Source organism: Castor canadensis, chromosome 6 (genome assembly GCF_047511655.1).
Source record: "Castor canadensis chromosome 6, mCasCan1.hap1v2, whole genome shotgun sequence".
Taxonomy (NCBI): domain Eukaryota; kingdom Metazoa; phylum Chordata; class Mammalia; order Rodentia; family Castoridae; genus Castor; species Castor canadensis.
The window spans coordinates 133,456,595-133,528,683 of record NC_133391.1 but is presented as its reverse complement, the minus strand read 5'-3'; the positions used below and the strand labels follow the sequence as shown (position 1 = coordinate 133,528,683).

Genomic DNA, 72,089 nt, shown 5'->3' with positions numbered 1-72,089 from the left:
AGGTCTCAGACTCCATCAATCAAGGCCCACTAGGACCTCTTGCTAACCAGTTCTTTTAAGCTGACTAATGTTCACTTTTCTTAGAGATAGCTTATTAAAACAAAACAAACCTAGAACTTGGGTCAACCTCTAGTTAATTCTTTGTATCCCTTTACCCTCCAGTCCCTTGAAGCTGTAGTCAATATGCAGTTTTTACTCCCTGACCAGTTTAACTTCTGTCCCTACATTCCTACTGACTCTCCCCTTAGTCAAGGTGAACACATTCTTGCTTAGTCTGTGCCTCCATTCGTTTGTTGCCTAACCTCTGAAGCATTTGACATACGCCATGGTGCTTGCTACCACTGCACTGCTTCCTGCTCTACCTGCCCAATGTCTCACTACAGCTACAGAAGAAAAATCAGGTAAGAACATCACAGTGTCTCTAAGAGGTGTAATTCACCCCATAGAGACAAGAAACTACCTTTCTTAATAATGTAGAAAGTGAGTTCCTGCTTTTCAACTTTATAGACTTTTTTCATGTTAAGAAAATGCATACATTTCAAAGAAAAACTGTTCCTCAGTCTGTTTTATAAAGTACCAACCTCCAGGGAGAGGAAAAGAAGTTTTCTGTATTTTAAAACATATTGGATATGTGTGTATTCCGGTCACACTCTACAATAAAAAGCTCCAAAGGGTTTATAATGAAAGCTGGTCTCCCTCTAGCTGCTGTCTTCCCCAACCCTGCCACCCTGCTACCCTCCCTGGAGGCCACCATTGTTCCCAGCCACAGGTCCTTCAGAGAGATTCTATTTATACAAGCAAATACCTACTTTTAAAACAAGTATAAGTAGTAACATGTTATATGCTGTTCTGGACTTTTCTTTTTTACTGAACGTATCTTGGAGCTCCTGCCACAGCAGTGGATAAAAACCTATGTCATTCTTCTTCAATGGAAGTTTAATAAAAAGGGTGTTTCACTTGAGAAACGATATGTAATTTATTTTCCCCTATGCAACAGTAGAGCTGTGACTAGATTAATCCTAATTTGTCTGGACTTTAATATGAAATAGTTTAAAACTTTGACATTTTTCTGTCACTGAAGTTCATCACTGAAACTTCCCATCCTCTGCCCCTTCCCAAACCTGAGGCTTAACACTTATCTAGCTTGGTCAGCTGATCTCATTTTGATGAGTCAAATGTTAAAAAATGCTAGATGGTGTAGCTCAGATGTCCCTAGAACACAAAACAGTAAAAGATTCAATAAAAGGAAATGTATAGTTATGAGAGCTTTGGAGTTTGAGCTTTGGAGTGTGTGTGTGTGTGTGTGTGTGTGTGTGTGTGGTGTGTGTGTGAATTCCTCAGCAATTACAGCTAGAATCTTCTCTGGACAGCATTAGATTCAGAGGCCAGGGGAGATGCAGCATGAGTATATATTATGAGTTCACATCTCTGGACTGTTTAAGATCATTGTTCCCTTAGGTCACCCATATTTCACAAGGAGAAAGCACTCACCTAGATATTTTTCAAATGCTGCTTCTGATTCCCACTTTCTCTTTCTCTCAGGGCTAGCAAAGCAGACACTTTGCCAAAGCTAACTGAGAATGTCAGAGCAATCCTTGCCTGGACAGCTTGTCTAGGCTGTGTGCTAAATGCATCTCTCAAACACACCCTATAAATAGCTGCTCATTGTCAGCGTGTGTGAAAAGACAAGAGTGAGTGTGCTGCTCTGATTCAGGTCAATTAAGTGGTTGTGTCTGGGCGGAGCTATAAAGGAATAGCTGCTCTGGCTGGGAGTTTACTCAGCCAGCAAAGGCCACAGTTAGCCTCTCACTGAAGAGAAGGTGCTCGATGCTGTTTTGGCCTCAGTGATGGCGAAAATCATTTTTAGGCACCTCATGGAGACTCCAGTGCGTTACCAGGAGGAGTTTGAAGCTCGAGGTTTGGAAGACTGCAGGCTGGATCATGCTTTGTATGCACTGCCTGGGCCCACCATCATGGACCTGAGAAAAGTCAGAGCAGCCCCGCAAGCTCTCCCCCTGGACTCAGTCACCGAAGAGACGCCACCCCAAGAAGGCAAATCCCGCTTCCAGATCCTACTGGACGTGGTCCAGTTCCTGCCCGAAGACATCATTATCCAGGCCTTTGAGGGCTGGCTGCTGATTAAGGCTCAACACGGAACCAGAATGGACGAGCACGGTTTTATCTCCCGAAGCTTCACCCGACAGTACAAACTGCCAGATGGCATTGAAACCAAAGATTTGTCCGCAGTCTTCTGTCATGATGGAATTTTGGTGGTGGAAGTAAAGGGTCCGCTTGGGACTAAGTGACACCTTATGGTTTCCTGCTTATGGGACCCAAGGAAGATGGTAGTTCAGCCAGGGTGCCAGGGGAATGTTTGTACTCCCCACGTTTGAAGTGATTTGCTGTGACTTTTATGAAGGTTAAAAATAAATACACAATTCCTGGTATGTTGAGTCTTTATTATTCTTATGCAGAAAGGAAACTGTTATGTATGTTTGCACCGTTCATGCTGAAGCTGTTCTCACAATGGAAACACCAGCAATTTAGGAGAATGTAGTTTGATACTACAGAGGACTTAGAAGTGTTTCCATGACTCTAAAATGCCAGAGAGGCTATGTTTGTATAATCCTGGCAAATCAGCCAAACCCATTTAAGAAAATCTTATTCATTTTATGAAAATCTTTTAGGTTGCCAAAAAGAGTTGTGATTCTCTTCACTTTGATAAGCTTTTCTTTTTTGTGTATTTTAATTAAAGTGGAGATTTGTAAATACAGCCTGAGGGCTAAAATACAGGATTTGAGAATTGAGTCTGAAATCTATTTCTGATTCACCCTAGTTATGACTGTCTTAAACCTCAGTTGGAACTTTCAGTTATCAATCTTATCTTTTTAAAGCTTCAACATGTACCTTATCCATTTTTTAAAGCTAAACTGAATCCCATCTGGAGTTTTATTTTTTTAAATTGTGTCTATTCTGTGGATACGTATAAATTATTAATAAATTAACCTAGACTGTATTCTTCTAAATTAAATTTAAGAAACTAAAAAAAGTTACTGAATTCAGCAAGACTTTAGTCTTTGCTATTTAGAGGCAACTTAAAATTTTAGATTCAGAAGGTGACACAGTGCAATGCAATGCATCTGTTTTCTCTGTGCAGTCCTTAGCCTTAAAATAGCCCAGCAGCCAATGGAAGTGGGGACCTGAGCTTGCAGCCATCTGAGCTTGCATAGCATGTTTGATGACTGGTGCTTATGGTTCTCTAAACTGCTGCTTTGGTAGAGGTTAAGAATTTGCATTAGCAATATTGCCTTCAACAGCTGGCCTGCACATTCCAGAGATTTGCTAGTTCACTCTGTACATACTAAATATTTCTGCAGGGGAAGTGGCTGCTTTCATTTTACTTGGCACTGATGTGAGCTGACAGTGAGCCAGAGGACAGGGCTAAGAATAGAAAAGGAATACAGGGCAAGGAAGGCCCTGGTGCAGAAGCCCACAGTGTCATCGTACGCCTCCGTGTTGCTTCTCTTGTACTTCAAGTTAAACTAGGAAAGGCACAGGGCAACAAAAAACAGATCAAAAGTAAATTTGGAAGCGAACATCGATCTGAGAGGGATGTTTGTTTACAGTTTAAACTGAAAGGATTTTGAAGTTGTATGTTTATTCGAGATTAGCATCTATACTAATCTCACTCTAGGACACTCCACTCTAGGACAGGAAACTTTGGTTGACAAAGTGAATATCACAGATCAGTTTAGCTGCATAACGAACTTAACAGTGACCAGGGGATTCCAGAGCTACTAATGTGATTATAACTGGGATACCACTTGCCTCACGTCAAATTGTTGTTGTTTTCCATCAGAAAAATGTGAAACAAACTAGAGCTTTGAGAAAAAAACAAAAAGCCCTTCCGTTTGCTCTTGAACTTCTAGATGAGGTTCTGCTTCAAGGAAAGCTCAGTAAGTGAAATTTTTATCAGGAGGAATATCTTACATTCATGTATGAAAACAGAACAATGAAACCTGTTGAAATTGTTCTATGAAGACAGGGGGGGGATAAAGGAAAAAGATGAAGGGGGTAAATCTAATTAAGATGCATTGCAAGCACTTATGTAGATGTCACAATGTGCTGCCTTACAACTATTACAACCGTAATACGCTAACAACAACAAAAAGACATGAACGTTAAAGGGAGACTATTGGGGGGCAGGACTGGAGAGTGATGGGGTGAATATGATCGAAGTATATTGCTACCTGTGTGAAAATGTTGTAATGAAACCTGTTATTCTGTATGATAAAACAATAATCACTGTTTTATAATGCTCTTGTGCAATTCAGTCATGGTTTCACACATATATTAATTTATTCAGTATGGCTCACACATTGTTTTCTTACTCAATACCTTTACCCCAGTTTAATAAAATAAGAAAATAGTTTAAAAAATCAAATTAAAATAAACACAGCTTCAATTTGCACATCTTTTTTCTAAGATACATTTTAAAGGCATACATAACCATTTTTTATTTAGAAAACTTATCAAACCCTATGGAAATAAACCTATTTCTCTTTCTACTACCTTGAGATAGCTGCTTTAAATATCTAGTTCATCTCCTCTTACTGCTTTTTGCAAAATTATCCTGTATAATATCCTGATCATACTGGTTATTGTCTGCCTCCACATTCCCACCAAACCCAACTCATCCTTTGTCCTTCCCAGCCTCATTCTGAGCCCAAAGAGGCTGACCCCTACTGGCCAACATCATTTTAGTTTCCACTGGGTTCAGCCAATGAGCGACGAGGACTGGAGGCCAGAGGTTGGAAAGATAAGATTGGTAGGCCAGAGGGCATTTCCTGCTCTATTCCCAATGTGCTCAGGCTGAGGCTCTGCCCTGGCCAGTGTCCTTCCACCAACCGGGTCCTCCAGGACTCCCAGTCTTATGGGCTCTGATGCATAACACCACAGTTCCTTCCTGTGCCCCGGGAGGAGGGTGATTTTCCTGCTCTTTCTTTTTTTTTTTGTGCTTCACCATTCTTTATTCCTTTTCTACTGTCCATTAAAGTCCTTTCAGGAGTGGAATCCTGTTTCCTGCTAGAACCCTGGTTATTTGACATTTTAAAGATAAAAGGAAAATACAAACTAGTTTATCTCTTTCTTTTACTACCAAACACTGGTTTGTAATGGCTATTCACTATTCCAACATAGATAAACTGTATTATCATTTATTGTGTTTTTCGCTCTTTGAAACAGAAGGCACTCTCCAATTGGAATAACTCAACAGGGTTTATGTATAAGGAATGGGCAGAGTGTAGAGGAGATGCAAAGAGATTTGGAGCCACCTGAAGGTGGCAGTGTGCAGTAGTTATGTCCTCTAGGTCAACAGGATGAGGGGAGGAAGCGGAGTTCAGAAATCAAGAATAGCTGGGGGTGGGGCTCACGTGTGGTAGAGCACTTGTCTAGTAAGTACAAGGCCCTGAGTTCCAACCCCAGTACTACCAAAAAAAAAATCATGAACAAAGTCAGATAGACTTTTATTTGAACCAGCCCAACTGACCTATCACAGGGAGGGAGTCAGGAGAACAAACACGTTCTCTAGCCTCCTACCAGGGCCCCCATCAGCTGTACCTAACTGGTGGTCAGAGAGTGAGGGAGTCCTATCGGTCTAGTTTACCAGCCTCCCAGGGCAGAGATTCATGGAGGGCAAGAGAAAATACCTAACACTCCAATCAAATCTGTCCCATGGTGATAGTTCTGTCTTAGAAAACCTTTTCTATAACATACAGCCTAAGACAAGGAGTGGAGAGCTGACACTTTATTTGGGAGGTATGTACTTGGGTAGAGGTAAAGAAATAGGGGAAACAGGGCAAGAGGACAAGTAATACAAAGTGTGATGATGTAAGGTCCCACCATGCTGGATGCCACTTCACAATGAGCTAAGAAGACACTCAGTATGTCTCTTGGCAGAGATGTTGGTTCAGCACACAAAACTTCTCCATGGAGACTTTAGGCAGAAAACAAATCTTAGAGTCATCCCCGGGGGAATCAGGAGAGGGACTTCGTTCACCTGTTCTTGTATCCTGTTTCCTATTAGTCAAAATTTCACTCACAGGGAATAGCTTCTCCTGCACTTCTGAGTTGTATCACCCAACTTTTTGGTGGCTGCTCAAGAAACCAGATCTGCTGGTGTGACATTTCATCCATGCTGGGAGCAGAGGATGACTCAGTATGTTGAGGACTCAGTATGTTGAGAACTCAAAGTGGGAAGTGCAAGTTCAGGGCTTCCACTTACACTCTACCACCTCAAGAAACTTGACAAAGGTGGCAGTTTTGGTTGGTCTGGGAAGCAGGTGATAGCATCAGAAATGAGGTGGCAGGTGAAGGTACACAGGGTTTGTGACCAACACAACCTCAGACCCAGGTGTACAGGAAAAGGTCACCAGGCAAATGAGTCTTCAGCATCAATTGATTCTACCTGCTATACTACCTCCAAATGTTGTGGACCCTAATATCATCTTGTATTCTGACCTAATGTTAATCCACTTGTATGCAAAGCCAGTTTCTGAAATGTCTCCAGGATTTTTATTTTCCTGAAAGTTGTGAACCAAAGTCTGTCTGTCTATATATAAGCTGTCCGCCTTTTATTCTAGAGGTCTAGAAGCTAATGAAGATTTTGTAGACTTTGGTTCCTGTTCTGACCTCCCTTAGCCCAGACTGCAGCAAGGCCTTGAATCTGACCTTGACCTATTGCTCACCTGCTTGTTCTCTAAGGTAGAGACATAGCACTGGAAATCTTGTATGGAAAACCAAACCAAATGGAACCAAAAGAAACCAAGTGTCTTCCAGCTATCTCTTCATCACTCTCTCCAGCACCACAGCACAGTGTCACACAGTAAGAAGCATGTGGAAATTGCCTTGTCCATACACGAACTAATTCCTAAAGATGTCCACTAGTCAAAGGTTACTGTTAGGCACCTGCACTGACTGCAACTGGCAATTAAGGGCACTTTCCAGGCCCACAGCCACCTCTCAAACCTTAAAGGTTTTTTCCTGCCTGGGTTTCTCCTGTTTCCCCGTTGAATGTAATTATGTTTGGCCTATGTCTTTTAGTGTTCATTTTCTGTCATTGGGAAGACAGTACAGTGTCATAAAAAGAGCAGGAACTTCAACAGGAGTTCCACAGATGTCTCCTGAAATGAAACATTGCTTTATCACAATCCCATTCAATTTCATACATATGGTACAACTAAAAGGAACAAAAATGCATCATCTTACTTCACAGTAGGATGTTACCCAGCAAATAGTTACAAAATGCATCTTGACCATGACCCTTTGTGGGAAGGGGGAGACTGGAATGAGGAATGGCCAAGGTCTGGGATTTGGATGAGACTATGATCTCTAACTGCTGTCGTTACAGGCATAGCCTCTTGTACCTCACTTATATATTCTATGTCCTTCCTATTTTTTCTTTAGGCTACTAGAAACATATATATTGCCTTTTAAAAGTCAATATGAAATGGTTAGCTGATTTTTAAAAAATTGCTGTTTATATATTGATATTCTAATCAATGTAGTTTATTTTCACCTGTGTTTAAACTGTATATAAAAAACACTTTAGGACTGGGTAATTTATAAAAGACAGTAATTTATTTCTCACAGTCCTGGAAGCTGAGCAGTCCAAGGTCAAGGTACTGGCATCCAGTGAGGGTCTTCTTACTCTGTCCTCATTTGGACTGTGTTAGTTTTTTGTTACTGTGACCAATACTCAAGTGAAACCATTTAAAAGGAGAAAGGATTTACTTTGTTTCACAGTTTCAGAGATTTCAGTCTGCTGTTAGCTAGCTCCATTGTTTCTGGGCCATCGTGAGGCGGAACATTATGGCAAGAGGATGTGCAGGAGCAAAGATGCTTGCCTTGTGGTGGCCAGGAAGCAGAGCAAAGAGACAGGAAGGGGCCAGACACCAGACAGCTTCCAAAGGCAAGTCCCAGTGACTCACTTCCTCCAGCAAAGCTCGACCTCCTAAGGTTTCTGCCACTTCCCAAAGTAGTGTCATTAACTTAGGATCAAGTCTTCCACCACGAAGTGTAGGGGACATTGTATATTTGCATCATAACAGTGTAGAAGGCAGGAGTATAAGAGATAACAAATGCCCTCTGTCAAACCCTTTCATTAAAAGCAACTGGTTCCATTCAGGAGGGAAGAACCCTCATGGCCTAATCACCTCTTAAAGGCCCCACCTCTTAATGCTATCACATTAATAACACCTGAATTTTGGAGGGGACACATTTAAACCATAGATCATTTGATATAAAGCACACAGAGATACCAAGTTTCACTTCTACCATGTTAACTGAATTTATCCCATGTCTCTGTGTTTCCTCAGTGACTATAATTTTAATTGGGTTCTCTTTTCTGCTAAGCTATTATTTTCTGTCTCTTGTTTCATAATTTCTTATGTTTTGAAATGGACACAATCCCTTTATATAATTATTTGAGCATCCTGAACAATAATTATAAATATCTTTATCAGACTGTACAATCGATTAATTCTACCTGAAAAGAATTCAAGTTCCAAGCATGGATTTTCCCGACTTTCTTAGCACTAGGTTTCTTTGAATGCTTAGCAGCTCTGTTTTGAGGCTTGTTTTATGTAAGTGGGGAGTTGTTGTCTTCCTTCCAGTCCATAATTAGCTGTCCCTGTGTAGGGTTTTGGGCATTGTCTTTGCCCTCATTAGTCCTTCACTTAGGGGCTTAGAAATCCCCACCTCAGTGACCTTATGAACATTGCAGTTGGAGTTATCAAGCAAACATAAGGCTGGGTGACTTTTTCTTTCTCCTTAGAAAGCCTAGAAGTGATTTCAGCCCCCTTTTTTGGGCAGAAAGATCTCTATGCACATTTAGTCCTGGTCTCATAAGTAAACCTGCTTCCTTTCTCCTGACTTCCTTGGTTTCCTTTACTGTGAAAACTCCAATTCCCTTCTATCCCTGACCGTTTTTACTCAGGAGTCAGTAGGCACACAGGCCTTCTGTTTCTGTAAAAAAAAAAAAATATCTGAGATAATCAACTTTAAAAGAGGAAAGCTTTATTTTCAATCACAGTGTTAGAAGTTTTAGTCCATGGTTTGTTAGCCCAATTGTATTGGGGCCTGTGGTGAGGCAGCAGATCATGGTCCGGAGCACATGGTACAGCAAACTGTTAGCCAAGCATGAAAAAGCAAGAGGAAGGAATGGAGCCCTACTATCCCCTTCCAGGGCACACACCCAGTGACCTAAAAATTCCCACCAGGTCCTACTTCTTAAAGTTTCTACCACCTTGTAATGCATCATGGGGTGGAAATTCAGTCTTTAACATGTGGGCTTTTGGGGGACATTCCAGATCCAAACTATAGCACAGGGTCAACTCATTGCTTTCTCTGTTGGGTTTTTTTTTTTTTTTTGGTGGGGGGACAGTCTATAGAACTATTTATATGTGTTTTGAAGCTGCCTTTTTATTTTTTCTCTTTTTCTATTTTGTGTATCATTGCCAAGTGTCAGAGCAGCACAGTGTCCTGGATTCTAAATTTTCTTGTGGGATGTAATATAAGAAACAAGAGGATGGAAAGCAGAGATTCCATTTCTAGAAACGAATACAGTCAGTCAAGTTTTGAGGCCCCTCTCCCTCACTGCAAAGTGCCTCTATAACAGCTGTGGCTAAAAGTAGATCCCTTCCCTCCCCCTTCCTCACTTTCCACTTCTTGAAATAGAGAACTGCAACTGTATTTGAATACTTATGACTTTTTCATGAGTCTTTTGAAACTTTCTCCCCAGTGGAGCAGATCTTCTGGACAAAATGACATCTTAGTTTTGATTTTTATTCATTTGTAATTATATTCATTTTTGAACAAAGTAGGACAAATTCATTTTGAACAAAGTAGAAAGCAAACCACATTCTGAACCAAAAGGCAGAAGACAAAGGTCTTTGGAAATGTTGATCTAATGCTTGTCTATATTATTTCCAAATGAGTATAGAGGTGAGGCAGATTAAAGATGGTCAAAAGATCCCTACCTCTTGATGAGAAGAATGGCCTGTGTCTTTCTTTGATCAACAGAATGAGAAGGGAGTAGCTCTGTGCATGCACGCGCGTGTGCATTTGTCACAGCCAGGGCCTCGTGTGCTAGCAGGTGCTTGACCACTGTGCTGCATACCTAGGATGGGTCTGAGAAAATGCGAAGCTTCTGTTTTCACACTCTTCCAAACACTCCTTTTAAAAACCTTGTATATATTTAATTCAAACTGAATCTTCCTTTTGTTTTTCTCTGGAACTCAGAATGATGCCTCTGTCTACATATTCTCCTTTCAGCACAGGAAATTCACCCTTGAAAATAAACCACAAAAATAGGAAAACATAAGAGAAAACTTGTATACATTAAGGAATATTTACATTTTTGCCTGCTGTATATTTGAAATGAAAATGTATATTATTCAGGGTAGCAACAGGGGGAAACATATCTTTTTGGAACTGGTTAGTGTTATAAAGTAGCAAACTTTTCTGCCAGGTAGTACTTGAAGGCTCTTTATACTTTCAGAAGTGAGGGAGCAAGAATCAAAGAATTTACTGTAGTGATATAATAAAAAAATTGAGGCATCCTTTTTTTGTGCATTGAGAGTCATTCTTTAAAAATATAAGAAATATTATAGCTAGGCGTAGTGGTGCACACTGTAAAAAAATCTTGGAAGACTGATGCAGGAGGATTGCGAGGTTGAAGCTAGTCTGGGCAACTTAGATCCTGCCTCAAAACAAAATAAAAAGGACTAGCTCAGTGATAGAGCACTTGCCTAGTAAATACAAGGCTCTGAGTTCAATCCCCAGTGCTGCAAAATAAATTTACAGGTTTGTTAAACTGAACTCTATCTATATTATAAAGTCCTGTACTACCAACGAAAATCATATGTTCTAGAAAAATATTGGAGGAGGAATGCTCAATAAAATTAAGGAGGAAAAGCAAGTTACAAAAGGTATACAGAATACCACCCTTAATTTCAGTGGGCATATTTCCATATTGATAAGTTTTTGTTTGAATATGATTTTAGTGATGATCCAGAATTGTGGCAAGTTATAATTTATTGACGTAGAGAAGAAAGAACAGTATTGTTTTTTTAACTGACATTTTTAGATAAGGTCTCACTATACAGCCCAGGCTGACATAGAACTTCGTATGTAACACAAGTTGTCCTGGAACTTGTGATTCTCCTGATATTACAAATGTGCAACAGCACGCCCAGCTCAGAGAGTGTGTGTGTGTGTGTGTGTGTGTGTGTAGTGTGTGTGTGCAGTGTGTGTGTAGTGTGAGTGTATTTAGTGTGTGTGTATTGTGTGTGTAATGCGTGTGTGTGGTGTGTGTGAGTGTGGTATGTGTGTAGTGTGTGTGTATGTAGTGTGTGTGTAGTGTGTGTGCGGTATGTGTGCAGTGTGTGTGTAGTGTGTGTGTAGTGTGCATGGGTGTGTGTGTGGTGTGTATGTAGAGTGTGAGTAGTGTCTGTGTAGTGTGTGTGTAGTGTGTGTGTGTAGTGTGTGTAGTGTGTGTGGTGTGTGTGAGTGTGGTATGTGTGTAGTGTGTGTGTAGTGTGTGCATAGTGTGTGTAGTGTGTGAGTGGTGTGTGTGTAGTGTGTGCATAGTGTGTGTAGTGTGTGTGTGTTGAGTGTGAGCAGTGTGTGTGTAGTGTGTGTAGTGTATGTGTAGTGTGTGTGTGGTGTGTGTGTAGTGTGTGCGTAGTGTGTGTAGTGTGTGAGTGGTGTGTGGTAGTGTGTGAGTAGTGTGTGTGTGGTGTGTGTAGTGTGCATGGGTGTGGTGTAGTGTGTGTGTGGTGTGTGCGTAGTGTGTGCATAGTGTGTGTAGTGTGTGAGTGGTGTGTGGTAGTGTGTGAGTAGTGTGTGTGGTGTGTGTGTAGTGTGCATGGGTGTGGGTGTAGTGTGTGTGGTGTGTGTGTAGAGTGTGAGTAGTGTGTGTGTAGTGTGTGTGTGTAGTGTGTGTGTGTAGTGTGTGTGGTGTGTGAGTGTGGTATGTGTGTGTAGTGTGTGTAGTGTGTGTGTGTAGTGTGTGTAGAGTGTGTGCATAGTGTGTGTAGTGTGTGAGTGGTGTGTGGTAGTGTGTGAGTAGTGTGTGTGTGGTGTGTGTGTAGAGTGTGAGTAGTGGGGGTGTAGTGTGTGTGTATAGTGTGTATGTGTAGTGTGTAGTGTGTGTGTGTAGTGTGTGTATGTAGTGTGTGTGTGGTGTGTGTGTGTGTGTGGTGTGTGTGGTGTGTGTGTGGTGTGTGTGGTGTGTGTGGTGTGTGTGTAGTGCGTGTGTGTGTAGTGTGTGGTGTGTATATGGTGTGTGTGTGTGTGTGTGTGTGTGTGACAGGGGTTTGAACTCAGGATCTGCAGCTTGCTAGGCAGGCTTGAGCCTACCACTTGAGCCACACTCCCAGCCCTTTCCTACTTTTAGGTAGTTTTCAGGTAGGGTCTTCTGTTTTAACCTGGGGCTGGCCTCAGACCTTGATCCTCCTGCTGATGGCCTCCCTCATAGCTGGGACCACAGGTGTGAGCTTATTTCAAATTGTATTTTTTAACATTGAAAGTGACTATATGATTGGGATTTTAGTATCTTTCCTTCTTATTTCTTTGTTTTGTACTCAGTAAGGGAACTGTATATACAAGCTTAAAACATTCTACAAAGAGTAAAGTCCCGACTGGGTCTGCATGTGATGCCACATTTTCACTGCAGAAGTGGTTTCACTCTTTTGAAGACTGGATTCCATCTCTATTTGTTCCAATTTTCAGGACTAATTCTCCCAACTAGCTATGAGACTATCAAATGTAACAAGCACAAACATTTTTTGGTTTTGTTTTTCTGAGTGTCTTGCTGGCTTTCCATGCATTGCAAATGATTTTCCAATTTGAACGGTAGAAGTCACCAGGGGCTCAATTTAAGCTCAGTGTATTCATGAGGACGATGAAAAGTGCAGACTCGCTGAATGGCCAGTGAGGGTGTTGGATCTCCTCTTCTCCCACAGTGGGTTGGGGTAGATGAGACTGCCCTAGTCACTGTCCTTGCTGCCACTGCTCCTTGCTGCTGGGATCTTCTACACAGACATATGCAGTGCCCCTGAAACCCGGCTCCCCCACAAGCCGGATTCCTCCCTCTCTTGTTCTATAAGCTCAACATCCTCCAAGTCTCCAATTAACATTTCAAAGCCCTAGAAAACTCAATGTGGCCTTAATTTTCTGTTGCTATTAATGAGATACAATTAATTAATTTCTTGTGAAACTGATTTTTTAATTTGCCAGCAAAGTCTAGACAGACTCTATTGTTGCTAAGTCCATAAATCAACTTTATCCCTGGAACAAGGACAAAATAAGAAACCTCCAAAGACTGAACCTTCATGGCCAAGAACAGAGGGATTAGGAATGCAGACTTTGAAAGAAAACAAATGTAGACAGACAAGGGTTTGAGTTCCAACTTTGCCACTTTCTAATCTGGTCAGTTTCTCATCCCCTCTGTGCTTTGGTTTCCTCATCTGCAGAATGGGGACACTTACAGTTCTTAATACACATCCTTGACTTGGGGGAGGTTTTTGTTTTCATTATCATTATTATTTTAATTATATAAATTAGTGGGGTATGGTATAACTTGATACATAAACAGTACAGAATGATCAAATCACCTCAAACATTTAAAAATGTTTGATTCACACACAGTATAACTGCACATATATTTGAAACACAGCACGATATTTTAACACATGTATACAATATACATCTAGTTGTTTTGAAGATTAAATGAGATGAAGGTGTAGGGTGCCTAATAAACCTGGTTCATGCAGGTATATATCTAAGGAAGTAGATATAAGACATCGACTCATAGGCTGGACGTGCAGCTGAAAATCTCTCACAAATAACTCCCAGCTGCTAGAGTTGCTGCTTAGGAGAAAATCAGTCAGATAATGTCCATCTCCAACTGTCCACACCAAGTACACAGTCTCACAAGGGCATTTCTTCTCATTTCTCTCTTCCCTGGCCATTACCAGCAGGGGATGAGTGGGATGACAGGTGTATATGTAACCACAGTCTACGAGCTCTTTTGCTGCTGGGGTAGGGAGCAGAGGAAGAGAGGAGGAGAAAGCCATAAAACGGGTATGAAGCTAAAACTTTATAAAAATCACTGAAAGTGACAGAATTTTAAGGCTAGGAAGTCTTTATGTTTTAACAGTAGGCAGTAATTATTCTAATAACTGCAAGTAAGCAACAAAGTGATAGCATAGAGCTGAAATCATTAAGGAAGTCCACTTTCCATAGAAAATTGGGATTTGCTCATAGCAGCTATTGCCACGATGTGAGCAGCCCTGTGGAAAAAGCCAGGTAGAAAGGAGGCTGAACAGCAAAGGGGACCCTCCAACCTCTTCAGGGTTGATGACTTCACTGCCATGCTGTGAGAAGCCCTGAGACAACCTGACCCAAGATCTCCTATTTAAGTGGTAGTTTTGTCATCGTTTATTATGTGGTAGCAAATAAAGAATAAGAGTTGTCCCGTGTTGGGCTGAGGGGGGTCAGGCTTTTCTGTCTGACTGTCTGGTTGGTCCCTGGTGCAGACTTCCTGGGGGGATATGTGGCTCTAAGGCCATTATTTTCAGCTAGGGATACTGTGGAGAGGGCAATCCCACTAAGGCTGTTTACAGCTGTGGGTAGTTAAGTCCTTTATTCCTAAAGACAGGTATGGGCAGCGTGTCCAGCTTTTTCCATATAGTGTTTGGCTTGAGGATCCTGTGGGCCTCCAGAATGAAGCTTCTAGGAGCTAACAAAGTAGAAATTAGAGTTTGAGAAACCTGGGGCCTCCCTCGTATTGTCTATTCTCATCATTACCCTGGGTCTCCTTTTAAATGCTGATGTTTGCTGGGCTTCATCCTTGACCAAACTCCCTCCATCTGTGAGAAGAAAATTCAGAGACAGCAGTGTCCATAAAGTCAAGGGAGAGAAGGAATCTAGAACGATGGTAGTGGTCAGTCAGGGCTCACTGAATGTATTGGTTGAGGTCTTAGAGAAAACAGATGACATGTTTGAGGAAAAGTGACAGAAACCAGCTTAAAGGAATTCTCTACAGAATTGTGGTTGGAGTGAGAGGCACCAATAGGTACTATACAGGACCTCCCACCCCTAGGCTTGAAGGGATGAAGGCAGAGAGTGGTGTAGGCCCTTGGAGCAAGCACTCTCCATGGAGAAAGCTGGCCATCAGGAGCCACTGACATCTCAGGGTGACCTGGGGTGCAACCCATAGAAGCCAGCCTCCTAGGGCACAAAGCAGGGAAGAGGAGAATGGAGACAGGCTGTACAAAGGCAGAGATGAACGTGTTCAGCAGGTAAGAATTATATGTGCACCCTTTGGGTATAGACTGAATTTTAAGGATGGTGTCAGAGAAACTATTATTCTCCACAAGTATTCTTGATGCCACTGACAGATGCTAGCTGAAGACATCTGGTCTGATTCAGTAGAGTATGACTTTCCTAGAAAATGGTATTCATTGACTACATTAGTGTCAATATCCTGGTTGCAATGTTGTACAATATTTTTGTAAAATGTTAGTGTTGAGGGTAACGGGGTGAAGGATTCAGGAGATCTCTGTATTATTTCTTATAATTGCATGTGAATATATAATCATCTCAAAATAAATAATTAAAATTATACTCATTTATTCACATTTTAATCCATTAGAAGGAAGGAATCAAGAATATACCACTCTAAAATATGATATTTTGGCTATATTGAACTAAAGGCACTTGAAAAACAGCAGGTATAAGCAGATCATGCTGATCTGTTTCTTAAAAGCAGGAGATGAAATTTCCATGTGAGAGATGCCTTTCCCTACACCAGAAAGAAAGTAGCATTCTTACCAAGGATGGGAAGTTGAAGCCAAAGGAATCTATACAAATGAGCCTTGTTCAACTCTTGTCTGCCTGGTCACTTCTATGTTCAACTTCCTGCCCTAGCTCACATCTCTTTGCTTTATAATATGCTACTCCCTGCCCAATTCAGTACATAAGTAATCAGCTCTGTCTGTGTCCTTGGGATTTCATTTCCTTAGGAGGGCTCCCATGCCATGTGATAACTCATATTGCATTTGTATGCTTTTCTCCTGTTGATCTGCCTTATGTCAATTTAATTCTCAGAGCCAGCCAAATAACCCTAAGGAGGTAGGGGTAAACTTTGTTGCCCTATACACTTATGACAATTGAATTTGAAGCTTTAAAAATGGATGTAGATTTCCCCAGAGTAACTGAGCTTTTTCATGTTATAATCTTATCAGAATGAAAGCTCTGAGTCACCTGATCAGCTGTGATTTGGATCTTCTGTCAAACACAAATGTTGGCTTGAATAAGAATAAATGGAAGGTCCAGGACAGAGGCCCAAAACCTAGGAAATCAGTAAATGAACCATCGCTCCATCTGCCTCACATGCACTGATATCCTACTGAGTTTAAAATCTTTGTACGGTGTGGCTCTCATGTAGGCTTTGCAGCTAATGGAACTAGCTAACTTACTTGCCATTAGAATAAAGTAGCAATTAAAAAGATAAATCTACATTAACAGTCTCTTTTGGAGAAAACAGCTGCTCTGAGATCTGAGAGGAGAGGGAGGAATTAAAATGCATGGTGCCAATCAAAGATATTTCCAGATTGAAAATGCCTGATTTCTAATTCAATCAAAATGAGTGTTTGGAATAAATGTAGAATATATAAAATTCTCATGTCCTTTTTCCCTTTAGATTTAAACAAAAATTAGCTCTATGCCTAGCCATTCACAGTCTTAATAAATAGGCTAAATTTACAGTTCAAAAATATCATTCTTTATCCTGTATACACAGTGATAGACAATGTGTTTTTTAATTCAAAACCTTAAAGATTAATGTTTAAATAGTTTTGGGTAGAATATGTTTCACACAGCATGAATTTGGATGGCTTTTCTACATGTATTTGGTATATCAGGACTGAAATTTTATTTTTCATCTCATATAAAAATACTATAAAAATATAGTAACTTAAAAAATATATAATAAGTAACTTATTAAATAGCCCTAGACCAGGAAACACAGGATTGGGAATGAGTAACTTGACCTCATGATGGTTTTAGTGAGCAGATTCAGTCTCAGAATAACACTAGAACTGATACTAACAATGGCAGCACACAGTGCATGGCCAATTGATTTCAGTGGAGTTATATTTAGTGTGTGGGATAAATTGAATGTACATCCTGGCCAAATGTGGCCATGTTTGTGAACTATGGGAAGAGCTATAGCATAATTTCATATCAGAGAACACCCCATTGAGACTCCGTAGGCATTACATGAAAAATAGCCCCTTCCTATGCACATTCACTTATATTTTGATCATATAAGAAATGTTGGCTGATAAGGTCTAAGGCAAGAAACACAGCTCCTTTGTTAAGTAAGCTGTTTTATTATATCTAGCTCCTTAAATGATCCCACTAATTACATTCAAGTAAAAAAGTGGGAACAAATTGGATGTAGTGAAATTTTAAAACAAGGTTCTAGCACATTGATAACTATTTTGCTAGAATCTATTTAGCTATAAATTACATTTGGAGTTACTGCTATTATTTATTTTTAACTCCTTTGATAGCTTTAAACTCATGGGGGTTAAACTCAGGGCCTTGTGCTGGCCAGGCAGGCACTGTACCATTTGAGACAAATGCCCAGCACTTTTTGCTTTGATTACTTTCAAATAGGGTATCGTTTTTAATGCCCTGGCTGGCTTAGACTGCAATCCTCCTATTTATGCTTCCTGTGCAGCTAGGATGACTTGCACTTGCCACCTTGCCCAGCATTTTGTGAGTTGAAATGTTGGACTTTCTGTCTTGGCTGGCCTTGAACATCAATCCTCCCAATCTCTGCCTCCCAAGTAGCTGGGATTACAGGCATAAGCCGCTGTCTAGCTCAACTCCTTTTAACCCCCCATCATCAAGAGGAAGCCAAATGTACTCTTCTTGGGTCAGGAAATCAGCTAGTGGAATCAATGGAAATTTGTCCCTTTTTTACTCACCCATCCTGATCTAGGATCACAGTCTGACTAGGATCCTGATCTGGGTCTAGGATCATAGTCTGATTTAGTCTTTGTGCAATTGTGTGATATTCAGGTAGTTCTATGACTTCCTGAGCTCCAGTTTCCTCACCCATGAAATGAAAGCCATGCTGTAGATTTCCTGTTAAGGTACACAAAGCACCAATACAGAAGCTAACCCCAGTAGCCCTGAGTCAGTAATGGTCATCCCAAAGTAAAACAGATCAATGGAATTGATCTGAAATTTCTACTTCAAATGATTTCATGATAATGAGCCTGAGACAGAATGTAACAGCCCTTCAGATCTGGTCTCTCCCTGAGTTAAACACATGGGAAACAGAATCCTTAGGGCTTGGTTTTTGCAGATAAAAGAAAAGATAGTGTCCTCTAGTGGTAAGCAGACAAAATAACCAAGAGACATTGGGTTTTTTTTTCTTCCTACTTAAGATTTATACTAAAATTGATCACAGAAATGTAATATAAAGTTATGAGATCAAATATAATTACTATTTGGACAGGATTTTAACCTTTAATCCTTTCTTGTAAAACAATGGAGGAAAATGTTTTTATATTTCCATTATAGAAAAAATTGCAGTTGGGGCTGGTGGAATGGCTTAAGCAGTAGAGTCCCTACCCAATAACCATGAGGCCCTGAGTTCAAACCCTAGAACTGCCTAAACAAATACATAAAAAATTGCCATTTTAATCACATTAGCAACAGAAGAATCAGAGTTGGATATTTTTTGGTCACATATGAACCACTTTATTTTTATATAAACTACTAGATACTATGCTAAAAATGATTTCAGCATTACTTGCAGTAATACTTACAGTTGAACAAGCAGAATTCTTTCCATATACACATAGCAGGGTTTAATTTATTCTTTTGCAATGTTTCTGATGGTCTCTGAGAATTTCATTAAAAAGGAGACTTATAAGATGGGGGTGATCCTGTACTCCCAGCACCCAGGAAGCTGAGGCAGGGAATTGAGAGTTTGAGGGCAAACTGGGTTACTTAGTGAGAGTCTGTCTCAAAAAGAAAAAGGAAAATTGTTGTTGAACCTTTTCTAATGACTCTCTAAGCACAAACTGTTCCTTAGAGAACCTCCCTTGAGTGGATATTATCAGGGCTGGTTTTCATCCAGCTTTTGAACTCTCACAATCTCCTTTCTACTGACTCAGCTGCCCTTGAAATGGAATCAGGGCAGCATAAGATGGTGGTTAAAAGCATAAACTCTGAAGCCAGACTGGGTTTAAATCCCAGCTTTAGCATTTATTGGTGGCATGGGCTGGGTGCCTCAGTTTCCTCATGTGTAAAATGACAGTGTTAACACCAGCTATTTCATAAAGGTTGTTCTATGGTAGAATTAAGCTAATATATGGACAGTGATTAGAACACAGGAGTGGTAATTGAGCAACTGTTATGTAACACTTCTCTGCCTTCTTCTGTCCCCATTCTCGTTCTTCCAGAGAAGTGGGTGACTTACTTGGCGTGGAGTGACTTTGGGTACAACTTCTTGAAGAAAAGGCAATGCATTTTCCAATGCAGTTAGGTGGATTTGACCTTCACTATATAGCACAGCCTACAATTTAGCTCTGTCAATACTAAAAGTGATTATTGTAATTCTGCCTGCCAATTCAGTCTGAGAAGTTCCGAGCTATTCATTGAGGAGACTCTTAGAGACCCAGATAGAACATACTGACCTGAAAAGTAATTCACTATCAACCTCTATAATGTGGACCTACCATATGAACATTCCAGAAATGAGAGCTTGGTGTCAGCTGGAGCAACAGAAAAGAGTTTCACAGAAGTGAGACTTAAGCTGGCTCTTGAGGAATGACATACAATTTGTTAGAAGAGATAGGAGTCTTGTTTTCCAAGACTCATAATAATTTGTATTTCTATATGACTGAAAAAATAATAATAAATTGGTCAATGAGCAAGTCATTCCTGTTTGATGACACATGGTAACATGACCAAGCCATGGCACAGAAATAGGTGATGTAGTTCCTCACTCCTTACTTTTCTAATCACGTGACCTTCTTGCCAGGAATGTTTTAAGTGTTTTGCATATATTAACCTACTCCTTAAAGCAACCTATGGTTTAAATGTTATATTTTCCATTTTGTAGCTGATGACATTGAAGCAATTTGCCCAATGTCACATAGCCATAAGAAATAGAATTGGATATTGAAACCAGGCAGTCTGACCCTCCCAAGCTCATTCTCTCACCTCATTCTGTTTTATGATTTTTTTCTGTCCAAGGGGAGGGGTTGGGTGGACCTTATGAAAGGGGTCAGAGAGGAGACAAGCCTGACCCGAGTGACGTTGGAGGTCATAGGAGGTTGGGAGGCAGGTGGGGTTTTTGGGTGCAGGGTTTGAAAAGACATGGTGGTTCACCCCTATATATCACAGCACTTGGGAGGCAGAGGCAGGAGGATCATGAAGTTGAGGTCAGCCTAGATTACATAGTGAGATGCTATCTCAAAAAAAAATAATAATCCAGACACAGGAGTTTGGATGAGGAATATAAAGAAAAGGATAATTCATCCTACCATGATCCTGCTTGAGAACAATTCTGTACTGCTCATTAATTCCAAGGAAGACTCATAGACACTATAGAAACAAGAGAAGATGGTAAAATGAAAACAGAACTTGACCATCTACACCTCAACTGAGCCACTGCTGGGAAGTGGCATGGCTGAAAAGTAGAAATGTGTTCTCTTATTACTTTTTTAACAAGTGCCTGCCTGGGGGACTAACAGCTGGAGATAACAATTTGAGATTTCACCTATTGGTAAAGTCTGAAACCACAAAATGTAAAAGTATCTGAAAAAAAGATGTTAAAGGAGGCAGAAGAAAAACTCCATCAGAGGTGGGAAGAAGGCCACTCCATGCTGTGAACTTCACCGGTCTGCACAATCTCAGATTCCCAGTGAACCACTTTAAAGAGATGGCAGCAGATGAGGACTAGATGAAGCCAGAAAATTGAACAGTGAGCTTGGGAGCACTTGCTTGCAAAAGCACTTGCTTTTGCACAGGGCAAAGCAAGGAGCATCTGGTTAATGTCTTACTCCTCACCATTCCCCTCATCCTGGGGGCAGCATAGGACTTCTCTGAATCTGCTAGTAGGGTAGAGGGACAGAAAGGAGAGTAAGGAACTGAGTCTTCACCTTTCTCATCTGGAATACTTTTTTTATACATTCAGCTTGCCTCCTTGGCATCACCTCCGTAGTTCCCATCCCTCCAGCTCTCTTGATCTTTTGCTAGTCCCTCTGCTGTCACTCATGTCAGAGGCAGTTCAGGTCCTGGCTCCTGTTCCTGTCCACCTATACTTTGAAGAGAGGCCTGACCCTATTCCTGCTACCTACCTGTCTTAGCCTCTGTCTTGCCCCAGCTTGGATCTTTCTATTTCTTCCATCAAAGATTAGCCAACTCATCCTCTTTTCCCCTTTTGGCTCCCCAGAATTACTCTTTGCCACTTCCATGTTACCTTGAAAAAAATCAGCCTTGCCCGGAGACTTGTTCTGGCATTATCTGGCCATCTCTTACCGATAGGTGGCGTAGTAAACACAATAAGGTGACCCCCAATGAGTCAAGCCCTTGTATAATCCCTCCTCATGAGTGCTGGTAGAGCCTGTGACTTGCTTCTAACTGAAAGAGTATGGCAAAGGTAATGGGATATCACTGTGTTAATCATGTTTTGTCAAAGAAGACTCTGCCTCAAATAGGAGTATAGAGAAAGAACTCTTCACTGGCTTTGAAGATGTAAGCTGCCATGTTTGTGAGAGGGTCTTCTGGTTGCTGATAGGAGCCACAGCCAACAGCCAGCAAGAAAACAGGGGCCTTGGTCCTACAACCTCAAAGGAACAGATTCTGCCAACAACTGAAAGAGCTTTGAGAGCAGGAGTGGGTTTCCCACACTCAAACCTTCGGATGAGTTCACAGTCCAGTTGACACCTTGATTGCAGCCCTATGAGACCCTGAGTCAATGAGGCAGCTAAGCCATAGCTGGACTCTTCCCACTGTGAGAAACTCTAAGCTCATACAAGGGTGTGTTCCCAAGTTTGAAGTAAATGCTGAAAGCAGTGGATAACTAAGAGACAGATGCATTTTTGAGAGGCTTGGCAATAAACCAAAGCCAGGAAAGAGCAGCCAGCTTTTCAAAGATCTTTTAAGATAGAAGAACTTAGCAAAATGTCCCACTCTATGTTACCATAGGTACATAACCCTCCCAGTATAAATACTGTGGTTATATTTTTGAGAAGATACTTGTAGCAGTATCCACCGGGAAGGTGACACCATTGTGCTAGTTAAAATTATGTTGTGCACATACTTAGGTAGGTGATGGAAACAATGAAAAGCTAAAGGACAGTGAGGCAGCCCAAAGATTAGTAGCAGGAGGAAGTCACTTCTCTCTCTAGTCTGAAGGACCAAAGTTTGAGATGGACAGCAGAGTCCTAATTCCCTGGCAGAGGCTGGTGGCAGTAGACTGGCCAGGGAAAAGCAGGGTAATGAAGAGGTCTTTCTGCCACTGGGGTGCTGCATTCCTCCCACTCAGTGAGTTCCCCCAGAACTTTCCACTGGCTAAGCCCAGTGGGACATAAACTGACCGGGGGCCTTGGAAATGTAGCCAAGAGGGGTCAAGCTCTGTCATGAGCTAAATTATGGCCCCTCAAAATCAAATGTGGACACCCTAGTCTCTATGCATTGAGAATGTGACTATATTTGAAGATGAGGTGCCATGGTCTGGTTGTGTTCCCCTCTACTCCATGTATTAAAACCTAATCCCCAATGTGATGAAACTGAGAGGTGGGAATTTTAGGTGACTAAGTCATAAGTGTGACATTCTCATGAATGGAATTAGAGCCTTTATATAAGAGGCTTCAGAGAGGTGCCTGGCTCTTCCAGCATGTGGGGACACAGCAAGAGGGAACCATCCATGAACCAGGATGCAGGGCCTCACCAAATAATGAATCTGCTGGGTATTTTGATCTTGGACTCCCCAGCTTCCAGAACTGTAAGAAATAAATATCTGTTGGTTTATGGAACTTTATTATAGTATCCTGAACATTCTAAAACAAAAAGCCTTTTTAAGAGGTGATTAAGTTAAAACGAGGCTGTTAAGATGGGCACTAAACCTGTGTGGTATCCTTATAGGAAGAGGAAATTTGGACACACAGAGTGACAACAGAGACACACATATAAAGAACACCACGTAGGACCCAGCAAGAAGGAAACCATAATAAGGCATGACAGAAGCCTCAGAAGAAGTCAACCCTGTTCACACAGGGCTGCCTCCCATGAGGCAAGAAAGAAAAGGTTCTGGATTTCCCAATCTGACCACATAAAATTAGTTTTCAAATTCAACACCAACACTGAATGATAGTATTGGGATTCAGAAATCCACACTTCAATATATGCCACTTTGGACTTCAAACAGAAGCCTGTGGGGAGCAGCAAGCTCAGGGACCAGTTTCTTTGATGTTCCATTTCTACTGACAAACCAGATCCACAAAGGGGAATACCTGTCCCTTCAAGTCTTCCTACTGAGGCAGACTAACCAAGGAAGACTAATGTCTTATCACAGAGGAAGAAACTGAAAATTAAATACCACACTCAGAGCCCAGAAGAACTTTGTCCTAGAAACTGTGGATTCTCTGGGCTTGTTTGCGTTCCTGAAAATCATTTTATACCTCCAAACTTGCGTGTGCCCTCCCTCCCCTCTAGCAGCTATCTAAGTCTCAACTTTCTGTCTCCTCCTTGGGTTCTTAGTTTGTATGGCTCCCATGCATGTGTGAGTATTAGTAAGTTAGGTTTTTTTTTTGAGATGGGTCTCACCATGTTCCCAGGCTGTCTTTAAACTCTCATGATTCTCTTGCCTCAGCCTCCAAGTAATTGGGATTATAGGTGCGGACCACCAGGCAGGGCTTTTTTTAATGAATTTGTATGCCTTTTATCTTGTTAATTTATCTGTTGTTAGTTTGTTTCAGCTGACTCAATTACCAAACCTTCAGAGGGAAAAGTTCAAACTTCCCTACAATAGCCAGATATTTGAAGAAATCAACCATGAATAAGAATCAGCAAAAAAGAGCTGGGTGAGGTGGCTCACATCTGTAATACCAGCTACTTGGGAGGTGGAGATAGGTAGGATGGTAGTTCAGGGCCAGCCTGGGCAAAAAATATAGCAAGACCCCATCTTAACAAACAAGCCAGCTATGTGGTTCATGTAATCCCAGTTACACAGGAGGCATAGGTAGGAGGATTGTGGTCTGAGGCTGGCCCCAGGCAAAAATGTAAGACCCTATCCAAAAACTAAAGCAAAAAAAAAAAAAAGGTAGTAGCATGGCTCAAGTGCCTACCAAGCACCAAGACTTGAGTTCAAACCCCAGTACCACTAAAAATAGAATCAACACGAACAACAGAGACATCCACAAGGGATCCAGATATTGGAATTATTAGAGGCAAACTGTAAACAGTGTTCCAGAAATAAACACAGAGACCATATTCGTGTAAATTTTATTATGGTATATTTTCATAAATGTTCTTTCATTTTTAGTTATTGTTAGTCTCTTACTATGCTTAATTTATAAATTAAGCTTCATGGGTCTGCAATAGGAAAAATCAGAGTATGCATGGAGCTTGGTTCTAAGTGTGGTGTTTCAAGCATTCTGGGGTCTTGGATGTCCCCCATGGGTGAGGAGGACTGCAGTGTCGTTCCACACCCTCTTTTTCACCCTTCATACTGGGCTTGGCTTCTCTCTACCATGGACAATCATTCAGTAGTCCTGAGGGAGTCTCCAGCTTCATGTCTCCTCCCTTGGATGGATCTGTCTTACTACTGCTCAAACTTTCCATTTCCCTCATTTCAAGGGCCTCTCATCCTCATATCATACAGTTTCCTTATGGTGTGTCCTTTACACTGTGATGTCACTTTTGTCTTATATTTCCCAGCATCCATCATGGTGCTTTACATCTTTGTTTTTTGGCGTACTTTCTAAAAGCTGGAACACCAAGCCTCTCTTTGACTAAGTTCTACTGCTTTAAAAGTGCAGGTTGGGTAATAGCTGAAAAATGATACAAGAAATGGGAAGCAAAAAATTAAAAAATAATTTTATGGAGAACGCAAAAGAATCAAGAGGAAAAATTACTACAAACAATAAGAGAATTCAATGAAGTAGCAGGGTCAAAACAATACCCAGAAATGTCCACTAAACAGAATGGCACATTTAAGTAAAGGATAACACAAGCACATAAAGTGATGCCCTGCTGTAAAAGGACATTCTCTATTGATGGAGTCCAGGACATGCCACCCCAAAATATGACTGTAGGAGATCAGAATATGCCTCTGTAGCATAAAGATTATGGTGAGAAACTAGACTTGGAAGAAGCTCTGAGATGGTGCCTTTTATAGGGCAGATTTATGACTATAAAGGGGGTCAGTGTGTGAGAGAGTATTTCCCTTCCTGCACTAGGAAGAGAAGGGCAATTCAGTCGCTAAAGACTTCATCAATGGTCCTTTTCTGCTGGGCACCAGTGGCTCATGCCTGTAATCCTAGCAACTTGGGAGGCAGAGATGGGGAGAATAGAGGTTTGAGTGCAGCCTAGGCAAATACTTCATAAGACCCCATCTCCAAAGTAACCAGAGTAAAAAGAACTGGAGGTATGGCTCAAGCCACACCTGGCCTTTTCCCAAGCTGTTCTTTCTTTGTTTTAGTGAACAATGGTATTTAAACCCAAAGTCAAAGCATCTCTTTTCTAGGGATTTACTCATTTCTCTACATTATTTCCCATGAATACAGGAGGTACCCAGGGCAAAAGATTTCTGTTTATTTTCATTTTCATCTTGTTAATCTTTCATGACAGGGCTCCCTCCTAATTAAGAGATATGGAAATAGTTTTACAATCTATCATTAACTTAAACAAGCAAATTGCAGGACCATACGTTACTTTTGGTATAAAGGAGGGAGAGAGATAAATATAATTGTGTAAAAAAAAAAAAGTCTGGAAGAAAAAGAAACTGCAAAAGTGTTTGCTTTTGAACAGGGGATAGCAGAGAGATTGCTGTAAGCAGTGGACAAAACTGGAGTAAGGCTATACTGTTTGCTTTGTGTTGAATCATGAGTTTTGAATCATGTGAATTTCATACCTATTCAAAAGACTTAGAAGAAAAAGCCTTTAGGCAGCACCTCTCTCCTCTGCTTCCTCCATAAGAGGTGGTGAGGAACAAAAGCTTGACATCTGGCAGACCTGGTTTAATCCCATGCTTCCACTCACCATTCTTGATTTTAGGAAAGTTATGCATCCTCTGAGTCTCAATCCCCCCTCTCTCATTTGGGATCGACCAAGGGTTCACAAGAACCCTTTTGGGAGAATATTAAGTGTAATAATGCGGTCAATGTGGTTAACATTTGGGTGGTGGGACTGGGATTTGAGCTCAGCGCTTCGCATTTATAAGGCAGGTGCTCTATCACTTGAACCACACCTCCAATCCTTTTAACTCTGATTATTTTGGAGATTGGGTCTCACTCCTTGCCCAGCCTGGCCTGGACTGCAGTCCTCCTATTTTATGCTTCCTATAGCCAATGGGCTGACAGGCATGCACCACCACACCCAGCTTTTTTCCTTTGAGATGGGGAATCTCACTAATTTTTTGCCTGGGTTGGTTTAGAACCATGATGGTCCCAATGTCAGCCTCTCCAGTAGCTAGGCGTTAGCTACTGGCACCTGGGTAATACAGTATTTTATATAAAATTAGCAGTTGGTATTTTATAATTCATATAATGTATGTACATACATATATATTCACCTAAATTATTAACATACACGTGTGTGTGTGAGCATGCACGCTTAACACACGGTACTGAAATGACCAAACGATCTGTTAGCGTGTATTTCTGGCTACTCAAGTACTCAATTCTCCCTAGTCCCATCCCAGACAGTAGGTTCTTGTGATTTATTCACATATTTATCCCCAATACTGGCACAAGGTGCTCAATAAGAATTTGTTAAATCATTGATGAACTAAGTAAGGCCAATTTTTAAGAGCACCTGGCAGGGGGACCCAAATCAGGAACATTCCGAAGACTCACTCAAGTCACACAAACTCCCAAGGCTGGTTTATCATAAGCTCCTTCTCTCCCTCCCTTCTGCCCTGGTGAAGCCCAGAAAAGCACGTAAGGACCAATGTGAGCTGAAGTTGGAGAACTTCTCTCATGAACTAGCTTCTCCTTAGACACAGAAGGAAGACTGGCCGTAGGAAGGAGTCTGTGCCCAAGGTGGTCTTCTCTCTCAGCAAGAGGTTCTTCCAAGTGTTTGCACTTAGGAAGCCTCAGGGATCCAAACGATACAGAAATTTGCTGCCCATGCTCAGCTTGTATTTCATGCAATCCGGCTTCTGATAATTAGAACAATCCTTTGGGTTCACTTTAGAGGGAAGACTCCAGCTCTCCCACTTCAGCTCCTCCTCTCCTAGCAGCAGCTGTTTGGAGCTGGGTCTACTGAGTGTCCTGTGGAGACCAGCAAAGCTTGAATACCTCGAAGGGGCAGCAGAGCTTGGCATGGGAATCCATTGCCTTTGACTCGACAATTTGTGACTTCCAGTTCAAAATATTGAATAATATTGCCTTATAAACTATGAAAATGTGTTGAAATGGAAAGAAATGTAGGCCACAATTCAAAGTGGAACAACTAAAGAGCAAATTGGAAAATGTATCTACAAGAACATGCTCATCAGTCAGTAGCTGAGTTGATTTAGTGAAACGTGTTTGAAGAATGAAGAAAATTTATAAAGGAGCTGACAGGTAATGAATATTGAACGGGACCCTTGATTTGATTTTGGAACAGAAATGAGCTGTCTGTGAAAAAGGTTCAGTAATGAAAAATGAGGGATTTCAACAGTGGTGGATAATTTTGAGGGCATTTTTTTGGTACTTTTTCAACTGTAAATACCACTGCAGAGGAAACGAATGTCACGGAATCTATATATGAACATTTGTCCAAGAATTTACCTTGGGAATGAAAAACACTAATTGGGTAACTGATTTAAGAACTATATTGTGTTTTTAATTACATTAAAATTACAGCCGGGCCGGGCGCAGGGGCTCACTCCTGGCGCAGGGGCTCATGCCTGTAATCCTAGCTACTCAGGTGGCAGAGATCAGGAGGATTGCGGTTCGAAGCCAGACCCTATCTCGAAAAAAACCCTTCACAAAAAAGGGCTGGTGGAGTGGCTCAAGGTGTAGGACCTGAGTTCAAATCCCAGTACTGAAACAAAAAAAACCTTTTTACTTGAACACTGTGAAACATCATATGAAATTATTATTTCATAAGTCCCAATATGACCCCAGGAAGTAGATTTTTATTACATTTTTGAAGGACTGAAGTTTGGAAAATTTCATCCACTTACTTGTTCATTTGACAAATATTTAATTTAGTATGCTGGGCATATACAGTAGTGAACAAAGAAGACATAAACTCCTGTCCTGGTAGAGTTCAAATTCTGGGTGTAACCAAGTAAATATAGGGACAAACAATAGTGTTCTTTCCTTTCAGACACAGCTTTGTCCCTGAATCTAGGCCTCTTATTAAACTTCAGCTACAAAGTTTCTAGTAAGTAGTCAACTCGTTAATAATACTAGTTTTAAGGAATTAGCAGAGTGCAGACCTAAGACTCAATGGATGGAAGTTCTCAGGACCACTGAGTAACTCTGGGCCACTCACCAGTCCTATGACCCAGTGCCTCAGCTGCAAATGGCCCTCTTATGGTTTTGTGTCCTGATCTGTGGCAATGGAGAGGACAATGTTTGCTCTGGGCATGGTGTGCTCCTAAATCATATGCATACATTTGTGCAATGCTCAACACATTATATGAATGATTTTCAAGTAACATATAAATGTAAGATTTTTAAAATAAGGACCCACTTAGCAAAGGTGGAATTTCCAGCAACCTCAGAAAATTTGCAGTGGTGTCCTGGGTAGCTGACTTAGCTTTAAGTTTGCTGATTGAAAGAGAAGTGCTATTTATTTAAGTTGTCCTTAGCAACAGTTACAGCTGGCAGGAGAGGAGCCCAAGCCAATAGACCCAGGCACAGTCAATGCCACTTCTCAGAGCTGATATCATCTAGGGAGGAGCTAGGTGGGCATTTTCTCTTTTATTCATTGGACAAATATTTGCTGATTGCCTGCCATGCCATTTTGTTCATTGCTATATCCTCAGTGTCCATAACAAACTTACTGTCCTGAAAAGGTTTACATTCTAACAGGAGGAGACGATTAATGTATAGAAGTGTTTAGATTAATAAGTGCTGAAAAATAAAATGAGCCTGGTCAATGGATGGTGGGAAGCAGGGAGACAGTATTAGTCAGGGTAATTAATGCCAGCTGTCTCAACAAATAAACCCTGCAATTTCAGTAACTACCCAGAGCAGGCTTTACCTCACAAAGTATGATTGGGGGCAGTGAGTGACTCAGGGACCCAGGCTCTCTCCATCTTCTCGGTTCTCTAAGACAAGAGGAGGAGGAGACTTAGAGGAGCTAGTTTGATTCTGATTGAAGTGAGAGTGCAGCATGGTGGGTCCCTAGTGGAAGAGGGTTCCAGGCAGAGAAAACAGCAAATGCAAAAGCCTAAGGCAGAAATGTGCTTGTCTTGTTCCAGAAAAAAACAAAGAAACTATGGTGGCTTCTTCTCAGTGGAAGAGATATCCAAGGGCCAGGCCACCTTAGGCTTCTCCAGCAAAGGGAGAAAGTGAGAAAATGCAGTTGTTAGGGACCACTAAGTGTCCCCTAGGGACTTTTCTTTATAAAAGCACACTAAAATGGAAGCTGTTGATAGTTTTAATGATGGCTTAAATGAAATTATACTATATTTTCTAGAGAAATCATTTCGAATGCATTACTATCGCTACTTCCCTGAGTGAAATTATCAGTTATAAATGTATGAGCAATTTTTCTACATATCCAAGACTTTTTAGGGGTAGGGTTTTCCTCACACTTGGGCCACAGGGCTAAGCACCATGATAACCTGTCTGCATGTTTCTTGAAGCTTGATGCCTGGTAAGCACTAAGTACTCACAAAGTGAGTCCCATAAACTTTTGGGGCTTCTGACCTCATAAAATATTGACATTGAAATTCAATGACCCCTATTGCTCACCATGAGAATAGTAGAGTTCTCAGCTGAAAACTCAGAATTTGCTTACGGAATTAAATTAAGGTTTTGCGTTAGGGTTCACACTGTGGGAGTAATTCTGGTGTGCTAGGTTGGTGATTTTGTAAAGGATGCCTAGAATATCACAGCCATGATGAAAATGGTACACTTTTCTGGCCGGGTTCCCAGACTTGCTTGGAAAGGGTCAGAGGACAGGGTGAAATTAATGACATTTGAATGCTGAGCCCCAATTAGAGGTGTCTTCATAGGAATAATTAGGCTAGACTTACTAAGAGGGGATTATGTAGGGAAGAAAGCTTTGGGCAAATTATACAGTAAAGGAAAAGATATGAAACAAAGCAACTGTAGGAGACTGGAGTTAATATTTCAGGAAGCAATGTTTGACCTACTTATCTTAAAAATAATGTAAATTTAGTGAGACATAGGGAAGACCTGGAAAGGGATGGTCAGTCACATCAATAATCTTAATAATTGCTACCTTCCCTGGTGTGTACATTCTGCAATTGCAATTTTAGGACCCTATTCTCTTTCTGGAAGAAGTCAAACATGCTTTCCCAAATAACAATAACAGCAAAAGCAAACACTTGAACTGTGCTGTACAGTTTCTGCCATATATTGTTTCATTTTCCTCATCTGTGGATAGGGATTATCTATTATTACTGAATTCCCACAACCCTAGGAAGGAAGTACAATGTAAAGTGACTTGATCAAGGCCAAACAGCTAGTTAGTGTCAGGACATAGATTGGAACCTGGCAGCCTGGCTCTTAAGTCTGAGCTCCCATTCACTGCACTTCATACTTTCTAGGGAGGAGAGGGGACACATGTAAAATGCCAGCTGTTTGCACACGGTTATTTTATTGGACACTTTCCAGTTCCTCTCTCCCTACACTATGCTTTGCTCCTTATTTTGTGAAACACAGCATCTGCCCTAGCTCTTACTTAGCTTTTGTCGGTCTCCTCCTTCCTTGGCAAAAAGCTCCAGAGGTTACAAGAGGGAGGTTGCAGCTCCATCATTGACCGACCTGGCAGGGACATCCTGTATTCATCCTGTATTCATCCTGTAGTTCAGTCGCTACTCCCCATTGCAAAATCTTTTATCACATGCGTCCATTAAGTCGTTCTAGGTTCATAAACTGAGCACTCGGAGTGGGGACGTTTATCCGGCATGCAAATACTTTCTAGGAAACCTTTTCTAGCTTAAAAGCCCAACGTGTCCTCAGATAATTCTCCGGCCCCGCGGTCGCCCTGCCGCCCCACTTCGCCGCTTCTACCACAAGGGGGCAGCGGCGGCCATGGTGTCGGGCCGCGGGGGCTCGGCCATCGTTTGCTCTCGCCTGGCCCTCGGCTCTCGGCCGTGGATTAGCGCAGCTGGGGACGTGGGAGGCCCGGGCCCCGCCCCCGGCCGGCGGCGGCGGCGGCCCAGCGCGGCAGTCCCGGCTGCAAGCTGAGCGGAGCGGCGCGGAGGGCGCGACCGGCGGTCGGGGCGCAGCCTTCGGGGGCTCCAGTCCGCGCGCCAGGGCGCGGGTAGCACCGCGGGCCCCTCGGGCAGGCCCGGGCTCGGGGCGCCGGGACCATGGCGCTGCGCGCCCGGGCGCTGTACGACTTCAGGTCGGAGAACCCGGGCGAGATCTCGCTGCGGGAGCACGAGGTGCTGAGTCTGTGCAGCGAGCAGGACATCGAGGGCTGGCTCGAGGGAGTCAACAGCCGCGGCGACCGCGGCCTCTTCCCAGCCTCGTACGTGCAGGTGATCCGCGCCCCCGAGCCCGGCCCGGCGGGCGACTGCGGCCCCGGCGCTCCCGCCCGCTACGCCAATGTGCCGCCGGGCGGCTTCGAGCCCCTGCCCGCTGCGCCTCCCGCCTCTTTCAAGCCTCCACCCGACGCCTTTCAGCCGCTGCTGCAACCGCAGCAGGCGCCGCCACCGAGTACCTTCCAGCCGCCGGGCGCGGGCTTTCCGTACGGCGGGGGCGCCCCGCAGCCGTCGCCCCAGCAGTTCTACGGCGGCTACCAGGCCAGCCAAGGCAGCGACGATGACTGGGACGATGAGTGGGACGACAGCTCCACGGTGGCCGACGAGCCGGGCGCGCTGGGCAGCGGCGCGTACCCGGACCTGGACGGCTCGTCGTCGGCGGGCGTTGGCGCGGCGGGCCGCTACCGCCTGTCCACGCGCTCCGACCTGTCGCTGGGTTCGCGCGGCGGCTCCGCGCCCCCGCAGCACCACCCGTCGGGGGCCAAGAGTTCGGCCACCGTGAGCCGCAACCTCAACCGCTTCTCCACCTTTGTCAAGTCGGGCGGGGAGGCCTTCGTGCTAGGCGAGGCATCGGGTTTCGTGAAGGATGGGGACAAGCTGTGCGTGGTGCTAGGGCCATACGGCCCCGAGTGGCAGGAGAACCCCTACCCCTTCCAGTGCACCATCGACGACCCTACCAAGCAGACCAAGTTCAAGGGCATGAAGAGCTACATCTCCTACAAGCTGGTGCCCACGCACACGCAGGTGCCAGTGCACCGGCGCTACAAGCACTTCGACTGGCTGTACGCGCGCCTGGCTGAGAAGTTCCCGGTCATCTCCGTGCCCCACCTGCCCGAGAAGCAGGCCACCGGCCGCTTCGAGGAGGACTTCATCTCCAAACGCAGGAAGGGCCTGATCTGGTGGATGAACCACATGGCCAGCCACCCGGTGCTGGCGCAGTGCGACGTCTTCCAGCATTTTCTGACTTGCCCCAGCAGCACCGATGAGAAGGCCTGGAAACAGGGCAAAAGGAAGGCCGAGAAGGATGAGATGGTGGGCGCCAACTTCTTCCTGACCTTGAGCACGCCCCCTGCCGCCGCCCTCGACCTGCAGGAGGTGGAAAGCAAGATCGACGGCTTCAAGTGCTTCACCAAGAAGATGGACGACAGCGCCCTGCAGCTCAACCACACTGCCAACGAGTTCGCACGCAAGCAGGTGACAGGCTTCAAGAAGGAGTATCAGAAGGTGGGCCAGTCCTTCCGCGGCCTCAGCCAGGCTTTCGAGCTGGACCAGCAGGCCTTCTCGGTGGGCCTGAACCAGGCTATCGCCTTCACCGGAGATGCCTACGACGCCATCGGCGAGCTCTTCGCCGAGCAGCCCAGGCAGGACCTGGACCCAGTCATGGACCTGTTAGCGCTGTATCAGGGGCACCTGGCCAACTTCCCGGACATCATCCATGTTCAGAAAGGTAAAGGCTGGCCTCTAGAGCAGGTGGTATGGAATGTATTGTTCAGGCTGAAAGCCGTGACTTTGACAGAGTACTGCTGTGGTTTCAGGCTAGTACTTTGCATGTCTGGGAATTCGTCAGTGGTGACTACCATGAGTGGTGACTACCTAGAGCTTTTGTTAGGTTGATTGTCCCACAGTTAGCCCTTCCTTCCAGTACCTTCCAGACAGGGAGTGAGTACTCCAGAGAAGTTTCTGATGCTATCATTTTGGAATTCGAATAGGTAGGTAATGAGCCTTCCAGATCTGTCATCTTGTGACTATGGTAGAATTACAAGGGACCCAAACAGTGTTAGGCATCCGTTTGAACGAGCAGTGTCACTTGGGAGTAAAGAATGGAGAAGAATTCTGCTTTCCTCCTCCACACCCGACTCCTGGCTCTGGCCTGGGAATTAGGTTCAATTCTCTGAGCTCCAGCAGTGTAAGAACTTCCTCTGTAGGTTTCTTGCTTGCATTCTTTATAAAATGAGATAAAAGGCTCACTCTAATTGAAGGAAATCAGCTTTACCCATTTTAAATTTGGAATGTTATTTTGGAAAATGATGTAGGAAAATGAGGTAGAATGAAATCCGAATATTGTATGGGAGCCCAGTGAATTCTCTGTCCTCCTGTCAGAGTATGTTTTATTAGTAGTTGTTAGTATACCAACTTTTGTTAAGGCAAATTTTTATTTTTTGTACAAATTATAGTAGTGATGCCTGACCTAACATCACTCAGTAATGTGCCTTCTGATACAAAGCCTCCATTGATTAAGGGAGAATGGGGAGGTGTGGGAGTTAGGGAGACAGTCTTGCCTCTGAAAGTCCAGTGTGGGGGAGGGTGGGAAGAAGGATTTATCTAAGCTAACATCCTGGCCTGGCAAAAACTTTGAATAAGGAGGTCTGGCCTTTTTTGATGTGGTGCTTACTGCCTTTCCAGATGGGACAATTCATTTGTGAACAACTCTGATCTTTGACGTGTTCTCTTGTATTGAACTAAAGTTTCTGTCTCTCTTGATTGTCTTTTGGTTCCCTGAAACCACACAAAATAACTTTGTTCCTTGACATGTCAGACCTTCAGACATTTGGAGACTTCAGTCTCATTTCCACTTCCTTTGTCTCTGCTTCTCTCCTTCCCTTTCCAAGTGTGACTGGCTTGTGACTCTTAACATGGGGTGAGGTGAGGGAAAGTTCAGAGGTGTAGAATCTTGTTGCTACTGCCAAAATCAGAACCCTGAACATCTGCAGTACTAATTTTAGTAGAGAATAGTTACCTTTCCTGGCAATTTACAGTCCCTGAATGCAGACTATAAATGTTGAACCTGTAGGCCCATATTGAACCTGAATCTGCATTCTTTATGCTTTTATTTTTGCCTGAATTGTTAGGAATCCTTGACTTTTTTACCTTAAACATTTAAATTCCATTGTATTACATCATTCTGGACCCATGCTGGCTGCATGTTTACACATTTCTGTGGGTTTATGCAAATTGTTGATAAATAGTTGAAAGAGGACAGGACCAAGTGCAGATGCCTACAGGCCCCATGCAGGTGACTGTCTACTCCGTGCTCCTTCACAGGTTTTACTGTCACTCAGACCTCAGATCTCAGCCTTTGTCAGGTGCCCTGCTGTTGAAATTATGTATTTGAAAAGGTATGATGTTTGTCTGAAGGTCTATTTTGAGTTTACATTAGTAAACTAGCTTATTTCTTTAATCTTGATACTGAAATTGTCTCTTGTTGCTTGGGATTTGAAAAGCCAGTGTCATTTTGTTTGGTTTAAACAGATTCAAGAGCACTAAGCATAATCTCTAGGAAGTTCAGAAAAAACACCAGTTGACATTCAATGTAGTTTATTTCTGCTCTGCCCTTGGTGTGTAATGTACAGGGAACCTGTGTCCCTAGATGACATGTCTTTAGAATGTACTGCCATTTAAAGCTATAGAGTGCAGCACAGGCAAGTCTAAAAGCATTTGTTTGCAGTCAGCATTTGTTAATGATGCTGGAGTTAGTGATTTTGAGCAGTCAAGGTACGCTGAGTATCATAGGCCAGAGCCAAACATTTTGAGCATATTCAGGACTGTGATTGTGAAGATAGCTACTATTGGAATGACTCCTTTTCAGTCTGAGTACTTGGGGAGTTTGTTTACTGGTTGGTTTTTTTTTTTCCCCTCTAAAGTCTCAAAGTATAATCACATCAAAGGTCTCAACTGTGACTTTTGAGAGACCAGCAAGAACAAAAAGGACAAATAAAATCCTTCAAGCAGTGTTACCAGTCTTTTGTTGTATTTGATCCAAAGTTTGTATTTCAACTTTAGAAATCTTTAAATTCAATAATAGTTTCACCTGTCATATTTTCATTGTTTAAAGAGAAGCAGCTTTTCATTGCTTTGATATTTCCCATGTTTTAGTCATGATTAAGTGGTCTGTATTGAGATGATATAGAACATGGGTTCTAAAGTGACTTTTAATTAATTACTAAAACAATTAAAGAGAGTTGGATTTTTTCCCCCTTAATTCTTGAGCCTTTTCTAGTTCAGAAAGCTGCTGTGCTCAGTCAGCTTTTAGAGTATGCTAGACCTGTGCCATTTCACACTGCATCCATGAGCCATGTGTGGTAACCTAAATCAGATGAAAAAGTCAGTTCCTCGATCGCCGCTGCCATGACAAGTGATTAGCTAGTGGACAACAGAGATGTGTGCTGTAAGTTCTGTGGGTGGCCCTGCCTGAGATAGTTGGCTATAGTTTAACTGTCGCCTTGTCCTCAGTTTTTCCTGTAAAGTGGTTATCTTTAGTGTACTTTCCTGAGAGTTTATTTGTTCATCTCTTGAATCTCTTTCTTCATATGTAGGTTTAATTAGTAAAAACTGGGAGGAGAAACAGGTTCTGCTGGATCCTGCCAGGCACAGCCTTGTTATCTGCTTGTGGCCTGCCATCTTGCCTCACTCCTGAAAGCACAGTTGTTTCCCAGTGTATGTCTGAGGCATGCTGCTGAGGACAGAACAAGGGTGGGAAATAAATACTCTTTCTGGTGTAACTGGGGGTTGAACTCAGGGTCTGGGGCTTCTCAGACAGGCCAGGTGCTCTACCACTTGAGTCATGCCTCCAGCCCAGGAAACATACTCAAGTGTGGCAGGGTGGCTTTTTTTTCTGGTTATACTCCATAGTGAAACCATTGCTTAAACTAATAAAATGTGGCTTCAAAAAAAGTGAAGAGAACCATATGGTTTCATTAGCTAAAAGAGAATTCAAGAATTCTTTTTTTTTTTAATTAACTTATGGAGTCTTAGATAAATAGACCTATGTAGGTTAATAGTGTGAAGAAAGAAGGTACTTTGATCTGCAATACATTGGATGGGGATCCGGAATTTATTCGACTTCTATTCCTATTTTGCTTTGACCTAACTGGAGTCCCATAAGTTCTTTGTTACTAGGCACTCCTTGATCCATGAGTGAGCAGTATGTGTACACAGGTCTGTCAGTGACCTGTGCACCCTGTGGCTTTGATTCTTCTCTTTTACTATCTCTGCCAGCAGTGCTTTTATAATTCTGCAGCTGGTGAGATTGGGGTAGTATACAGAAAGTATTTCATTGTCAGTTTCACAGCATATTCCATTTCGTTTCCAAAAGTCTCAAATGTAGTAAAGCTGAGTTAGGATGACAGCAGCTCGTTGTGGATTGAAAGTTTTACGTTTATCTCTTGGGAATTGCAAAAGTGAAAGACCATAAAAGTTCAATTATGAGCTATCTTGTTTTCATCTTTGTGTATGAATATGGCCTAGATGACTGGAGGGAGTCACTTAAAGCAAAATTTCTTTATTCTAAAGAAAAAGGCATAAAATCGTTTTAAATCATTTTGGTGAAATCTAGCTGCACTGGGTGAAGCAGGGAGGTAGGACTAGATAAAAACAGGCAGGCAGGCCTGTTTTCTGTACTCTTAAGTTAAATATGCAAAATCTACTTTATTCTCTAAATGTTCCAGATGGAGCCACATCTTCAACAAAAAATAGCTCCAGGACTTCAGGATTGGCAAACCAGGGTTGGCTGTCCTGTCGGTGCTGCTGGAAAGAATTTCACCTCCTTTTGCCACTAACAGAGTTGGTCTTGGGTCCCTCAGACATTAATTAAAGGTAGCTAGAGTCCCAGCAGGGAAGGCTAGGTAAGGCTGGGCTGCCCTGAGACTCCCAGTCTGCTCCCCATTCTCCTGTGACTAAAAATAATCCCGAGAGATTGGTGCCAGGAATAAAGAGAAAAGGGGGAAGAAATCTGCTGGTCACAAACTCATCTTCATTTTGAAACCTGGGCCAGATATTGAGGCCACTCATCCTTCTGGTTTTAGCTCCAACTTAATGAAATCCATTTCTCCCCATCCTTTCCACCACCCCAACTGTTTTCTAAAGAGACTTTACTTCTAGACTTAACCTTTGGCCCAGTTTGTATTTTCCTAGTGGAAACTAAGGTAACCTTTGGGGCTTTTGAAATAGATGACTCAGTTTCTTTGTTAAAGCAGAAGTATAACTGGCCAAGGGCCTCTTTAGTCACACAGGTAAGTGGGTGCTGGTCGCTAGACTTCTTTTTTGAGCCATTCAGTCCTCCTCCAAATCCCTCTGAGAAGCCCTCTGTGGCAGTAAAGAAAGGCAGGGGACCTGCACTCCCACCCCAGTTCTCCCAGGAATTGTTGGTGCCTCTGGGCTCCTTTGGACTTTCCTCTTAATTGAAAAACGTCGTTCTGTCTGGTCACATTAGGATTTCCAAATTTGATGGTGGAATCCAGACGTCTGAGAAATTCTGTGATTCACTTGGAAACGTGACACCTCCTTAAAACAATGTTCGTTTTTTGGGGGATGAATAAAAATCAGTTGAATTATCTCTTGAATATTTTGAAATCAAATTGGATTTAATGTGCCTCTCTCTATTTATGAAGCTCCATAATTTTGTTAAGTGATTATCACCAGTAAAATGGTACAGTGGCCTGGCTCTGTTTGATGAGATTATGTGCAGAAGCCAGACCAATGCTCCACATTTAGATAGCACAGACTAGATTTTACTCTGGAGGGATGGCTAGTTCTCATTCTCAGTGAGTTCTCAGACTACTGAGAAAGGCTGGTCAGCAAGCTGTGCCATTGTGCTGTGCCAGATTGCTGAGGCTGGGAGGGAAAAGTGGGGAGATGAATGGATCTGCTCCTAGAGTGAGTACCCCAGGCTGCACAGTGAAGGTGAGATGGCTTGGGTCTGACAAGGGAGCTGAGTTAGCCAAATCAGGAAGTCACATGTACAGTTTTATAGCTGCAGGAGCAGGCCCATCAGTGGACCAGTATGCAGTCTGAGGGCCCCAGTGCATGGATGATGGGTAGGGGAGCTTAGAACATAATTCTAACCTCCATAAGCTTCAGTTCTCTCATTGCCAAGTGGGAGCACTTCCTCAAGGTCATTATGAAGATTAAATATTATGGCTCATAGTAGCTATTGATTAAATGTTTAATTTTGCCAAGTGGAAAGGTGCTTTTGAAATGGGAAGCACCCTCAGTTCATCCCTGTTACGGGCAGGATTGCAAGCAAAAGTACAAAACCCAAGGAGTCAGTAGGATTGCAGTGGGGTATTTTATTTTAATCAGGTTGTCTTGCATAGCACACCAGAAGTAATAAATGGTAACAGAAGGATAAATGCAGGTGTTAATTTGGAGCGGCCAGTTTGTTGTTTACATTAAGGAGTTTATGAAAATTGCCTCCTTCCAGCCTTTCTCCCACTCCAAATTAATTATGTTCTGGGGTAAATTGCTTCCTTTCCCTCACCTGTAAATATGAGGCTCTTGATTTCCTACATACCATTTTGTTGAATTTTTTTAATGGCATCATTTCCACATTGAAAATAAAATAACTCCTACAAATGTGGTAAGCATTTAGACATTGTTTCAGGCTGGTTTCAATAGTGCTTTGTCTATGGATGCAAGTGTAAGCTGGGAGCATGACAGTTCTTTATCAACTGATGTGAAAGAACTTTTACCCACATTCAGTATAGCTTATATCCCAGGCTGACCTTACCAGGAGCTTCTAGTGTGGCAGTGATTAGCACCTGGGCTCCTGTGCTGGCCAGGGCTCCCAGGTGTGCTGAGGCTGCAGCGTGGTGGACAGCAAGAGCAGCTTCTATCTGACCCAATAAGGAATGTAATTAATGGGGCCATCAAAGAGATAAATTGGAATTTTTTTTAAATCTCCTGTAAATTGAACTTCTTTTTGGGTTGCAAAGACTCTGTCCTCTCCAAAAGTAGAAGCAACCTAAATACATATGTAGCTTGATTAAACTTTAGTGAGAGTAAGTTTTGACCGACTTGTCCTTTCTTAGAACTTTTTATCACTCAGTGAGATTTGACTTTCCTCTTCTGTTAAAGAAATTGTATGTATTCTAGAAGGAAGACAGTGGTTAGGGAGGGTAGCTAAAATCATTAGATTTATTTACAGGACCCTTCAGAAAATAAACCTAATTTTTTTTTTAACAAATTTTTTTTTGTGTGTTTTTGGCCACTTGAAATCAGGGCCTCACTTGCTAGGCAAATGCTCTACCACTTGAGCCAATCTGCCAGCCCCTTGGAACACACCTTTAAATGTTCATCATAGGCCAGGCACTGTGAAAGGATGCTAGGGTTTGCATCAGTGACCCAAACAAAGATCACCACCTTGTGTAGCTTACATTCTAGCAGGGCAGACACACAGTGAAAAACAAACACAGTAAGTGAATTATGTTGGAGTAGGTATGTGTTCAGAAGTGGAGCATGGGAGACAGATAAAGTATTTAAAAAGATAGTCAAAGTAGCCCTCATTGAGAAGGTGAGATTTAAGCAGAGACCTGAAGGAGATGAGGGAGTTATCCAAGCAGGTTATCTGGGGAGGGGGACTTTCCACACAGAAGGCACAGCTACAACAAAGGCTCTGGGGTGGGTATGAGCTGGGCTGGTTGAGGAACAAAAAGGAGGTTAGATAGTTGGGTCTAAGGCCATCCTAGTAGGAGAAGAGGTCATTGAAGGTCAGATTTATGACTTTGTAGTCCATTGTCAGGACTTGAAATAAAATTTCAAGTGAGATAGAAGCCTTTGCAGGATTTTGAGCCAAGGGATGACTGGACATTTTAACAAAGTACCTCAATTGTATTGAGAAGAGTGGCTGGGGGATAGGAGCAAGTAGGAGCAGGGAGCCAGCAGGAATCTCTTCAGTAACCCAGGTGAGAGCACATGGTGGCCTGCATCATGGTAAAGACAGTAGGGGTGGTGAGGAAGGGTCCCACCCTGCATATATGTTAAAGGTAGAATCAGCAGGTTTTCAGCCAGACCAACAATAAGAATTGTTGGAACAGGGATGGATGGGCAGTCAGAACTTGCGTTTAATTCTCTCAGATTGGGCTCCTGCATTCTGGTCCACATGCCATCCCACCTTTCCCACCGCAGCACAAACAGATCAAACAGCCAAAGCACAAGCACACACAGCCAAACCCCAGCTCTAGTCCTCTTCCTTGGAGCACTATCATTTTGACTGATGCATGTAGTATTTAGTGATTGGCTAATGCTCATCACATGTTTTGTGATCCTGTATTATATAGCTATACTTATTTATACCGTCATAGAAAATACTTAGTGAATGCTTGTTGAATTAATCAAGTAGGCACTCAATAACTAAACTACCTTTTGGTTGACTTTGAGATAGATGTCTTAAAGGATTTTTTTTTTTTTTCTAACTGTGAGGATGGATAACAGTTTTAAAATACACAGTATATAAAGGTACAATCTGGGTATATTTTGCAGGTGAAGTCATTGTGTGAGTGATTTAAAAGTCTTAGACTTAAGTGTCCATGAAGTGACTTTCTAAAATTCTTTGGAGAAAGGAGAGGATGTTTGGAAATGCTTTATTTTACATGCTTGAAAATTAATATATACCTCACTGTACCTCTTCATATTGGCTTTTTGGTGTTTAAACTTGTATGTACAGTACACACACTCACATATTCTCTTTTATTTGATAAGCTTTAATTATAATACTTTTTTATGAGATCCCTTTTGCTTAATTCAGAACACAAGATCCCAAGAGCGGGCATTCACCAGTTAATTGACTAGGATACACAGGTATTGAGCAGGAGGTACCTGCCCTTGGTGAAAGGTGCAGTTCTAGGAGGTCAGATGTGTATGCAGAGAACTAAGATAGAAGGTAGGCCTGGGTGGTAGCGCTGGATTTCCCCTTTGAAAGATGATCGTGTTTGACTTGTGGAGGAACGTACATGGGAAGTACACTCCTGGTTTTGGACATGCCATAGGATAGATTTGAAAAGCACATAATAGTTGATATGCTGGTTCCCAGTACTAAGTCAGCAAGGGAGACTGTCTAGCTGTCACCATCCAGTGTGACAACATAGTCATGGACATAGGCAGTGATGTGAAGTAGGGCAGAGGAGGGTGTAATCAATGATGGAGTGTGAGTAGGTACATTCGGGAGTGGTTTCTACCAGTCTCAGTCCGCAAAGAGTTTTGAAAACAATTTGCCAAGCAGACAGGAGAGGGGAAGGGTGTTCCAGATGGAAAGAACCATGTGTATAGAAATTAATCCTGGCTGATTGAATCCGAATGTCAGGGTCCCGCTGCCTGGACTTTGGTGGTTTTCAAAAAGTGCCTCATGTGCTTTAGATGTACTGCTGGGTTTACACTGCTGTTAGAAGTGATGCAGGGGTGATCAGTGAGGTGCTAATGTGGCCAGGTTAGCACTTCCAATAAATAGATCCTGGCAGCAAGTGTTCAAGGTAGCTTATGGGAAGAAGTGAAATGGGAGTTCTTAAAATAACTGAAGCAAGCTATGATATAGCCCTAAACAAAGGCAGAACTAAACATGGAGGAGGAGACAGGAACTGCCTCCCTACAGGGAAAGAGGACAGAGAGGGAGCATAAAATGAACTGCAGAGCAGAGGTTATGGAAAAAGCAGTGGAGATGTTTGGAGATGATTTGGAGCAGGGGTCTCTGAACTACAGCTCTCAGGCCACATCCACCAAAGCACCTGTTTGCTTATGGAACTTGAGCTGAGGATGGTTTTCATATTTTAAAATAATTCTGTTTTTAATGATTATGTAAATGCCTACATAATAGCCTTGATTTTGCCTATTGACCTGCAAATCCTGAAATATTTACTCTCTGGCCCTTAAGGAAAGAGTGTGCTGACTGTGGTGTTGAAGGACAGACAGGTTAATGGAATGAAAGCGTGATTGGTAATAGTACTGGCCACCGTTTATTGAGAACTTACGTTGTGACCATGGCCACTGTTTATTGAGAACTTACATTGTGACCATCACTCTTCCTGGCATAATACAAACATCATGTCTTAACTCCACGCAGGAACGGCTATGGCAGTAGAGGGGTTGTAAGCATGGACAAGAGTCTGCTGGCTTCACACACACGTTTCTTTGTTCAGCCTTGGTGTCCTCATGTGTAACACAGAATGGTGATCTTTTATGATTTTAGTGCCTAATGTCTTTAAGCTGTTTTATTAGCTGTTGTACTAGTTGCTTGAGCAATGACTTTTCTCACAGTTCTGCAGCCTAGAAGTCTGAAATGAAGGTGTTGGTGGGGTCTTGCTGTAGGGAGACACCTTCCTCTTCCTGTCCTCCTGGTTGCTGGCCTTTATTGGAATTCCCTGGATTGCTCCAATCTCTGCGTCTCCCTGTGTGTCTGGCTGACTCGGTGCCTCCTCTTTTTTAAAGGACACATTAAAAGTCATGCAATTTAGGGCCACCCTAAATTCAATTTGATCTCACTTCAACTAATTACATAGGCAAAGGCTGTTGCCAAATAAAATTACAGTCACAGTTTTCAGAGGGATATAAATTTTGGGGATGCTATCCCACCAGGTACAGTTAAAAACTTCCCCAAGAGGGCTATTATCCCCATTTGGAGGGTGTAAAAATTGAGGCTAAGGGAAATTGGGTGATTTCTAGGATCACACAACTGATAAGGAGAGCCAGGATTTGAGTTCATTTTGTGCATGACTTGAAACTGGTGTCCTTACACACAGTAACTAGCATGCTAGCTAGAAAATTGAGTTTCTTCCACAGGCAGTCACCAACCACTAAAGGTTTAAACTAAGAGTGACTATCTTAATTATATTCAAAGTAGCAAACATATTTTGGAGACTTCTTATGTGCCAGGCATGGTGCTTCCTGTTTTATATTCATTATATCCATTTAAACTTTATGGGAGCTTTTCAGATAAATACTCTTATCTGCACCGTGCAAACAGGAGCTAAGCCACAGAAATGGGAGCCTGGAGCTCCAGGAGATGTTCTCTAGGTCTGCGGCCTGGCTCTCAGGGCAGGCAGGCTTTTGGAGGTTCCTCCTGCTGGATGTGTACAATGAGGAGGAGACTGGTAGGCTAATGCAGGCTCCAGACAGCTTTGGAAAGGAGCTGGTGAACTTGAGACACCTGCTCCCTAGAATGGCAGCATTTGGTGAGGTGCCAGCTGTCTGCAGGAGTCTAATGTTACCTTTGAGGTTTTAAGTTTGGGTGATAGGAAACAGTGAGGCCAGTAATAGAAACAGGTAGGGTAAAAAAAGAAAAGGAGGAGAATTAGAAGAAAAGACAAGGAATGCAGCTGACTGTCTTAAGGGGCAAATTTGATCAAAATACATAGTACGCATTATGCATATGTAGTATGGAAATACTACAGTGGAACCCCTTTGTAGTTAATATACTTTAATTTAAAGAAAGAAAAGAAATCCTGCTTTTCAGGCCTTTCATTGTTTTAATTAAAGGCAAAACCTTAGTTTGTTTTGTTCTAGGAAGAACTAAAATAAATCTGCATAGGAGCAGCTAAGGAGAAAAGCAGGGCCAGGCAGAACAAGAAGGGGCGCTAGCTCTTGACCGCTAGCTCTTGACCAGAGTCACTAGAGAGCCATGAGCTGTGGGCCCAGAGCCAGCTCTGTCCAGGGGCCTGGGTCCTGTGCCTTATATTGATGTGTAACTATGTCCCTTTGTCTACAGCAAGGTACTCTTAGCACTGGCAAGTGACAGCATGGGTCATCGCCACGTTTTCGCCTTTGAAGACTTGTACTTTGAGTATATTTGAAAACTTGACATATGTCTCAATGCCTTGATTTGGTTTTAGTTGGTTTTTTATATCATTTCTCATTAAGGAAACCCAGATGTGGCCAGAATAAAGACTTACAGCTACTGGACAGCTGGTCCCTGCCAGCACAGGGAAGTAGAAAATCACAGGGATGAGAGGGTCTTGAGTTTAAAACAACTGGTTTAGGAATTATCCCCAAAGTTTAGCCATCAAGAGGCTGTGACACTGGGGGCAGCGAGTACTAGGGAAAATGAGAAGGCTGAGCTGCCCACCAATTGGTACCACCACAGATTATGGAGCAGTTTGTGACCAGAAGCCAAACTAGACATGATTTGGGAAAAATACTCAAAAGCAAGAAATACATTTTTTGGAACTGGCTCTTCTAACTACAGTGTTAACTGCAACCCTCAGACACTCCTGGAAGCTTTCCAGAAGGCGCTGGCTCTGGACCTGCTGCTCATGGCTCCCTGGTGGCACCAGCTCTAGCTGAGTGCCACCTCTCTTGCTTCCTGGACCTGAGTGGAGGGACTTCTCTGCTTAGCTTTCTCTGTTTAGTTTACTTTAACCAGGGCCCCCTCTATCTTCCTAGAGCAAAAGAAATGAAGACTTTACTTTTAATTAAAATTAGTTCCTAAAGTATATCCTTTGGTATAACTATGTTTGTTGTGTTTGAAGGGTCAGCTAAACCCAGCATGCTGGCCCCTGGCAAACATATGTGGTGCTGTTTTAGTAAGATTTTTCTGGTATGAAATGTTTAAAAAAGAAACAATGCTTGCCTTTCTTTTCCTGGTCTCAGAGTTTAAAGTCTTTGTCTATTTTTGCTTAGCTATAGAATCAGCATTTCACCATTATATGCAAACACTTTTTTTTTCCATGGTTTTTTGTTTGGTTGTTTGTTGATGCTAAGGTTTGAACTCAGGGCCTCATGCTTGGTAGGCAGTTGTTCTTACTGCTTGAGCCACTCCACCAGCCCCAAATACTCTTGAAATAAGGAATTCTCTTGACTCTCACTCTAGTAGTCAATATTCAGTTTTCAAATTTCCATTTATTTTTTGGTTCTAGGGATTAAACTCAGAGCTTCACACATACTAAGCTTGGGCTCTTCCACTAAGGTACACCCCCAGCCACCTATTTAATATTTATTATGAGCTGAATGAAACACAAGAATCTTTGTGTGGTGTTTGTGTGTGTGTGTGTGTGTATAAACTTCTAGCAATGAACACCTTGTTTTACCAAATAAGCTACAAGAGATACAATCTCATGATTTCACTCCGTTTTTGAACAAGGTGAACTATGTGAGTATTTATGCATGCTGAGCAAAAGCAGTCCTGTTCTAAGACATTTCACAGGCAAGTAAATGTTTGCATTCATACTGAATGTGATTCTGCTCCCAGACATTAGGTGATTGTTGAATGAAGCTGTAAGAACTACTTTTTTTTAGGATAAAAAGCAAGGCTTTTACCCAGAACAAACTACTTATTATATCTTTAGGACCAAACCAAGCTTAGAGACCTAAATCCTTTAAATGATTCATTTTTTCATCAACAAGCACTCAGGTTTTTCTATAATTTGTTCTCCTTATCTTGACCTTCTTCACTCCTTTTACAAAGGGCCCTGAAGTTCTCTTTGTCATTTAGTACATTTATGAATTGAAAGTGAAGTTTAAGTGGAACTTATCTTTGAATTTTATAGTTCTTGGCTTTAGGGACTTTTAATCTCTTCAAGAAATTACTTTTGGGTCCAATGTGGTGTCCACGCCTGTAACCCCAGCAATGGTGAGGCTAAGGCAGGAGGATTGAGGCCAGCCTGCACTGCCTAGCAGGCCTTCTCAACCCCTTCTCCCCCATTGCTGTCCCTGGCTGGAGTTCAGTATTAGTGTTTGCACCCTTCAGAGTTTCTTAGCATGGTCCCAACGTTGAGCCCACTCAGTATTACTTGAATCAGGACTAGTGTTTTGAAGACCTGGAGGCATTTTCTGGGACACTCATCTGTGTCTGTGGGGTTTGAGATCTCTGTGGGCAAGAAAGACAGTCCCATTGGGCTAGGTCCAAGAAAACTGCCCAAGCTGTCTTGTAGTCCCCACCATTAATGACATTGTTTAGTTTCCCTAAGCTTCACTTGCTGCTACCTATGAAAATGCGGGGAGGCATGTGGGAGGAATGCTTTCCTTTTGGAGTTGAAGAGAAGAAAATGAAATAGCATACTGGGTGCAGGTTTACACAGAGCAGGTGCTTGTGTGACTGTGGCCTGGGTGGGGCCCCATCCCACCTCTCTGTGTTAGGTGGATATTGGCTTTTGGCTTTTGGGACATTTTACTTAAAGGACTGTCAAAAAGTCAATATTGGAGCAGAGTGGGTTAGAGTATGAGCAACTGGGTGGAGACCCAAAGGGGAGGGGAAGAAGTTAATGGGGAGGACCAGGGACTGCTCCACAGAGAGAGAACAGGAAGGATGTAGGTCACCTTGACCATATTAGCATTTCTTTCAACATCTAGAGAGTACCTGGAATGAAGAAAAACAGGCTGAGTCCAGTCTGTCCAGGCCTGACAGTCAACTCTTGTGCTCTGTCCCTCATACTGCAGCATGGCAGTGGTTTTCTGAGGAAAGGGCCTGAGGCCATAGGAAGATTGAAAATCTACTTAATGTTTTTGGTACATTCATGTTTTCAAAATTAAGTGAGGTGCTTTTTTTCTTTTTAAAGGGGAAAAACAACCTTTGGATCCCTGTGGCTTAGTGACTGGGCCTTTTTTTAGGTGCTGTTTTGTTTGTTTTTTGTTGGTGGGAATGGGGTTTGAACTCAGGGCTTCATGCTTGCAAAGCAGGCACTCTACTGCTTGAGCCACACCTCCAGTCCTTCGGTGGCTTTAATATGGACAAAACATACTGGGAAGAGGAAGTTTGGGTGAGGAAAGGAGGGCAGAATTGAGGTGCAAATGGCCCTTAGGGTTTGGTTGGGAGCCCTGGAGCAGAGAAACCCTGCAGAGCGTAGAGAGGGAAAGCTGGAAGGGACCAGGCAACAACATCTTAAACATAGTGTGCTCCTCCCACCCCAGATTAAAATGGCTGAGGCCTGGTAGGCTTTGAGGGGTTTTCCCCTGTCTAATTGGCCTGGCCAGAAGTTACTAGGTAAATTGTCCTCCATGTAAATCCCAGCAGAGGAACATGGATAGTACTGGTCAGTGGAGTGCCAGCACAGGCACTAGTGTGCTTGTTTATTTAGTCCATCTTGCAGTGAGTTTTAATATGAGCTAAAGGGGCTACATGATACCGGCGGGCTACCACTCTCATTTTAGAGAAAAGGCAGTGACATTGAAATGCTTCTGAAATATTAGTTTACTGATGAAAATTGTATAAGGACTTGTATAAATGATGTGATGCTTTTGTAAATGGTACTGACTTCTTTGGTCATTTGTAAACTGGTGGTCATTTGTTTTTTATTATTTTGAGTTCTTTAAAGTAATAATATTAATGAACTTGTCAAAAAATTAAATTCTTTTGATTGTTTTGCATTCATTACAAACATGAGTAATATAATCCCTTTAAAATTGAGTTCATATGTGTTATAAATAAAACATAGTTACTTCTTGCTTTGCTCTTTTCCACCTGAGCATATTTTAAAACTTTGCAAGATGTCTTATATTGATAAGATGACAAGAAAGAAGACAGGAGAGGGGTGGTTGTGAGTTTAGGACCTTAGATGTCTGTGGAGTTGGGTTTGGTGACGAAGTGTGATGAAGTGCTTTTCTGAGTCTAGACAATTGCAGTGAGCATGCAAATGAGCCCTGTTAGGAATTTTGCATGCAGAGTTTGCATTGAAGTCTAGGAGGTTTTGTTAATAGCAGGTTTGTTAAAAACAGGTTTGGTTTTACTTTTAGCTCTCAAAATGTGAAAAGGGAAGGGCCCTGTCCAACAGCATGGAGCACGGTGAAGTCTCCATCTCTAGTTTGGTCTGCAGATCCACTTTGCCTGTGCCCACAAAGAGGGCAGACAGTCCCCCGAGTGCAGACAGCCCACACGGAACAGAAAGTGGAAAAGCCTGGATGGTAGGCAGGCAGGGATAGTGGATTTTTTGCCACAAATTCGCTGTGGGACTTTGGACAAGTGACTCAATCTCTTGTTTGTAAGATTGAGAATTATACCAAAAACTCTTCCAGTCAATCAGTGAATCTGGCACAGCTCTGTGCTTCTCACCTAGGCATCACCAGGGTGCCTTACCCTCTGATTACAAATAAGGTCTACAAATAAGGTCTTAAGGTTATCGGCTCCTAAGTGAACTTTCTGCCCAAAGAAATCCTGATCATTTGCCAGACTGCTTTTTGTGTCCTTCAGGTATATTTCAGGAATTTCTTTTCAGTTGTGTAACTTGGAGAGGCTGCGGTTCTTTATGTGTTACCTTGTGAGTAGTAGTTTCTTCTGAACCAGAAATGTTTCTATATTTCCTTTGAAGAATATCTTCACACTTCTCTGTTGTCAGTGTTTATAATAAAGTCTTCTTTTGCCCATGTTATTCCGATGCAACTAAGTAATGTCTAGCTGTTTGTCCAAGAAGCAGTGTTGTAGCTGTGCTTCCATCCCAGGGATAAACTGTTTTTCCCTCCGATCACTCCTATGTGTCATCTTCTCTGACTCTAAAACTTGCCTTAACCATGAGCATCATGGGATCTTTTGACCTTAAAATTTACTATATAATCTCTCCCTTTATTCTTTCTCTTTTCAAAGGTTTTGAAAGCAATGTGCAGTAATTATTTTTTCATGGGAATGGGCTGGCAGGGGGATGGTTCCTCCTAAATTAGCCACTTAAGAAGTGGAGCTTCTGAAACATTTGCCTGTTTTATATTGATTCTATGATAAAAATGTGTGGTCCCTTTGTTGTTTCGAGTCTTGGCAACATTTTTAGCTTTTATTTCACCCTTTTGGGTTTGGTAAAAGTACAGTACAGTAGAGAGAATGCTTCAGAGATGCTGTAATGCCTTGTTACAACTTTGCCACATTGTACCTCTGCAGTTGTTTTTGAAGCCACTACAAACTAATTTTTAAAGCTATCCTGTTCTCGCGGTAGCAAGCCTGTAATGATCTAACTACTCCAATAGTTTTCTTCTCCAGCCTCTTCTGACTGCAAATTTCACAACCACTGCTTTTCTATTGATTTAAAAATTTTAGATGTAAAGTGTACAAATGTGTACTGATAATTCCCAACTTGAGAGTTGTCCAGTCAACTGTGGAAGTAAGGCTATTTGTAACAAAACCCAAATTCTAGCTCAAATAATAGTAGTATTGCATTTCTCACTGATGCATGCAGTATCAACTGGAAAAATGTGTTTCTGCTTTGCTCTGGCATGAAGTCAAAGCTCAGGAGCTTGATGGGTGGAGGTGGGGCAGGGGGAAGATTCCAGGGTTCCTTGAAAGCAGTTAACTGTGTCAGCCCACTCGTGATTAAACACCTTTGGTGTTTATCCATTTGCATGGCTTGGGTTATTTAAGGACTATTTTACTCCCAGTTAGCCAACTAGGAAGTTAACGTCTATATTAATTAATTAGTCATTGTGTAGGAAGGAAAACATGTTAGAATGTTTAGAAAAAACTAACTGGAAGGTTGTAAATTGAATTTTTTAATGACTTTCTTGTGAAAACTTTGCAAGATACGTTTTTAAAGAGACTTAGGAGGTGGAAGGCCCTTGGGATTGTATTCTGAACCCTTACTCCATCTCTTACTGATGGAGCCAGGCTGCTGTCTCTAGAACTCAGGGCATCTTTAGGAACAGCAGTGATTTATATTTTAGTGGTTTAGTATATTGCTATCAATTTGTTTTATTGTTAATCATCTTACTTTCTTTTGAGGGTGGATCTAGGAGAAAATAATTTAGCTACATTTCAGTTAAAGGGAGTTATTTTTTCTTAAATTTGTTCCAAACCATGGGTGCAATTTTGTGGAGATGTCATCTTCCTTGATTACATACAGCTCTGACTATTCTGAGAGTTTGTGCATGTACAGTGGGCTAATTGGTACTTTCATATACTGTTTCACAGAGCTCCTTGATTGTTTCAGGTATGTACGCCTTGTCACCTCAGAAAATAGTTTAAGCTCCTTACTGTAAGAAACATGTCTCCCTGCCACCCTCTTTTTTTTCTGCACACGTATGTCCTCCTCATCCCTCTGCGCCTGCAGCCCTGACACATATTGTAGTGGATTTTAATTACACTAAGTGAGTCAAACTGGAATTCCAAGAGGAATTGACTTTCTGGCCCTTACTCTTCCAAGTGTTCTGTTTTCTCCCTGCTAACTTGCAAAATAAAGGGGTTTTTTGTTTGTTTGATTTTTTTTTTTTTGCTATGATGTTCAATTGTACCAAAACAGAGACAAAGTCTGTCTCCAAAGGAACTATATGTTAATATTTTTTTGGTAGTAGTCACAATTTATATCATCTTCCAGTAGGATCCAGGTAGATGATTGGAAGGAAGGGAGGAAGGAAAGAGAAAGAAAGAAAAGGAAAAAAAGAGGGAACACCCTGTCCCTCCAATCTCAGTTTGGGCTTAGATTTTCAAAATTATTAAGCAAGTGCTGCTTTTTTCATTATTTTGTTTTGTGGTACACTGGCCATGTCACTACAAGACAAGAAAATCATACATCTTATAAATGTTGAAGGACTTCCCAGGTGCAGTTAGTAAACTGAACAAAATTAGTGAGCTACTAGAGGGAAATTTTCAGACCTGAAGTTTCTTTTATGTACACACAGTGCCTTCTGAATTACATGTTAAAACAAAAGCCAGGGCTGTCGTAAGGAAGGTTAGAAAGGAGGCAACAGTGAGGCACAAGTGCCAGAGGAGCTGAAAGGTCTGTGGCCTGGCTGGGAGAAGCAGCAATTGACTTCCAGTTACCCCAGCTCCCTGTTCCCACGCAAGGTCCACCTTCCTTTCTATGCATTTGTGGTGTTTGCTTTGAAGTTGGTTGCACGTGGATCGCATCTCAGCCTCATACCAGGTTACCTGGGTGACTCTCAGGTGCAAAGATGCTAAGTAACTCCCTCAGTCTCCTGTCCAAACAGGAGCATTGCCCATTGCAAGTCATAGTGAAGGTGAGAAATGGTTGAGAAAATGCCAACGTGTATTATGACTATATTTAGAAGCCACCATTTACTGTATATTCCTGATCCCTAAGCCTCCCCCACCAACCTCCAACCCCACCATCCTAGCACAGGGATGTAGCAGGTGCTCTGAGCATTTTCTGCTGTGACACAATGCATGTTACCTTGGGAAAAGCCACATCCACCCCATGTGGAATTCTGTACTCATAGGTCTGTTCCACTGTGTCCAGATGGTACACTGTCCTCAGTGTGACTTATCACGTGGCTGTCTTGTGAGCTTACTCAGGGCGGGAACTCCTTCTGTTCCACCTGTATGCTCTGGACGTTAGGCCCTCCATCAGGGTTCCCTAAATGAATTAGTTCTTGCCCCAGAACCCAACCTTTTGGGGCTTTAAAAATAGCAACACTGACTCTTAAATTTTTCCTTGGCTTCTTTAGTCTGCACATTTAGAAAGCTAAAATGTATTGAATGCCAAAAGGCCCTTGGGCCTCAGATTGAAATACTTGCTGCTGTGGCTAAGAGCTTTGAAAATGTGTGCTGCTGTGTAAGCTGTGAAGTCTCACGCTTGTTCATGTTTAAATTGGTGGTTGTAGGTGCACATCTGTAGTTCTACATGGTAGACTGTAGTTTCAGGAAATATGGTGATGTAGTTTGGAGCTTGACAGGCTGCAACTTGGTGGACTTTCACACAACTCTGGGACTGGTTTCAGAGCTTCTCACTGCTGGACTGGCTTCTCAGTGGTGAAAAGCCAGGCTGTAATAACTAGTGCAGGTCATCCCTCCGGAATATTTATTACAGTACGGCAGCAGTTGTGACACAGGCGTGTCAGCATCCCAGCAGGGTAGGACCCTATGGGCTTGTCCACCACCTTTGAACTTTGCACTGTGGCTTCCTAAGCTACCTGGGATGGAAATCAGATGAAAAAATGGTCAAATCACCTGAGAGATATTTTTCTCTTTTATTTTATATTCTTTGTCCCCCTCACCCCGACCCCCTCCTATACTTCATAATTTTGTATTTCCACTTGTCTTTTGGAATTTTTTCCCTTAATTTTACCTTTTATAACTCTCCTGGTCTTTTCAACTTTAATTTCTGAATATAAAGTATGAAGCCTGTACAAATATAACAAAGATAATGTGCACAAAATTTGTTTTCTTTTTGGTGGGGGGAGGTCTTTTTCTTTTTAGTACAAAGCAGGTGAATTTTCATACTTTATTGGTACAGTCACACCTGGAAGAAATGTTAACGGTGCCATAGTTTTAGCATGGTGGCTTCTTCATCGATAGGAAAGGGTCTTCCTAAAGCCATGTTGACTCAAGTGGGTCCCAGCTGTCCAGCAGAGCACAGTGCGGTGGAAGTGTGTCTGCGCAGACCACCAAGCCCTTGCTGGGCTGTTGTGAGCTGCCTGTTGCAGGGTCCTGCTGCTTTTCATGTAAAGAGCTCCTTCAGAGTAAGCACATGAAAACAAAGGTGGGCATGTGTCCATTTTATCTATATGAAGTTTGTTGTCATTAGTTTTTCATTTCTCAGGTCTTTGAACTGCACACATACATACACATAAAACCCTACTGCTCAGAGGTAGAGCACTTGCCTTACATGTCCAGGGTCCTGGGTTCCATCCCTAGCACCCCGGAATATAAACAAGAAAGCATAAGGGTTTTTTTTTTTTTTTTTTTAAGGCACACTGTTTCCCCTATAAGGGCTTTACTTAATGCTGCCTTATTCTGTATGATTCTGCAGATTGAGGAAATTGGAAATAGGCTCTCCCTTGTATATGTCACCATTAGGTACTGCCAAGCCACTTACCTCCTGCACAGGCTGCCACTTGTTCCTCAGGAGAGCCATGTTCTCCACGGCCAGCCCTGGGTTCTGGCAGCTTCACTCTGGGTTCTGCCCTTCTCTGGTGGGCAGTAGTAGAGCAGACGCTAGTTGCAGCAGGGAATCTTAATTCTTAGGCAGGCTGCACTGTGGTGATTTGATCTTTATCATTACATCCCTGGAGCCTGTAAGTGTTCCATATATTCTCTCTGTCTTCACATCACTGTGCTTCTGAGGATGGTCCACCTTGTGTGGCACCTGACAAAGTGACTGATGCTGTTCCCTCACCCCTGCAACTCCACTGGTGATACTTCTTGACAAGAAGCCACGGCACCTCTGGTGTCATTCTCAAGCCATCATTAGGGCAGACTTAAAACTTACCAATCCTTACAGTTCCTTAAAAAAAAAAAAAAGTGACAGATTGTAGTTGCTCCAGGCCCTGGTACCCTGGTGTCAGGTCAGACAAGGCACATGTGCATAACTCACCCCATCGTGGCACTTCATCCAGGTGTGCACTGTGCCTTGGGCAGCCCTGGTGAGAACGTGAGAACAGCCTGAATTATACATGGTGGAATTGCTGGGCATCCCCACCTCTGTGGCATGATGTCCAAAATTCAATCTGAGTTGGTACAAACACATTTCAAAGACTGTCTCTAAAGTCTCATGTATTAATTCTTTAGTGAGACTTTCTGAGGAAGTGGGTTGGTGTCTTTTGGAGTATTGGTTTATGTATGATTCTGTTCATACGTGTGAATATAATGGTCTCATACCTTTTAAGCATACTCTGTGAAAACTGAAGTCTCTGGTTTATGTATTTATGGGGGTTACATAGAGTTAGAACTCAGAGCCTCACCTTTTGTCTAGGGGCCATGACCCTAGCCCTCTTTACTTCTAGTTTTAGATAGGGTCTCACGCTTTTGTCTGGACCAGCCTTAGACTGTGATCCTTCTACCATTGCCTCATGTGTAGTTGGGATTGTAGGCATGCACTACTACACATACCCGGTTTATCTGTTGATAGGATTCATGCTAACTTTTTGCCTGGGCTGGCCTCAAACCAAGATCTTCTTGATCTCTCCTTCCTGAGTAGCTGGGATTACAGGTGTGAGCCAGTATGCTTGGCCCTCTTAGTTTATCAGGGGTTGTGTGTGTGTGTGTGTGTGTGTGTGTGTGTGTGTGGTATTTGGGATCAAACTCAGGGTCTCATGCATGCTAGGCAGTCGCTAAACCACTGAGCTACATCCCCAGTCCCACAGTTTATCTTTTTGAGGACAGTTGCTCGCACTTTATTTATTTATTTATCATCTCTTAACTATGACATCTCTTGAGAAATACTGCACATACTTGGTCAATTGATCGAATACTAGTTTTTGATAAAAAGTGAAATTGTAGCAGTGGGAAAGCCTTTAGAAACATTACCAGATTCCTTGTATTAAATGAGTAATTACAGGCACCATTTTAAATTCCAAAGGACTTGGAATAGTTTAAGCTAATACTTACATAATATGTAGCTATGTCACTATAGATGTATAGGTGTATTTTAATTAATTTATTATTTTTAATTACAGGAGCTCTTACCAAAGTGAAGGAGAGTAGGCGACACGTGGAAGAAGGGAAGATGGAGGTCCAGAAGGCCGATGGCATTCAAGATCGCTGTAACACTATTTCTTTTGCCACTTTGGCTGAAATTCACCACTTTCATCAAATTAGAGTGAGAGACTTTAAATCACAAATGCAGCATTTCTTACAACAACAAATAATATTTTTCCAAAAAGTGACCCAGAAGTTGGAAGAAGCTCTTCACAAATATGACAGTGTTTAATGACCGGACATTGGATCGTGGACAGTTCAAGGATGATTTCTCAGCAGAATAAAAACTGCTATCAAAGAGCTATTGCCAACTATCAGTGGTGGTACAAGGATAGTTTTGTGAAAACTATTCAGCTGAAACCCAGCTGAATATATAATTGTGTAGGAGAGAAACAGTTAATATGGTTATATAATAGCAACAGTACCACACATTGTAACTAAATTATACTATGTATACCTACACTACCATTGTAACTTTTGGAATAGTGATTATACGATTTGCCTTATTGCTTTTTGAAGTATGGGTCTTTTAATGCATACTTTGTAGACCTCAAAACCCATGAAGGGTCTCAAAGAAGCTGGCTAGATAAAAGCCTGCTGTGGATGCCTTTTTATTCTCACTGATTGGGATTACCTAAATTCAGTCTGTTCTCTGTTTACAAACTCCAACTAGAGCAGCTATGCGACTTTGTGCCTTTAGACTCTGGTTTTTTCATTTCTGCCCCCCATCCCCCTTAAGTAAGCCACGGCTTTTCTGGTTGAAAGAATGAATGGCCAGTGCATATGATGACAAACTGATGAAAACCTCATATTGTCTGGGGGTGGTGGGGGTGGGCGGGATGGGAGGGTCAGCTGTCATCAGCCTGCACACCAAGTGTTGTCTCCTGACAAGATGCTGGGGAGTGCACAGGAGTGAGACATGTGCACGTCTTTGGATATGATGTCTGAGACCGTGCACTGTCTTCCCTTAGGTGGCTACAGTTGCGCCGCCTCTGCACACAAGTGTCATGAAAACTGGGTGTGAGGATTTCTACAAGCTGGTCTTAGAACATGGAAAGGGGGAGTCTGATCAATCAGGGGACACCGTACAGAAGCAGTGACAACACACTCAGTTTGAGTTCTTAGGAGAGTTTCTTTTTTTTTTAGCTTGAAGATTATCTTTTAATATTCAGTTTTTTTGTTTCTTATTTTGTTTTTAAATGGATCTACACTGTTAACTGATTGAGACTCCACTGTGATTCACTCGTTTACTTAATCAAAAACTTTTCAGGGATGTCTGTAAATTTCAGTGTTATACGTGAAGAAAAATGGTGTTGGTTGATCTAAGGAGGGACCAGAAATAATTTCTACTATTCCAATACTGAAGGAAAAAAATTGATTTATGCTGTGTTTAAAAAAGAAGTATTGATAAAGCCCCCCCCCCAGGACATTTAACCTTAAAAATGACTTTAAATATATTCTTTTATTAATATAAAGGAAATACAAATGGCTGATAAATACCAAAAAGATTCAAAAGCAGCTTAATTTAAAAAGCACAAAGAGATTCTGGCTTGAAATGCCAAATTCTCTGTTTTTGTGGTTGCTGAGCTAAACAATGTGATTCTTGAGTTTACAGATTTGAAAACTGTTACTGAAAGGTTAAGGTGTCTGCTGTCTTTCTGAAATCAAACTTACAGTGCCTCAGAAATCCCTGGGTAGTGAAACGTGGTGACCCGGAAGTAAAGAGGTCAGTTTGCAATTTTAATGAGTCACAGTGATTTCAGAGAAGGGTCAGTATGCAGAAAGTCATAAGACAAGGTTACTGGAATTCAACAGCACATTTACTCTCTAAAAAGTAATCTCATGTGGGGTGAATTTTCAAGATCAGATTATCATCATTTTGATCTTTGGTCAGAATTTTGTACCTTAGAATCCTTAGAGCCAGACTGAAAATCATGTGGCTTTCTCTCTACTATGGAAATGTGGAACTGTCACCAAGTTCTTTGTTCTAAAAAGTAACTTGTTGATTGCAAATTTTATAAATAAACCCATATAGATAGATAGATAGATAGATAGATACATACATACATAGATATTAAAATTACCACAGGAGTTTGGCAGTTATAATGATAGCATTTAAGTCTGAGTCTGTATTGGACAAATAACCTCAGTGCTTTTTCAAATGATTTGGAAGTCATATTTCTTTGCCTCTTTATTTGAATGGTGGTTTGGTTTTTTTTTAAGTAAAATCACTGAAGTTGTGCAGTGGTACTTGAGGTGTCTTGCGTGATTGTGGTTCAGCCAGGTAGACAGAACTTAAATTATCAAAAGATGAAAGCACAAGAAGTGTAAGTTCATGCTGCCCACTTCTAAGAGAACTTTCGTTCTTCACAGCTATGTAACATAATGCCAGTGATTCATAGGGGTTTACATTAATTCTGTGGATTTAATTTAGAACACCAGAGTTACTAGTGTCCGTGTTCATCTAAGATCTTTAGTCTCTAACGTTCTTGGTCCTATTGAAACATTTCAGTATACAAAGATACTGCAATGTTGACACCCAAGAGAAAAGCCATGATCACGTGTGTACCAATCATCGTGATTGGTGTGGTACAATTGTTCTAATAAACGGTCATCCTCTTCAAGCCATTATTTTTGTCTTTATTTCTAGATTTTTGTAGTTCTGATATGTGGTGTTTGTAACACAACAGCATGTGTGCGTGAGCCTGGTTTTGCTATTTTAATAACATAGTGTTTGTTTATGGGCCATAGCTTAGTGCAGTGAGACTGGTTCTATAGCCAGATATTGTCACCCCACTAGCTTTTCAGGCTGTTGTACAGTTCACACGAAGAAAGGAGAAACGTGAAACCACTGCACAATGGCTAGAATAGCATCATAATTGGAATTTTCTTGGGCTTCCCTGATACAGTTGTCTTCATAACTACAGCAGATTCTTAAGTGCTGAATTTAATTATTTCAAGTTTTGCTGCTGTTCATATCATTAAGGACTTGAAAAAAGGTTTTAGTCTGTCAATTCATGAGTGGAAAGTTTACGTATAAACCTTTAAATGTCATTCTTTACTAAACTCATTGTATAGTCATGATTTCCATTTCTGTTTTCTCAGAGTCAAATACCATATCTGAGTCGATATTATGGATTTAACATAAGCATTATCCAGTTCCTCATTTCCAACTTTATCTTTGGTTAACAGAATAAGCGAAACAGGGTATTATTTATTTATAGACTAGAAATGTTGAATATTGTTTTATTTCCTTTAAAATGTTATGATTAGTTCAGCTCAACCATGTTTGTTTTTCAAAAAATAAACAAAGGTTGCTTTATTTCTGAGCTTCAACGGAATGTTACAGTTATTTGTTTCTCCACTCATCAAGGAGGCATTTATTTTATGTGAGACTTACATAGAGAAAAGGAAGAGTATGTTCTCTGTCTTACGCTTTCTGTAGTTGCTGTGTAAATCATCTGAGAAATCAGCTAATGGGATTAATTTCAAACCCTGAACCATTCAAGTGGTCCCATTATTTGCTTATGCTAATAATATCTGTAATTAAGCATAGAGCTGCAAATTGTGAGATGATTTGAAATAGAAGCTACCCAGGACCTAACACATAATGGTGCTTAAGTACTTCACATACTGTCCCCACTGGGCACAAGGACCTGGTGGACCCCTTCATAGGCCAAAGTCCCATCTGGAATTAAGCTTGCCCTCTTTGTGGGACTTTGTAATCTCCCCTGATATTCCTAAAAGGTGTGCTAAGGGAGAAATGGTTGATGGCCCTCAAAACAAACCTCTAGGAAGATTCTTTTTTTGGAGGGGGGTAGAGTTGAGCTAGAGTCTTACCAGGTAGCCCAGACTGGCCTTGAACTTGCAGTCCTCCTGCCTCAGCCTCCAGAGTACTGGGATTACAGATGTGTACCACCACACTCAAAAATATTGAGGAAGGGTTTATTTCCAGTTTATAGAAATGTTAAGAGATCGGAGAGGTGGTGTCTTTTGCCCAAGTTCACACTAGATGATGGGGCTGAGATTCAAATGAGAATCTGACTTCTTTTTAAACTGGATTTCATTGAATATCATGTCTCTGCTTTTTAAAAATCTCTAAGCCTTCTCGGGTTTAAAGATAACACTTCTGGAAGGTACAAAAGGAACCTCTCAGGGTTGGGGGCATGGCTCAAGTGGTAGAGCATCTGCCTGGCAAGTGCAAGGCCCTGAGTTCAAATTCTAGTACTGCCAAAAAACAAACCCAAAAAGTTCCCGAAATCTGCTTTGCTCCCATTTCTGTGCTGCATTGTGTTGTTTCTTAAAGGGAAGGGCCAACTATAGTCTGACAGACAGGGAAGCTTGTCAGGTAGGACTTCGTAGTGTTATTTAACTCCCACCTCCAAGCAAAGGTAAGTGCATTTCAGCTGCCATAGGAATGACTTCAGTGAACCACAGATCAAATGTTTAATCCCAGTTGGTCAGAGTCTGGGTAGCTTGACAAATCCTACTGGGTTACAGGTAGGAGCACAGAGTTCCCGAGTGGTGAGCTCTTGTTAAGTCTGAGAAGTGTAGACCATGGGAGGATGCTGCTGGGCTTGGGGGGTTCTATTGGGTACAGAAACCCAGAGAAATGAGCAGTGGAAGCCAGGCCTGGCTTCCAGGTGGGCCTCTGAGGTGGGAGGAGTTAGTCTGGGACTGGCTATGGCTACAGCCTTTCCAGGGATCATAGGTTCTTCTAACTTAGTCCTGATTCCTGGATGCCCTAATCCTGTCATTCCTGTGGCAGATGTGAAGCTTCCAAAAACGCTGTGTTGGCTGCCTGTCTTAAAGGATGATCTCATTTCATTGAATGAACTTGTTCAGTAGTGTGCCAAGGGCAAGGCCAGTTGTCCCTATGAAGCTACCTTCAGGGAGTTTAGAAACACTCAAGATATGTGGCATTTTGTTGCTGCCAGCCTATCCATAAATGCTGTAAGTCTGAAGAGATCAGATGCAGCAGATTTTTCTCATGGTTCTTATTTTCAATCATTCCAGGAAGTGACTCAGGACCTCATAGTTGCTGAATTGTCGGGCTTCTTTGCAAGCTGACCCAGCACATCAGTGAGAAAGGAAGGCAGCACTTGCAGCCAGAGACCTGGGCCAGATCCTAATTTCCCAACTCCCTGTGCGACCTGGGGTACCTCACCAATCTCTGATTCTCAATTTCCTCAGTTGTAGGTGGGCCTACTTAGATTTTATGGCATTGCTGAGGGTAGCAAGCCAACCATCCGGTAAAATCTTTTGAGCATTTTGCAATATTCCCTCTAAGGAACAAAGGGAGGGAGTGATACCCATTTCAGAGTTAAGTACTTAATAAATTGAACCTTGGTGTGACCTTGGGCTGGCCAACCTCCCTGATCCAGTTTTCTCATTCACAATGGGATGCAGGATCCCCTTCATAGACCTGCTGTGAGAATTGAATGGTAAATGAAAAGCCCTGAGCCTAAGGCCTGACAGAATAGGACACAAATAGATCCCCTGTGATTAAATGAGAAGGGATGCAATAAGTATTTAAATAATGAGAACACTGCACACAGGTTCAGTCAGGCAGGAGTTCTGGCTCCAACCCAGTCATATTTTCTTTATCCCTTCATCCACTGACGACCACTATCCTGATTCTATGACTTGGCTATTGAGAATGTTACTGCAGTAAATACGGGTGTACAGGTATCTCTATCATGTGCTGACTTTGATTCCTTTGTGTATATGCCCAGCAGTGGTATAGCTGGATCATATGGTAGGTCTATTTTTAGTTTTTTGAGAAATCTCAAAAAACTGATTTTCTTAGTGGCTGCACTAATTTACGTTCCCATCTGAGTATATAAGGGTTTCTCCCCCCACCCCCACCATCCTTGCCAACATTTGTGTTTTCTTGATGAGGGCCATTCTGACTAGGGTGAGAGAATGTGTTAATGGCACTGGTTCAGACTGAGCAGAAGACTTCCAAATTCTTAGTCCCTCGTGGAAGAATCCATGGCAGGACACATGGGTATAAAGGGAATAGGGAAGGGAAATATAAAAGGGAGTGTTGGGTCTGGAGACCTAAGGCAGATGAGTGAGTATCCCGTCCCCCATGGAGGACAATATCATTCCTGCATCCTGAGGAGATGGAGGCCTGCGTTCCTGCATCCTAAAGCAGAGATACAGGGTCTCATAAATCTGCCATGGGGCTGATAAACAAAATGCTCTCGAGGTTGCTCCCCACCCCCCAAAAAAAGGGGCAAACAGACCAGCTAATCTAAGAAAGCCCGCGAATCCATAGCCAATGAGAAAACCCCCCAACCCAGAGTTAGAACATCCATAAAAACCCCAGCCTTCACCTGTGCAGTGAGCCACCGGCTTCTTGGCTCCGCTGCAGTTCCTTAGCTGTAGCCTTTCCTTTCTCTCTAATAAATCCCACTTGATATACCGGCTTTGACTCATCATTCCGCTGCCTCACGAGCCAGTTCTCTGGCCTATGAAGGCAAGGACCCTGGACACCAGCACGTAACAGGAGCATGGTGGGCACAGGAGCAGTCTGCTGGCAGAGAGAGAGTGCTTCTCTTTTCTGAATGCCTTTAAAACTTCACGTTAATCCATGGGAAGGGAGGAACCAGGTGATTCCCATCCAATAATCAATGAGTGGGGAGGGGCATGGGTGGTTCCCGGCCAGGTGAGGGTGGTCTGTGTCATCCTTCATTGTCCTGAGTCAGTCGTGGGCAATCTACATACACATATGAGTTCCAAACTTTCTCTACTTCTAGCCTGCCTCAGATGGAATCTCAATTCAGTTCTTATTTGCATTTCCTTAGTGACAAATGGTGCTTTTTAAATGCCTCTTATTCTAGAATCCATGGAGAGGAAACTTAACCTTTTAGTATGTAACTGATAGATGGTCTCCTGATAAATTTTAGTTATCTAAAGGATTAAAAACTATATAGATATCAGTCATCTAAAAAAAAAAGATTCTATATACCAATATAGAATTTCCCAAGAAAATTGAATGACGAAAAAAACAGAGCAGAGCAGTATTTCACGTAGTACCTTTTGAGTAAAACAAAGTGAGTATTTCCTTATACATATGTAGACTATTTAAGAAGGCAAATGCCCCCCTCCCCACATTTGGTAACAAATTCACATTTTTTGCTTCTGGGAATTAGGGAGCTGGTGGCGGGGAGAATTTTCATGTGTCCTTTGCTGTATCTTTTGTATTTGAATGATTGAATGCACTTGCAATTTAAAAGATAGCTAAAGATAAAATTTGAAATTGATAGAGGGACTAGTAAAATTTTTTAAAAAGGATGTCAAAAGTCAGGTGGAGCTACAGCTCTGTGCCAACCCCTTGGAGCCCTGGAAACAAACTAGAAGGCATAGAAGCAGTGGCCTGTCACTAGTGAGCAAAGCACCCTGTGTGTGACTTTGTTGAAATCCAGCAGCACTTGGAGTGCACTGTTAAGACAGGGGTTTTTCCCTGTGCGGTGAAGCCTTTCCTGATGCTCTAACCCCAGGGTCTTGTCCCTCCTCTGCTCTCCTCTCATGTCTGTGACGGCTTTAACATGCCATCATCTACAGAGCCAGGCTCAATGTCTATTTTTTTTTCTTACCACTTGCACATGGACTGCTGATAGCTATGCTACTAATTCCTGCCATTACCTCCATGGTTTTATCTACAGAACTCCTCTACTAAACCATTTTGTGAGCGAGGAAACAGGCTTATCAGTACTCTGGAAAGGTCACCTGGCCACAAGGAAGCAGAAGTAGGATTGAATGCAGGTCACCTGATTCCAGTGACTCTTACTCACTTTGCACTCACTTGAGAATATCAGGTACCAAATGGCCTGATTGGAGATGTGATCATCATCTTGAGGCTCAGGCTCAACCCTAACTCCCTCGGGGATCCCAGCTGCACTGGAGGCAGGGGCAGTAAGTACAGCAGAAATGTGGCTTTGGACAGAAGAGCTTTGTGTGTCTCCACGTTTACAAATAACATTAAATTGCACTTTATGAAGGAAATAAAATGGAGAAGTGCGTGCCCTCAACATTGGCATCAGCGGCACAGTTGTCTTCCATGAGGCAACTTCCACAGAGACAGCCCTGTGTTCTGGTTCCAATAGGACCGTGGGGTGGGGTGGTGGCCACAGGACTGGCTTTGTTAGGCTGGGCACTCACTGTCTCCGCACACAGCCTGCAGATGCAAATTCAGGCCTGGGTGGTGATAAACGGTCCACACGGCACGCCCGTCTGAGCCCTTTGGGAGCTGCTGTCTGTTCACTGTCAAGTTCGTGTGCACCATGTTGCTGCTGTGCTCTTTCCAAATGCAGTGGGCAGAGTTTGGAAGCCCAAGCTGAGTTCAGGACGCAGGAAGAAGGCTGGTTTTGGAGTGGGTGGCTGGAGGTCTCATAAGAAGTCAAGGCAAGGAAACTCAGCTATCGAAGATTTGGGGTCCAAAGCCCTAAATGCCATGAAAAGTAGCTACTTGCCGTGCTGGTTCTTTTACTCCCTCAGCACAGAAACTTCTAGTGAGATGATACTTTGAACCAGCATGTTCTCTCCTGTGAATAGATCCTGTGGGAACCAGGTCATCTCATGAAAGGATTGCTGTGAAAGAAGGTGGTTCCCATAATGCACCACACAGTGAGTTAGCGTCAATGGTTGATGAAGCCATCAGCACAGTGGAGATATTCCAGACATTGGGGTTGATGGATACCTTCATTCATTCAACAAACACTCGTTGGATGCCTGTTATAGGCACAGTTCAGGCACTGTTTTAGGCACTGAAAACGCAGTGAATGAAGACAACAAGAACTTACACTTTATAGTATGTGTGGGAGGAGACATAATAACTAGACAAATGAAGTAGTTGGTATTTAAAAAGTGGTAAGTGCTACTGGGACAAGTAGAATGGGGAAGAAAGAAAGGTAGATGAGTAGTGAGGGATGGGGGAAATTCTTATTTTAAATGAGGTGCTCAGAACAGGACTCCCAACCTGAAGTAAAGACCTGCCATTCTAGAGCATCAACAATAGTGCAAAGGCCCTGAGGCAGGAGCACAGACAGCATGAAGTACAGAAGAGTTGATCTGTACGACTACAGTTGGGCAGGGTGGTGTATGGGTTAGGGAAGGGAGCAGTGCTGCAGGGTAAGAGTGGGAGATGAGTCCAGAGGTGGGGGGAGATCAGAGAAGGCCATATGTGCTATTGGGAGGACTTGGGTTTTCTTCTGGGTGAGATGGGGAGTCCCTGGGAGTCGGGGCAGGACAGATTATGTAATCTGCCTCAGTGACAAGAACACTGGCTGCTCTGAGTGGGTGGGTGAAGGCAGAAGTAGACCCAGCAGGATGGTGGCAGGGGAAGCTAAGGACAATTGAGCTGAGTCTCTCAACCAGGGTACATGTCCCCAGCAGGGGGCTTGGTAAGTCCAAGAACAATTTCTGCTTGTGGATTCTGGGTGGTAGCTGGCCCCTTTTGAATGCTGACTTCTTACTTTGTAGTTTAGCCATCATCTTGCCTAGTTTCAGTCATTTATTCTCTTTAGATATGATCTATTAAATACTGGCTTTATAAGTAAGCTCTTGGAGTTACCTTATTTGTAAGTTCTTGGGGTCACCTCCCCACTGTCCCTAAGTATAGTATCCTGACTAGAGAGAGATCAGACACAGAAAACTGCCCTCCAAGTTTCTGTGCACATCTGTATTTCAGCAGTACATTGGCCCCCCTGTGGTTGTGACTGCAGTCAAGTCTGCCTGGTGGCTGTAGGGGCTGCTTCTGGTCAGCCGTGGAACCTGCACCACAGAGGTTGAGGCCCAGTGTAGCCTCTCCATCCACTGTGGGGACCTCCTAACTGCCTCCTCAGAATGCTGCGTGTGACATGTAACATTTGCAAAGGGAATACGCAGATTTGAATAGATCGTTAAGATTCTTTCAGATTCTCCCCACTCCCCTTAATCTTTTCAGGGCTATGTGGTATGCCAGGGGTCCTCTGCCTCTTACCACCAGATTTGTGTGGTGAGGCTCACTTGGCTCTTCATTTGTACCATTTGCTCATCTATGTTGACCGTTGCTTGTCTTCTAACAAATGCCTGCATTCTTTTCTCAGTCCCTCCTACTTTGGGTTATAGTATTTTGGGACACTGGCTTTTACCTCAGCATCACCTGGGGAGCTTTTAAAATATCATGATGCCTAGACCCCAGTCCAATGGAAGCAGTGTGTTGAGAGCAGGATCCAGGTTTCAGAGTGCTTTTTAAGCTTGTAAATGATTCCAACATACAATTTCACTTCCTTCAAGTAAATATAAATGACCCAGCACTGCACACTGTTTAGGCTTCTCATTTCAGCATGGGGCTCAAAGATTCTTTCTAAGTGAGACCTTATAGACAAACACAGAGACTCAGTGAGGGACTGAAGGAAGAAAACATTCATTATACAGATCTAATTCTGTTCTGTTATATGTGTTCATGTTACACGTGGCCTGTCCTGAGGTATGAATTTATATAGTCTCAGCCTATAATCCATTCTGAGTAGATTACGTATCATTGCATTTTATGTGTATGTGTTAGAAGTGATAGTTTGTTAAATATGAATGATTGAAATGCATCACAAAAATGTTTTCATTCTTTAGTGCATTGGGTCTTTAAAATCCCAGAAGTGACCCCAGCATGCCAGGACAAAGGGGCCTTTCTGGGGCAGCCATGACAGGAAGGAAGGAGAATAAGACAGAGATTTCGAGAAGCTGGGTCATCCTTTTCTGGCTTGAGATTCTGGAAAGGTCTCTTAGAAAGAAAGGTTCTCTGATTCCTTGATTCATAGGTAGAAAGACCGAAGACCAGAGAACTTTACAAAGTTAATTATGTACAAATCCTTTGTGTAGCATTTTAGAGTTTCCTGGCCTCCCCTATGTCACCCCGCCCATGTACCCACATTGGACTTTATGCCAACTGGCCTTTTGTAAGCTGTTTCCTCTGTTGGTTTGGCCTTCCAAGTCTTCTTTGTCTGGCTGGATCCTGCTCCTCCTTTGGGACTGAGTTCAGGCATTACCTCCCACGGGCAGCTGTCCCTGTCCTGTCTGCCCACCGTGCCTTGGTTAGGTATCCCTTCCTATGTTCCTGCAACACTTGATGCTTCCCTGGGCCTTAATATTTGTTGCATTTCTTATAATTTTCTTGCTTTTTTTTTTTCTTCCTTCTCTGTTCAGCTGGCTTCTTTGCTCTATTTTTTTTTAGTGTTTAACACAGTGCCTGGCCTATTTATTTATCATAAGAATGAAATCAAAATTGGGTGACTCAAAAGTACTACAGTTTCATGGTTATATTTGCTGTGTATTTACAACAAGAACAACTTATTAACTTGACGGATTTCTTTGCTATGGTTTCTTTCCCTTCTGTTTTGAATTGGTTGGCAAGGCCTAGCCAGAAGCATAAAGGAAAATTGCCACCATAGCCCTCTGTTTGGTGAAGGCCTAAACTCTTCAGTGTTTTATAAGGCTCTGCCTCGCAGGTATTTAGGCTGCTGCTGAGGTTTGAGTGTGTCCTCAAAGTTCATGTACTGGAGGCTTGGTCCTCAGTGTGGTGGACTTGAGAGGGAGTGGGACCTGTAAGTGGGATCTAGTAGAAGGTGGTTAAGTCATTTGGGAACACCATTATTGAAAGGGATTAACGTAGTTATCAGAGGCCTAGTTAAAAAGAGTAAACGTGCCCCTGGATCTCTCTTTGGCTTCCTATCTCACCGTGTGATCTCTTCCACACAAGTTCCTGCCATTGTTATACCAGTCCCCACCAGGCCCTTACCAGACGCTGAACAGATGGGGTCACCTGATCTTGGACATTCAGTCTCTAAAATTGAGCTAAATAATCCTTTAGCTTTTTTACTTTTCTTTATAAAGTACCCACCCTCAGGTATTTGTTAATGCAACACAAAATTGATTAATTCAGTTGCTTATAATTTTTTGTTACAAATGATGCTGCAATGAACAACCTTAGTCATTATATTAGTTGTCTATTTACCACAAACCAGTGGCTTAAAAATAACACAAATATATGACCATACAGTTCTGGAGTTCAGAAGTCCAAAATAGATTTCACTGACCTAAAAATCAAAGTTGACAGGGCTGTATTCCTCTTTTCTAGCCCCCTTCCATTTGAAAGTCAGCAAAAGCTGGTTGCATTTTCTCACATTGAATCACTGGGACACAGATTTTTCTACCTGTCTTGTCTACATTTTAAGGACTGTTGGGGTTCCATTGGGCCAACCAGTTATACTTTCTCAGACTCTTACAATAAGGTCAGGTGATTAGCATACTAATTCCACCCTGCTGTGAACATAGCATATTCACAGGTTCTGGGCATTTAGGACGTGAACATTACTCATTCTAACTACAGTCACATGTCTTTGAACCACTTCTATGATTATCTCTACAGAATAAATTACCCAGAAACAAACTCACAGGATCATGGATGCTATGAACAAAAAGTATCAAATTTCTTCATCTCCTATGGGAGCTCCTGCTTCTCTTACCCTGACCAGCCTGGATATTTCACTGTACTAAATTGTTGCCAATCTTACTATTGAAAATAATAAGTTTAGTATTCCAGAATTTGAAAACTAAACAAGTCTAACATGTACATTTATATTAAGAAGCTGATGGGACACAGGAGTGCCCATGAACAAGAAGTCAATTGTATTTGACTTTCAAAGGACTTATGCAATATTTTTCATTTGCTATATCTTTCAAACAGTGTTTTGCTTTCATTTAATAATTCTGCATTCTCCAGGTACCATTACTTGAAGAGTAAAGATGTGGCACGGAGTCGAAGATAAAGGAAATGACTTGTGATGAATCTTTTCTTGCTACCAATTCACAAAGCAGAATCTCAATCCATTGATTTATTAATTTGTCCAATAGTATTTATCATGTACCTAATGCACACCAGGTACCACCTGGCCTCCATGAATTTACCAAGCAGTAGAAAGGATAAGATACCAGTGCATTACACAACAGGTGATTTCAAAATTGATTACATTTGTGTAAAATCCTTCTATTGCAACTGTGTAGTCTGACTTATTACAGTGGATCACATTTATTTTAGAAAACTTCTTGTTTTTAGGTAAATACTTGGATAATGATGTCATATGATGATTGAACATCCAATTGCCAAAACTTATCTGAATGCAAAAATTTGTCCAGCTTTAAAAAGTATTCTAAAATACTGACTCTAAAATAAGCCAATCACAAAAACACCAATACTATATGATTCCACCTATATGCACATATAGGTCAAATTCATAGGCACACAAAGTAGAATGATGGTTGCCAGGGGCTGGACCAAGAGAGAATGGGAGCTGTTTAATGACTTCAGATTTTCAGAGTTTCAGTTTTGGAGAAGAAAAGGTGGAACGTTACATAATATTACATGAATATACTTACTACTACTGAACTATACACTCAAAAATGGTTGAGGTGATAAAATTTGGATTTGTATATTTTATAATATTTAAAAAATATTTAAAAATGATTATCATTTAGGCTGTCATGGGAGAAAGTTACTGCAAACATTCATTGAAAGCCAGCTGGGTTGGACACTTCCACATATCATCTTGTTTAATTCTCCCAACAATTTTATGAATTAGGCATTGATTGACCTATTTTGCAGGTGAAAAAGTCTCCATAACTTGCCCAGAGTTAAGCAGACTGGGATTTGAGCCCAATTTACCCTTCTTCTATGACCTCATACCTCATAATTCAAGATGCCAAGTGAAATCAATGAGATTTACACTGTGACCATCACCCCACATATTCTCTAAAATAGAAATGACCAGATGAAGTCCAGGCATGGTGCTACATTCCCATAATCCCAGCACTCAGGAGGCTAAGGAAGGAGTATCAAGAATTTGAGGACATCCTGGGCTGCATAGATAGTTCCAGCCCAGCATGGACTACATAGCAAAACCCTGTCTCAAAACACACACACACACACACACACACACACACACACACAGACCATATTAAAAATAACACTTAACTGGAATATAAAAATTCAATAAATATTCACCAACACCTAAAGTTGAAGTTTATCTTACTAAATAGCTAGGATTTTCCTTCCTTTCTCCCTCTCTCTACCCCTTCCTTCCTCTCTTGCTCCTTCTTTCTTCCAATATTAGGAACTAAGTCACAGTCACACAGCAGTACCACCCATGCTAAGGCAATTTATAATTACCACCCCCCCTCCACCATTCTTTCATTCAGAGTGCTGGGAAAGATCTACTACAGATCAGACAAAGGACATGCCCCACCTGTTTCTCCTGACATGTCCCTCAATGACATCATATAAAAAGTCATTTCCTGCTCGGTCCTTATCTCCAAAGCCGACTAAATTAATGGTCTTACTTCCTTTATTTGTACATCTAGAATTTGGAAATAAAAGTAAAATCACTTCCTATTGAGGTTTATGCTTAAAGGATCCTGTAAAGGTCATGTACTCGAATAGTTTCCCCTTCTCTGGGGAGTAAAATGTTTGTAGAAAATGAATAAGTCATACAACATGCCATGCTGAAATTCACTGAGAGTCATGATTTACCACTATCATTTTCTGGTGAATGTATTTCCTACCCATAAACTTACAGATTTAAAATAAGTAAGACCTGACCTATAGTATGGAAGTTTTAAAACTGATTTAAAGGGGAGGTGGGATGTCATTGTAAACTCAGTCACTTTGTGTGGCCCTTTTTATTCCTATTTTGGCTCCAGAATCTCCCATCCCAAAGAGAGGCCATAGCTCTAAGAGACAGTCATGAACATGAAAGTGCTACAGAAACTATTAGACAGATTCCTTCAGAGTACCAGTGACCCTCAAACCTATGCTCATGAGGGGACCAGGCTGGAAACTGAATACCTATCACTAAAAGGGTGAGATCTTTGATCAGTTATAAATGTCCATATTTGATGACACTGTGCTCAGATCAAGAGTCCAACTAGTAAACCAAAATTCACTGAAATTAGATTGTCTTCTCTGACACTTTTATCATCATAAATCTCCCTTCTGCCCCCAAAACTTTTGGGGTGCCATCTTATTCATTTATTGTCAAATGCTGACAGGATGCTCTTATGCAGCTCATTCTGGGTGATGTTTGTTGTATAGATTTGATGGGCTTCAGAGTGAAAATCCTCAGGGCCTTTGGACGCTTGACTTTTAAGTAGAGCTGGTATGTTTTATCAACAGGAAGCAGGTAGCAGGTATGTAACTAACAGGACCTCAGGCAAGACAATGAGCTTTAAATTTTGAACACTATTCTCATCAGACCATGATTATTTTGTTCTGAGGGGAAAGTTAACAACCAATCTGGGTTGTTCTAAAATGAGATTTTTGTTTCTCTGATGAGACAATTAGTACATGATATGTAATACTTGACAAGTACCACTACCATGTATCAAGCTGTTTTACTTTGTGAGACTCCCAGATAAGTGCTTGCCTCCATTAGCTCTCTCCAGCCTCACACACCCTCTGCAGTGGGCCACATCACTCCTGGTGACTGATGAATGTGCCCAGACACCAAGAGTGGGTTGACTTACGGGGGCCATGGCAGGAAGAGGTGGAGGTGGTCTTAAGTGCAGTAGCCTAATTCATCATTATTCTTAATGATGATGGATTTTTGGGTGTTTGTTTCTAAAGTTTCTTATAAATATATTAGAGATATAGGGCAGGAAAATGTAGTGGTTAAATTTAAATATACTTTATACCATGAGAGTAAAGTGGATGGTTATGAGAAAGGACATGTCCCATCTCACCTCTATTGTCTTTTTGGAGTGTGTCATCAGGCTGGTGACACCTCCTGACATTCCACCTTTTTTATTCAGGTAGAGGTAGCTGTAACCTTGGCAGTCCTGAGAGATGACTCCTATGATTTCCTATGATTCTGTGCATATCTGATCCTTTCTATTACCCTTTCTGTTTGAAATAGCTTTGGTGGTTCCTCTTTGCCACAACTGAATCCTGACTGACTGGTATAACACACACACACACACACACACACACACACACACACACACACACACTATGAGTGTATAATTTTTTATAATGAGAATTAGATAAAGCTATAAAATTCTTTTTTTCAACTTCACATTATCAACATTTCACAAATTTTAATCAAGGGTTTGCTAATAATGTAATATATATATTCATATAAATGAAGTATTGATTATTTTCTATTCTTTATTATTTTCACTTAGATATTTTCCATATTTTTACTTGTATAAATGAGTAATTCCTTGACACAGAATATTAGTTTTTAGTTACTACCATTATAGATTACTATGTACTCAGTAGATTAAAACAGCATAAACTTATTACCTTATAGCTTTTGAGGCCAGTAGTGTGCAATAGATCTCACTAGGCTAAAATCAGGATATTGGTAGGGCAACATTCATGCTGCAGGGTCCAGGGGGAAATGAATTTCCCTGGTTGTTCTGTCTTGTTAAGGCTGCCCACATTCCTTGGCTCCTGGCCACCTTCCACCTTCAAAACTGGCGACGGCTGGTTGAGTCCTTCTTACATTGCCTTGACTCTTCTGCTCCCTTCTTTCATTACAAGGACTCTAGTGATTCTAGTGAGGCTAACCAGATAATTCAGGATGATCTCACTTCAGTCACTGATTAGCAACCTCAAGTCCATGCAACTAATTCCCCCAGCCATGTAACATGTAACAACACATTCACAGGTTCCAAGGATTAGGGACCAGAGCACTATTGGGGGAGCCATTATTCTGCCAGCCATACACAGTAATTCTGCTTCTAGAATCAAAGATACAGATGAAGGAAGTATTGTAAAGCTCTGACATGTCAAATATAATCTTACTAATTTATACTGCGTTTGCAAATTGTAAAAATTCCATTCTCATTTTCACCCAGGCCATTACTACCATTGAATAATACCATATTTCAATACATTTCTGGCCAAGAAGATTACTAACACAATTCCTGCATGTGGTGGAAAATTCAGGGTACAAAAGAGGACACTGTGGAAAGTATTGCTGCCAGGTTGAATATATCATTGTAGAGGTA

At 42.1% G+C, this 72,089-nt stretch overlaps 2 protein-coding genes across 2 annotated transcripts; both read left to right on the top strand.

Annotated features, from left to right (window-relative positions):
* The first annotated feature begins 1,670 nt into the window (after positions 1-1,670).
* Hspb3 (heat shock protein family B (small) member 3) lies at positions 1,671-2,447 on the top strand. Its single transcript, XM_020172000.2, has one exon. The coding sequence runs from the start codon at positions 1,848-1,850 to the stop codon at positions 2,304-2,306; it is 459 nt and encodes a 152-aa protein (XP_020027589.2). The 5' UTR covers positions 1,671-1,847; the 3' UTR covers positions 2,307-2,447.
* Positions 2,448-31,733: 29,286 nt separating this feature from the next.
* On the top strand, positions 31,734-55,866 carry Snx18 (sorting nexin 18). The gene is made up of 2 exons (XM_020171996.2): positions 31,734-33,443; positions 55,019-55,866. Exons 1-2 carry the CDS (start codon positions 31,823-31,825, stop codon positions 55,270-55,272), a joined length of 1,875 nt encoding a protein of 624 aa, XP_020027585.1. The 5' UTR covers positions 31,734-31,822; the 3' UTR covers positions 55,273-55,866.
* Positions 55,867-72,089: the final 16,223 nt, after the last annotated feature.

Excerpts from the sequence above, each read along its gene's own strand:
- Hspb3 (XM_020172000.2), top strand. The coding sequence starts at position 1,848 with ATGGCGAAAATCATTTTTAGGCACCTCATGGAGACTCCAGTGCGTTAC.
- Snx18 (XM_020171996.2), top strand. The coding sequence starts at position 31,823 with ATGGCGCTGCGCGCCCGGGCGCTGTACGACTTCAGGTCGGAGAACCCG. Across the intron at positions 33,444-55,018 it reads CATCATCCATGTTCAGAAAG|GAGCTCTTACCAAAGTGAAG; the intron begins GTAAAGGCTGGC and ends TTTTAATTACAG.